At 34.6% G+C, this 72089-nt stretch overlaps 1 long non-coding RNA gene and 3 pseudogenes across 1 annotated transcript; 3 read left to right on the forward strand and 1 right to left on the reverse strand.

Annotated features, from left to right (window-relative positions):
- Positions 1-5322: 5322 nt before the first annotated feature.
- LOC120139091 lies at positions 5323-28088 on the forward strand. Its single transcript, XR_005517591.1, has 3 exons — positions 5323-5451; positions 14311-14315; positions 28072-28088. It is a non-coding gene; the product is annotated as an uncharacterized LOC120139091 (long non-coding RNA).
- Positions 28089-35273: 7185 nt separating this feature from the next.
- LOC120139099 lies at positions 35274-36905 on the reverse strand (annotated as a pseudogene).
- Positions 36906-46644: 9739 nt separating this feature from the next.
- LOC120138739 lies at positions 46645-48047 on the forward strand (annotated as a pseudogene).
- A 20232-nt stretch (positions 48048-68279) lies between these two features.
- Positions 68280-72089, forward strand: part of LOC120141784 — a 4482-nt pseudogene continuing 672 nt past the window's right edge.

Here is a 72089-nt window from a genome sequence, read left to right on the forward strand (position 1 = left end):
TAAGGTGGATGCTCTACGTCGGGTTTTTCTTGCAAGACGGAGTTCACGCATCAGACAGCGTGCATGTGCCATTACGTCTCCGTTCACCCTAATAGTGCGAAGAATCTGTAAGAAAAAGCCCGACTCACATGTCATCGTTCAAGAGGCCTCCCCTATCGTTCAAGAGGCCCCTATCATCCCTCAAGAGTCACCTCCCACCGTTCAAGAGGCCAATGTCATCGTTGAAGAGGTCCCTCCCAACATTCTAGAGCCCGATTCACACGGCGTAATATATCGAATTATTGAGAAGCCCCCTCACGTGCCAGACATGATGGATGACTGTTGGCTTTCGTATAAGTTACCGGCATAAATTGTTTATACACATAATATATCGTGTTTTAAATGCAAGCGTTATGAAAGTTCACACATAATATACACATAATACAACGTTTGCATTTAAAAATCACCTAAGTTAACAGTCCTAAAAGGTGAAGCCGGTTGTGATTGGGATTTTGATGAGGATCCATATTTTGATAGAGGAAAGATGATTGTGATGGCACTGGTGATCCACATGTCAACCTTGTATGACCACTTTCCTTGCACCGACTACATGTCGATCTCTTCTTCTCTTCACCCTTAGACGGTATATGATCGTGACTTTTTGGTTGGCCAGGTAGCCTTCTGTCCATGGCTGGTGGCAAAACTGTTTGTAAGTCATCTGGTATGTCACACTCAGAAGGATGTGGAATAGGGTAGATAATCTCGCCATAAGTTTGTCGATATACTTCTGTAGTGTAGCAATCCATAGCGTATGCGCTTGAATAATCTTGGTTTAGATGAAGAGAAACTTTTATAACATGGCCACACGGATAACCAGATGTTTGCCATTTCATACAACTACACGTCTTTGCATTTAGATCGACAAGCCCATTAAGTTATTATCCAGTACTCAAACAAAGTGTTTGAACATGGTTCAACTCTCCATGACGTTGACTTCACACACGTTTCGTTATCTTTTTTTCTGTCCATGGTGTAACACGATGTTCCAATGTTCCTGTAAATTTAAAAATAATACTTAGTAAAATATATGATAAGTTACGAATTTAAAGAAATACTACATGTATGGTTTCTTTTCTGTAGTACACTGTTGAATAGAGGCTCGAAAAACTCCATTAACATAGTAATGGGTAATTTTCGGGAATGACGACTTAGAGCGTTGATTGATTCTGCACTATTAGACGTCATGAAACCATATCTTGCTCCAAGTTGATGTACTCTTGACCATCTTTAAAACCCGACATCTTCTAGTGTTTGAGTACACTGAGGCAAAACGTCTTAAACAGTTTATATGCTTATTAAAATCCCTTCCGATAAGCTTTTACAGCCTTCCAGTATGTCCATTTGTGATTTTTTATACAAGCAGACCTTGATTTTAGATTTCTATACAAATGAACACCACAAAGTCCATGAAAAGCATCTGGGAAACACCTTCTAACAGTGTTGTCAATTGAGTTTTCCCTATCGGATATGATTGTCAGATTGCTAATAGGACCTATGTAATCCCTAAGATGCCCCATAAAACATGTCCATGAATCAGAGGTTTCAGATTTGCCAACCCCGTAAGCTATTGGCAGTATCCCATTGTTAGCATCCATGGCTACTGCTAATAAGTTTACTCCAAGGTATCAACCTTTTAAATGTGCTCCGTCAACTATAATAATTGGGCGCATGCAATTAATAAACGAACGAATCTACAAAATCATATACACAAGAAATATAATCTTAAATGTGAAATGCATGTAACTAACAAAAATGAGTCAACAAAATTATATTGATTTACTAACCGCAGCACCAATGGCGATAAACAGCAACTCAAAGCGTCCATCTCTATCTATTTTGATATGAGTTACCGACCCAGGATTTTTCAGCTTTAAATTGTGACAATAAGCCGGCAGTTGGGCAAACGATGCTTCTGGCGACCCCCTCAATAATTCCAAGGCATAACATTTGGCTCTCCAAGCTTGAGAATATGAGATACTAATCTTGAACCGAGCATTCATGTCAGTCATAATTTCATGTCCCCGATATACACTACCATTCAAAAACATTAACTCAGCCAGAAAACCACCCAACACCTTTTTGTTTGCCTGTCTATGGTGAGGAAAAACTTGGGTTCTTGAACATGTATGTTTATCAATAAAAGTCCTAACTTGAATTTCGCAATCTTTTATCCTCTTTGTAATCATACGCCACATACAGTTTTTGTCAATCATACACCTTGTTTCGAAACGATCTTTGCTTGATTTGTTAACTTTTAGTTGATAGTCATCTTCGACACATTTCGTATACAAAGCTATCTTCAAGTCTTCCTTTGTATCAAAACAATCATCTTTCTTGATACAAATAATTTTTGTGTAACAATCAACTGCTATCTTACCACTCTTCTTTCGGTATCTGAAGTAATTCTGCTATTCCAGTTATACTCCCGTGGTATTTCTTCGGGGACTTTTCTTTGGGGATTTCTTCTTCTTCTTTTTCTTCAGTGTTATATGAATTACATAATGGATGTTCAACATGTTCATTTATAGTCGTAACTTCCTCCTCATTATCATCAACAACATCTTCCCCGGCAACGACTGTTTCATCATCAAATTCGGGTATTGACCAATATCAAAATCATTACACGCAGGGTCTGTTTCTTCTTCTGAAAAATCATCAAATCCGATTGACCAAGATCAAAGTCCGGGTATTAACCAAGATCAAATTTCGAATACTGACTAGTACTCACAATTTTTTCTGTTGGCTCATCATCGTCTACTGGTCATACGAAAACCAGAATTGGTGCTGAAGTTGATGGGATTGGATTAGGGAAAGGTTGTGGGTTTTGAGATTGTGGGTATTGAAATGTGGTGAAACAATATTTGCTTGGTGATGAAATTGTGTGGAACCATTAAATTTTGAGCACCATAAACTGGGTTGAAAAACTTAGTTGATTACTACCCGCTACTGACCCAACTTCACTATTCTAGGTTCAACAACATACAATGTAACATCATCACTTGAAACACTAATGTAAGCAATGAATCGTTCAACATCTTCTTGTCGGTTAACAAATAACTTTACCATTTCTCTGATAAGATAGCCTAAATCCACTTAGCGGCTCTAAATTCAATTTATTTGCAACACTTAACATTAGAGTTTCATAAGTTAACTTTTTTAATGACAGTTTTAGTTGAAGATTCATGGGTAAAGGCATATTGTAAAACACCATGAACATTCTCCCATGACCCTCCAAACACAAATCTATCCAAACATGATCAACATTAGATGATTTCATTATTGTAAATTAATTTACTAAACAACGAGCTGCGAAACTAAAACCTGTTGCCGGATGGGGAAGATGTCGTTGGATATAGGAACGGATGTCGCCGGAGAGAGTGATAGATGAGATGGAATGAGTTGCGATTTAGGGATTTAGGTTATGTTGCTGCTGCTGCTGCGTAGTTATATACCCAAAACATTTGTGTTGCGAAATTAAAACCTGTTGCGAATTCAAAAATCGAGTTGCGAATTTGAAATTCAGTATTGCGATAGTCAGATTCTCGTTGCGATTTACAGATTCGCATTGCGATTTACGTATTCGCATTGCGATTTACGTAATCACGTTGCGAATTAGGAAAATCGCAACGCGAATTTGGGAAATCGCAACGCGAATTTGGGAAATCGCAATGCGATAGTCAGAATCGCGTTGCGAATCTGGAAACTGATTGCGATACCGGAGATCGCGTTGCGAATTATCGATCGCGTTGCGATTTACGGATACGCGTTGTGATTTTACGTATTGTCGTTGCGATTTACGAATACACATTGCGATTTATGTATTCTCGTTGCGATTTACAGATACGCATTGCGATTTACGTATTCTTGTTGCGATTTACGGATACGCGTTGCGATTTTACGTATTGTCGTTGCGATTTACGGATACCGTTGCGATTTACGGATACTCGTTGCGATAGTCAGAATCGCGTTGCGATTTATATGTTCGCGTTGCGATTTTCATATTCACGTTGCGATTGATTCTGGAAAATCGCAATGCGAATTTGTACTATCGCATTGCGATTCTTCATAATCGCGTTGCGATTCTAGGAACTGATTTGCGATTCTGGAGATCGCGTTGCGATTTTTATTTCGCATTGAGATTTTGTGGTCATTTTGGCAAATCCAAAAAAAGTTGGTTAATCGTTATATATAAGGCATTTTTGTCACTGAGGCGATTTTCTCATTTCTTTTATTCAATTAAGTATTTTTTCTTCCCTAACATTTTTACTTTTTAGAGGAATTCTAAACAATCAAAGGTAATCAATTTAAATCGGGTTTTTAAATTTTAATTTTAATTTAAATTTTCGCAATAAAAAAAACTGGTAAATTAATTGGTACCGAAAGGGCAGTACAAGGGTGCTAATCCTTCCTTGACTGTAACCGACTCTCGAACCCGACACATTTCTTGTAAAACGAAAAATCATGTAAGATGTGTACGGTCAACCTAAATTATTTTTTTAAATGATCGCTGGTGACTCTAATATTTTATTTCAGTCGAAACTCAATTTCGAACCCACCGAAGACGGCCGCGACATGTAGCTTTCATAAAGGGGACGTATAACTTCAAAGGTAGTCAAGTTCTAGTCCCACTATCAGGCAATTGACGTCATGCTTATTAGCAAAAAGAGTCATCATAAAGATATAATCACACCTAGTTGGCCCCTTTTCATCAAACAGATATCATTGTGTCAACGGCCAACATGATCAACTGCTTACCGTTAAAGAGGTCAATAAGGACTTCAGTCTATAATTAATTACCTTCCAACGCCGTAAATTAAAAAAATTAGTTATCAAGGGATGACCTCTGACACGTTTACAATCTTCACCAACCACTTTCTCCACGATCTCGATGATTCGTTGGAAAAATTGGAGAGGTTTTTGACTTTCCTCGGTTTCAATCAATCTCTTTGCTCAGTCTCCTTGTCTTGGGCGGCGTTCACAGTCGTAGGGGTTTTGGTTCTAGAAATTTCCAAGTGCGATGGTTGCGAGACGTACCAGATTAAGGATTCGGGATGGATGTTGTGGCTTCTCAGGCTTGCATGGCGGCCGTTTCCTTGTTTTGCATTTCGTTAATCTCAGAAAGTACGGTCTTCGGAGGTTTTTGTTCTTTGATCAATACTGCAGCCAAATGGCTCGTTTTTCCAACCTTTATGTTAAGCAGATTTCGGTAAGTTCCCTCGTTTATTTAAAACTGTGTGTTAAAATTGATTAGTTTGATTTACCAACGCGAAATCAGGATTAGCGCATTCAATGTTTTGATCTTAATATACTATGGATTCATGTCGTTGGATCAATCAATCAATCACGGATACGAAAATAGAAAGCTTATGATTAATCCTTGCTTGTAAATGATTTCCTATTTGACCTTTGCTTGTTTATAGATTTGCAAATTACCGATAATGAGAACTTTAACAATTTTGAAGGGACCAGATTGAAATTTTAAAAAATTCGAGGGGCTAAATTCTAATTTTCATTTGGGGTGGTGTGGGGCTGGGGGCGCAGGTCCCCCTCTGACCCCATTACCGTCTGGATACAAATATGTGCCAATCATAATTAAGAACTATAACAACACAGTATGAATTTCCAATAGTTTGGCACTAGCAAATTTGGTGATAAAATTAAATTAAGACGCACTTGAATATTTTCCTTGTTTAGTTCTGTTTTTGATTTGTTTAGTACTTTGTATAGGCTTCTACGCGCCTGATGGTATGGTGGTTGCTTCCTTGCTTTATTTGAAGATGGCGCGTGTGGTCATTCGAAGTTTATATGAGCAACGAGATTCATGGTGGATATCTGTTGCTATTTTGGTTGCTTTGATTTTGTCCTAGACTTATGTTTGTACGATTAGTCTATCCGCCAGCATCTTGTTTCATTTATTCTGCAACATGCAAGTTATTCACTTTGATGATTATACAAAGCTCTTAGAAAGAGAATCTGATGTTGTAGTATTATAGGGGAACATTCGACTACGGTATCGTCTCTCCAAGAAGCCATAGGTTCCAGATGTTTCTTCTTTATAGTGTCGGTTAGCCAACTTGTGAATCTTCTCCAGACAACAATATCTGGTAGAACAGTTAACTTCATAAATGGTGGCGATTTTGCAGTAAGTTGGATACTTATTTCTGTATAGTTTAATCGTTCATCCGTAAGCTTAACCAATCCTCCTGGCATAGTTTCTCCAGAGTTTAACCATTTAATACTTTTGAGTTCTAATTGTTGTTGTTTGTTCTTTTTCTTGCCTTTTCCTAGATCCTCGATGTTTAGGTGTTGGGATCATTCTTTGCTTGCATGCAGCCACAAGAATTCTCATAGAGCTCAAGAAATTGCATCATTTGCATGTAGATGGCATGCATTGGCGACATGTTCTTCAACCGATGCATCCCTGGGAGGTTCTAACAGTGCAGGAAACATGGAAGTCCTAAATCAACCAAACTTGTTACATATGACCTTTTCTGAAAGTGATCTGGATTCTGTGGATTTCATTGCCATGTCTACAACTACACAGTTGGCTTCTTATATGTTCATATCACAAAAGACGAGCATTTGGTACGCAATTTATCTTGTTTCTATTGCCTTCTCTGTTTATTTCTCTTATGAAGATTTAGGACCCATGAAAAACAATGTGAAGCTTGCACTAACACCATAGTGAACTGAGCATAAAACACGTAGCAAGTGCACTCTATGTTGCTTCATCTTTAATTTTTCTTGAAGTATGTCTGGCACTGTCTCTGATGATATCCAGACATGGGTGGGATATGAACCTCCAAAGGCCTCCCAAGTATATGAAAATCTTGGAAAGAACTGACTTGTGCAAACAATATCCATGCCCACCAATCATATCTGAGTCCAAGATATGTTCAGTTGCAGTTCTAACTCCAATACATCAGTCGTTGTTAATGTAGAAGATGGTTGGTTTATATCAACTTTGTACTTTTTTCTTCTGATTTCCATTTAAATACATTAATATTCTTCCTTTATCCTTTATATATGTTTTTCCGACTCTACATTGTTCTTGAAGCCATCCATATTTGACTCCCGTGTTAACACATAAACGGACATGTGCATATGGATCTGACTCTCCATGGACCCTTCAGTTACATGGAAAAATGTTGAAACAAACTGAAATATCATACATTCATACTCAAATCTGAGTACGTCATTTTTGACCTAGTAACTGGATTTGTACTAGCTTTTGTCTATAGTTTATAGCATTTTGATATGGTTAGTTGAAGAGGGATGGTGTATTTAGTTGCAATAAGGTACCGGTTTGCAATGATACTAGATTAGTTATTGAACACCAGGCATAGTAAAAAACCCTGCATTTCAACCGTAAGTCTTTTTGTTTCTGTTATTTTACCAAAATACCTTAAGCCAAATACAAAACATTGGTCAAGGTTAAAAAGTGATAAGGTGATCTACACACTTTGGGATAAGAGAGTAGATAGCCTTATTGTGTCCGATCTAGGATTGACAAGTACTGATGTCCTTGAACTATAAGCTTGGGCTGCAAATAAGAAAGAAATAAGATTAATATTGGAATAATAAATGTAATAATAAGATAAATGATGAAATGAAGAAAAGGGATAGAGATGGTTGCGGAATTGATGGTGTTTGATGATGAAGTTGATGGTGTGATGATGAGAAGGAGATGGTGGTGTTGTATCTCAAGCACGCCAAAGATGAAAAAATGCTAAGAGCACAATCCCGGTCTTCACAACTTGCTTGAGGGGTGGTGATAGTGTCTTCAACCACTAGATATCAATCTAGGAATTTTGGAATCGGGATGGAAGGAATGACGCCACAAGTATAGGAAGTATACTTGTTTAATCGATAAAGTTCACAAAGAACTTTGAAGAGAAATTAACTCACAAGAGTAATTTTTATATATGATATGATATCCTTACAAATGATGGCAACCTCTCAATTTATAGGAAATGAGAGGGCTGGCCGAATAATTAGATGTCTATTTGTCTAAATACATGATTATTTGAAGGTGCATGATGCTTTGGACGAATGGAGATGCTCATTAGCCTTGGTATTGGTTTGGCTACTCATCATGAAATGACTTGATGTTTCGGCTGAAATGAATACATCTCCCTGGTCGAATGGTTAGGTGATGTTTCAACCAAGTCTAGTGCATGTGCTAGGCATGTGGGGACTGGTCGAATGGTCTTGTTGTTTATCTCATGTCTCTTCATGATTTAGGCCTTCAATGGATGCAATCTCTTCTCCAACGTAAGCCTTGATGAAAGGACTTCTTCATGGACATCAACATTCATTAAAGGTCATAATTGTTGGAAGATAACCTTTCATGTTTGAGCTAGTTCTAGGGTGAATGAGCCAGAGGTGAGCTAGCTATAGGTGAGTTGTAACATGATGAACATTATGGCAACTCCTTATGAAAAGGTACCTCTTGAGGTGGTAACCATTCGCGAAAAGGTACAATTTCAATTGACTTAGAACAATTTGAAGTGTTTAGTGGTGATGATGATGGTGCAGCTCCCCAGCTGAATTGAAGTCATCTGTAGCTCAAATCTTTAGCTCAATCCAGCTATGAGCTCACGGGTCTCTGGATATCTTTCACCAAATGTTCCTTAGCTCTCCTAAACGTCCCCATGTAAGTCCTTGCTGTTGCATACTCCATTTAGCTTGATATAGCTCCCAAGTTGAGTGGTCGAATGTACTTTAATAAAGAAAAACAATAAGCTAAGTATTTAAAGAATAATGATGTGCATATTATAAAGATGTGGACTATAAGTTATAATAAAACTCAGCATCATATGATAATGAATGAATATTATTATAGCTATAGATATATGCTTGAATTTCATCAATGATGCAAACCAAATGACATATGAATGCACAAGTTATGATAATTCAAGTATAGTCTATTATGCCAATGTATGCTCATAGTAATATATAGTGCATATGCAACACCCCCTCATACCGACACGGATACGAGTTCAGGATGTCACATGACTAAACAAAACAATACTTAAAAAACTGATAAAACTTCAAACTTATTTTATAAAATACAATAATATACATATTAATACAAGTTATCAAACTACTCAGAGCATACACAACTTAACCCTTTAGTCACATGCCACATCCATTTACATAACAAAATGACCTACTGATTAAGTTGCTTCTGATATGATAGTTGCAGGAGTAATGTTGTCCAGCTGCTTACTCGATCATCTACTTTATCGGATCCTACGTGAACACTCAAACGCTAAGTCATCGACTTATTGAGACAATAAATAACATAAAATATAAAGGAATTGTCAAAATGAGATGGGTTGCAATGATAAGATGTATGTAAGCAATGCAATAACCATAACCATGTTTCTTACTATATACTTATCAAATTCACATTCATAAGTTCACCTTATTAAGTTCATTAGCCCATGGTACCATACTGAGAACCTAAGGTATGCGAGTATTGTGAGGTTGTGCACTATGTTGTCACCACAGCTCGTATAATTGCACTGAAGTGCCACGTAGAATTGCACCAGAGTGTCGCGTAGAATTGACCGTAGTGCCATATAATAATGTCCATAAGGACCACATATCATTCCTTAAGAATCATACATATACTAGGGATCAGTATGTGTCTCACAAGACTTCACACATGTTCCAAAAAATATATATATATTCCGAAGGACCGCGTAGACCCTCTCCCTTGGCATGCCAACTATACCTATAATTCTCATCTACATAACATGGGCTTTCACAATTCACATAATTTGTATCATGTAGACATATTATTTTCATACCTTTATCACATAGACATATATAACTTTTTCTTGCATATTCATGTCACATAATATGTATGAATTCATGTCCTGTATCATAATATGAAATGCGATCATGTATCAAAATATTGAATCTAGACTATCACAAGTCTAGAACTGAATAGAATACATATTCATGCTATGCATATGCACTCACCTAGATTTCTTTGTCTTTTCCTCGATCAATCCTACTTGTCGATTGTTCCAGAACTCGTTTAGGCTCGATATCTACATAGTAATTAATTGATACTTATCAGTATACTAATTAGTATATTCTAAACTATCATTTCTTAGGCTAAAAGAAAAGTCATTTCATCTTTAATGGAGGTGCATCGATGCACTACACCATGCATCGATGCATAAATCATATTCGTGTTTGTATTTAATGGGGTGCATCGATGCACTCCTTATGCATCGATGCATCTATGGCATTCGATGTTTGTATTTTAAAAGAGTGCATCGATGCACTTCATGTGCATTGGTACACCTTAAACAATTTCTGGGATTTATCCTTAATGCATCGGTGCACATTGAATGTGCATCGATGCATATGCCTAGAAATGTCTTTTAAGCACTAAAATCTCTCTTAATCTTCTCAACACTTTATATACCCCCTCTTTTTATATCCCTAACTTGCATACTCTTACTTAAACTATTTATCCATTTCATACCTCTAAAACTTAGAAATCCAATTCTCCATATAAAATTAAGAATCTAACCCAATTCCAATATGTTTAATTTAAATTCTAACACCTCATACTTCTAGTTAGCTTTATGACAAGTCAAAACCCACTTCTATTCTATTATAAACTCTAATCCAAGATTTCACTTTTCTACTCCTTTCTTTAATCTTCATATATCCTCATCTTATGGTTTTAAGATAATCTAAGCTTTCCTTAAGCTTAGTTTCATCTAAGGATCAATAAGCAACCTTAATTCATCAAGAATTTATCAACAAGAAACTCACCTTTAGCTTGGTCTCTCGATGGAGAAGAAGTGAAGAAGAAGAGAAATCTGGAAACTTTTATTCTCTTAATTTGCCTTCCACGTGGATTTAAATATCCTCATCTAATATTTAATTATTTCCTCTATTAAAAGACTCATTTACCCCTTAAGTTTCTCATTCTTTGTTAATTAATCCTACACAAAACATTTCAATTAATTCTTTAAACTTTTCAATTTATCCAATTTGGTCACTGAATTTTAGAATTTCACAATTTGATCACTAACCCGGTATGGAGGATGTTACAAATCTCCCTCCCTTAAGAAAATTCATCCTCGAATTTTTATTGTACGAATAAATGGGGATATTAAAGTCGCATATCTTCACGTTCCCACGTGGCTTCTTCTACCTTGTGATTTCTCCAAAGAACCTTGACCAACGGAACTGTCTTACTCCTTAACTGTTTGACTTCATAAGCCAATATTCTCATTGGTTCTTCTTTAAATGTCAGATCCGATTGGTCTTCTACTTGTTCTGGTGCAACGATGTGAGAGGGATCAGAACTATATCTTCTTAACATGGACACATGGAAGACGTTATGGATCTTCTCCATTTCCGGTGGCAAGGATAACTGATATGCCACGGGTCCTATCCTCTTAACAACTTCATATAGCCCAATGAATCTAGGACATAACTTTCCTTTCCGACCAAAACGTAATACTTTCTTCCAGGGAGATACTTTAAGGAAAACTTTATCTCCAACCTTAAATTCAATCTCTTTTCTTTTAAGATCAGAATAGGACTTTTGCCGATCAGAGGCTACTTAGAGGTTATGCTGAATTTCTCGAACTTTCTTTTCTACATCTTGAATTAAATTCGGACCAAGAACACTTCGATCTTTGAGTTCATACCAATTTAATGGAGTACGACATTTCCTCCCATATAATGCCTCATATGGGGCCATCTTTATACTGGACTGATAACTATTGTTGTAAGTGAACTCTGCCAGCGGTAAATACTTTTCCCATGATCCTTTGAATTCCATTACGCATGCTCTCAATATATCTTCTAATATCTGAATAGTTCTCTCTAATTTCCCGTCAGTCTGAGGATGAAAAGCCGTACTAAAGTTTAAACGAGTTCCCAAGGCTCCATGCAAAGATTTCCAGAATCTAGAAGTGAATCGAGGGTCTCGATCAGAGACTATGAAAACAGGCACTCCATGCAATCTAATAATTTCTCTAATATACAGCTCATCGTACTTTTCCATAGAGAAATCTGTTCTAACTGGAAGGAAATGTGCTGACTTAGTCAATCGATCAACAATTACCCAGATTGATTCTCTTTTGTTCAGAGTCAAGGGTAACCTCGAAACAAAATCCATCATAACATTTTCCCATTTCCATTGAGGAATGTAAAGCAGTTGCAATAATCCTGACGGAACTTGATGCTCATCTTTGACTTGTTGACATATCAAACACTTAGACACAAATTCGATGATGCTTCGTTTCATCCCTGGCCACCAAAATCGATCCTTCAAATCCATATACATATTGGTTCCCCCAGGGTGCATATTTAATGGACTACAATGAGCCTCTGTTAATATTTCTTTCTTCAAGTCTTAATTGTTGGGTATCACAATTCTTCCTTTACAATACATATTTCCATCTGACTTAACCTCAAAGTCTTTAATCTCTTTGCTCTTTACTTGCTCAATTCTTTTCAAACATGTTCCATCTTTACTTTGCAATTCTCCTATTCATTTCAACCATGCTGGTTTAAGTTTTAACTCTGCACAAAGACCACCGTCTCCAGTTAAAGATAATCTTGCATCCATAGCTCGTAATGCTGCAAACGTTTTCCTGCTTAAGACATCTGCTACCAAGTTGGCCTTTCCGGGATGATAGTCAATTATCACATCATAATCTCTCAAAAACTCCACCCATCTCCTTTGTATCAAATTAAGCTCTTTTTGAGTCATCAGATATTTCAAGCTCTTATGATCCGTATACAAATAACATCGTTCTCCATACAGATAATGACACCAAATCTTGAGGGCGAACACTACTGCAGCCATTTCTAAATCATGGGTGGGGTAATTCTTTTCATGTGGTTTCAACTACCTCAATGCATATGCTACCACCTTCCCTTCTTGCATTAATACACACCCCAACCCGTTATTAGAAGCGTCACTGTTTACTAAAAAATTCTTGCCAGATTCCGGTTGAACCAATATAGGAGTTTCTGTCAGAATTTTCTTTAAAGCTTCAAAACTTTCTTGACATTCAAAAGTCCAAACAAATGATACATTCTTTCTCATCATCTTCGTTAAAGGCAGCACTATCATCGAAAAATTCTTAACGAATCTTCGATAATAACTGGCAAGTCCAATGAAACTCCGCACTTCAGATACATTCTTTGGAACTTCCTAGTCCATTATAGCTTTAACCTTCTGAGGGTCCACTCTAATCCCATCTGCCGAGATCACATGCCCCAAGAAAATTACTTTATTTAACCAAAACTCTTATTTGGACAATTTAGCATAAAGCTTCTTATCCCTGAGAATTTGCAAAACTAGCCTCAGATGTGTGCTGTGCTCTTCAATGGATTTCGAGTACACCAGTATGTCATCAATAAAGACAACAAAAAACTGGTCCAAATAGAGCTGAAAAATCCTGTTCATAAGATCCATGAAAGCAGCAGGTGCATTCGTTACTCCGAATGGCATTACAATGAATTCATAATGATCATATCTCGTTCTGAAAGCCATCTTCGGAGTATCTTTCTCCTGAATCTTCAATTGATGATAACCCGAACGCATATCGATCTTCAAAAATATCGAATCTCTTTTTAGTTGATCAAACAAGTCATCAATGCACGGAAGGGGATACTTGTTCTTGATGGTCACCTTATTAAGTTATCGATAATCAATACAGAGACGCATTGATCCATCATTCTTCTTAACAAATAACACCGGAGCTCCCCAAGGTGACACACTTGGTCGAATAAATCCCTTTTCTAACAACTCTTGCAATTAATTCTTTAACTCTTGCAATTCTTTCGGAGTCATCCAATAAGGTGTCATTGCAATTGGAGCGGTTCCTGGCATTACTTCAATTTGAAATTCTACCTCTCTATCTGGAGGTAATCCTGGCAACTCAGCCGGGAAAACATCAGGGAATTCTCGAACTATTAAAATCTCATTCAATCTTTTTTCTTTAGCTCTTGAATCTATCACATTTGCAAGAAATCCTTGACATCCCTGTAGCAACAGCTTCTTAGCTGACATTACTGATATTACATTTGCTAAAGGGTTAAACCTTTCACTACTCACACTTATCTTTGTTCCTCCTGGACTTTTCAGGGTACCTTTTTCGATCTGCAATTAACATCTCCATAGTAACGGAACAACCAATCCATTCCAGAATCACTTCAAACTCGTCAAAGGACACCCCTTACAGACTTTGTTCACCCGAGCACTATGGCCTAAAGGATTAGTTACTATAATCTCATTACTCGTAGCTTCTAAGGGAATCCTCAATTCCTTTACTAACTTACTCGTAATGTAAGAATAATTAGAGCCTGGATCAATCAGTATCAATACTAATTTATCGTACAGCTAAAAAGTACCTGCTATAATATCAGGGTCATCACGATCTTCACTTGTCTGTAGATTGTACACCCGTGCGGTTGACCGAACTTCAGGTTGAGCAGAGGATTCAAACTGGTTCCTACCTCTGCCTCTTCCTCGTCCTCTTTGTGAGGCAAAACCAACTCTTTCAGATGGTGCAGGCTCACCAACCATAAATGGACAATCCCGAATAAAATGTCTGGCATCTCCGCATCGAAAACAAGTCCCAGTAGCCATCCGAAAAGCCCCAGAATGGTTTTTCCCACAGTGCTGACACTGTCTCGCTTGACTCGGAGTAGATCTCCCAACACCAGATCCCACTGACTGCGTCTGTCTAGGTCTTTCCTGACTTATTCCCCTAGCAGATGATGCAACTGATTCTGATCTAGCTTGTGATCAAAATCCTGAGTCTCTTCCTCTTTTTGATGGTGCTGAGCTAGAAGAAGCACTTGTCCTCTTTGATGTCTGAACTCTAAAATCCTTGAATCTCTCATTCTGAGCTCTTTCAAGAGCCTTGGCACGATTGATCACCTCTTAGAACGAGGAAAAATTCAATACTATCAGTATCTCTTTCAATCTAGGGTGTAAGCCCTCCACAAACCATTCACAAGCCTCTTTTTCAGTAGGCACAAGATCAGATGCAAACCTGCTCAGCTTGTTGAACTCAGATTCATACTCATATACAGAGTGATTCATCTGTTTCAAATTCAAAAACTCCTGCTTCATATGCTGAATAAATTGATCTCCAATGTACTTGTTTTTAAATTCATCTAAGAACAAAGACCAAGTCAACTGGTCACTGGACATCTTTATGGTGAGGTTCGTCCACCATATCCTCGCCTGACCCCTCAGCAACGAGACAACTCCATCTAACTTCTCCACTTCAGAACAGTGAATACCATCCAATATGATTTTCAAATCATTTAACCAAAGATCCGCCGCAACCGAACCTTCCTCGGCTTCTCCCTTATATTCAGGAGCTCCTAAACCTCTCAACTCTTTTGCGACATTCATCCTTTGATTTGGTGGAGCAGGAGGTTGAAGACGCGTCAGAATAGCATCCAACGTCCTGAAGAAAGTATATTGATCTTGTACAGGCACTCCCTGAGATGCCTGTCCTTAACCTTGCTTGGCCAGGGCAGGTGAATTACTGCTTTCAGCAGGCCTATCTTTTCCCGCTTCACTTCGGGAGCTACTATGTCCGGACATCTAATAAAATAAACACATTGTTCTATTAGCAAAACAACATACTCATACTATACCAGATCAAAAGTTCTCACTATTTGTTGGCATGTATTCCATTTAAAGACTCTATAGACTCTGGTTTATGCCTAGAATCGGCTAAACCATAGCTCTGATACCATTAAATATAACACCCTCAACTCATATCCGACCCGGATACGAGTTCAGGATGTCACATTGACTAAACAAAACAATACTTAAAAAAACCGATAAAACATTCAAACTTATTTTATTAAAATACAATAATATACATATATTAATACAAGTTTATCAAACTACTCAAAGCATACACAACTTAACCCTTTAGTTACATGCCAACATCCATTTACATAACAAAATGACCTACTGATTAAGTTGCTTCTGATCAGATAGTTGCAGGAGTAATGTTGTCCAGCTGCTTAACCTCGATAATCTACTTTATCGGATCCTACGTGTGAAACACTCACACGCTAAGTCATCGACTTAGTGAGGTAATATAATAATAACAATAAAATATAAAGGAATTGTCAAAATGAGATGGGTTGCAATGATAAGATGTATGTAAGCAATGCAATAACCATAACCATATTTCTTACACATATACTTATCAAATTCACATTCATAAGTTCACCTTATTAAGTTCATTAGCCCATGGTACCATACTGAGAACCTTAGGTATGCGAGCATTGTGAGGTTGTGCACTATGCTATCACCACAGCTCGTATGCCACGTAGAATTGCACCGGAGTTCCGCGTAGAATAACACCGTAGTTCCATATAATAATGTCCATAAGGACCATATATCATTCCTTAAGAATCATATACATATACTAGGATCAAGTATGTGTCTCACAGACTTCACACATGTTCCAAAGAATATATATATATATCCCGAATGACCGTAGACCCTCTACCCTTGGCATGCCAACTATACCTATAGTTCTCATCTATATAACATGGGCTTTCACAATTCACATAATTTGTATCACGTAGACATATTATTTTCATACCTTTATCACATAGACATATATAACTTTTTCTTGCATATTCATGTCACATAATGCATATGGTATGAATTCATCTCCTGTATCATAATATGAAATGCGATCACGTATCAAAATATTGAATCTAGACTTATCACAAGTCTAGAACTGAATAGAATACATATTCATGCTATGCATATGCACTCACCTAGATTTCTTTGTCTTTTCCTCGATCAATCCTACTTGTCGATTGTTCCAGAACTCGTTTGGCTCGATATCTACATAGTAATTCATTGATACTTATCAGTATAATTAGTATATATAAACTATCATTTCTAGGCTAAAAGAAAAGTCATTTTCATCTTTTAATGGAGGTATGCATCGATGCACTACACATGCATCGATGCATAAATCATATTCGATGTTTGTATTTAATGGGGTGCATCGATGCACTCCTTATGCATCGATGCATCTATGGCATTCGATGTTTGTATTTTAAAAGAGTGCATCGATGCACTTCATGTGCATCGGTACACCTTAAACAATTTATGGGATTTATCCTTGATGCATCGGTGCACATTGAATGTGCATCGATGCATATTGCCCAGAAATGTCTTTTAAGCACTAAAATCTCTTCTTAATCTTCTTAACACTTTATATATCCCCTCTTTTTATATCCCTAACTTGCATACTCTTACTTAAACTAATTATTATCCATTTCATACATCTAAAACTTAGAAATCCAATTCTCCATATAGAATTTAAGAATCTAACCCAAATTCCAACATGTTCTAATTTGAATTCTAACACCTCATACTTTTTAGTTAGCTTTATGACAAGTCAAAACCCACTTCTAATTCTTATTATGAACTCTAATCCAAGATTTCACTTTTCTACTTAATTTCTTTAATTCTTCATATACTCCTCATCTTATGGTTTTAAGATAATCTAAGCTTTCCTTAAGCTTAGTTATCATCTAAGGATCAATAAGCAACCTTAAATTCATCAAGAATTTAATCAACAAGAAAACTCACCTTTAGCTTGGTCTGTCGATGGAGAAGAAGAAGTGAAGAAGAAGAGAAATCTGGAAACTTTTGTTCTCTTCATTTGCCTTCCACGTGGGTTTAAATATCCTCATCTAATATTTAATTATTTCCTCTATTAAAAGACTCATTTACCCCTTATGTTTCTCCGTCTTTGTTAATTAATCATACACAAAACATTTCAATTAATTCTTTAAACTTTTCAATTTATCCAATTTGGTCACTGAATTTTAGAATTTCACAATTTGATCACTATTCCGGTATGGAGGATGTTCCAACATAAATGAGTAAATATAATATAAAGTAAGGTAGAACTCCCTTAGATTGAGCTTGATGAATCTTCAATGATGTGAGTGTGTCATGAAGAAAGTTGGTGCTAGACATGATCACATCATCCTACCCTTCTTTTAGGCGATTTGTCCTCAAATCTTAAGGTGACTTCTCCTTAGTTAGGGGTGTAAAATCGGGTAATCGTTCAGGTTTCAGTCGGATCCTAGTAGGTATGATAAAATCGGATACAGGTTAAGTCAGGTAAATTTGACACCAGATCCAGATCGGGTTCAGGTCAGGTCAAATCAGTTCGGGTTATTTTCAGGTTGATTTGACATCAGATCCAGATCGGGTTCAGTTCAGGTCATTTTCAGTTCAGATCGTTACCAGTTCAGTTCAAAATAGTTCAGGTCCGAAGTAGTTAAAAAGCAGGTTAATTCAGGTTCGGATTGACTTCAGGCAGATCTCGTTCAGATCGGGTCACATCATTGGCAGATAAAATTCAGGTCGGATCTCTATCAGATACAGATTGAGTTCAAATCGGGTTAATTTTTATTTTTGGATTAATTATTTTCGTCTTTCTCGAACGTTAAATTGCAATTTGTAATTGTATATGATTTAGAATAAATTACTAAGAATATAAATAATCATGGTTCAATTTTATGAAAGATACAAATTTAAGAATTAAATTGAACAAATATGAAATTACAAATAAAAATTTAAATAAATTAAACAACACACATTGATGAGGGATCAAATCGAAATTATTTTAAATTGTGAGGTTGAAATTAATACAAAAAAACTAAATTATACCCATTTAAAAAGTTATGGGCTAATTAAAAAAATTGAATTAAGTAATAAGTATGGATTAATTTCATATGCAAATAAAATTTGGAGGACTAAATTGAACAAATATGAAATTACAAATAAAAATTTAAATAAATTAAACAACACACATTGATGGGATCAAATCTAAATAATTTTAAATTGTGATGTTGAAATTAATACAAAAAAGTACTAAATTATACCCATTTAAAAAGTTATGGGCCAATTTAAAAATAGAAATAAGTAATAAGTATGTGTCAATTTCAGATGCAAATAAAATTTGGAGGACTAAATTGAACAAATATGAAATTGCAAATAAAAATTTTAATATATTAAACAACACAAAAGGGATCAAATCAAAATAATTTTAAATTTTGAGGTTAAAATTAATACAAAAAAGTACTAAATTATACCCATTTAAAAAGTTATGGGCCAATTTAAAAATATAAATAAGTAATAAGTATGAGTCAATTTCAGGTGCAAATAAAATTTGGAGGACTAAATTGAACAAATATGAAATTACAAATAAAAATTTAAATATATTAAACAAGACAAAAGGGATCAAATCAAAATAATTTTAAATTTTGAGGTTAAAATTAATACAAAAATGTACTAAAATATACTCATTTAAAAAGTTATGAGCCAATTAATAAATATAAATAAGTAATAAGTTGAGAAAAAAATTAAAACAACTAATATAGATATATATATATATATATATATATAATATAAAGTATATGTATTATATATATAAACTATATAATTTATATATATATTATGTATAAAGTATAAATTATATATACCAGTATAAACTATATACTTTATAGTTTATATATGAACTATTGAACTATGTAGAAACTACATAGTTTATATATAATTATATAAACTATACAATTTATGTTTATATTTATATATTATGTATAATTATAAATAATATATATTGTATAAATTATATAGTTTATTGATATAAATTATATAGTTTATATTAGGGCTGAGCAACGAAACCGAGAAAACCAAAAAACTGACACGAACCGAGTAAAACGGTTCGGTTCGGTTTGACTTTAAACGGTTCGGTTTAAAGGCTTCTTTTTTTGATTCGGTTCGGTTCGGGTTTTCCATATGGAACCCATTTGTTCCATATTGAACCGAATAGACAATTTTTGTAAAAAAATTTATAGTTTCAAGTGATTTTTTCATTGAAAAACCGAAAAACCGAACCGAACCGAACCGAACCGAAAAACCCGAACCGTTAAAAAAACCGAACCGAACCGATAAAATCGGTTTCGGTTTTTTCGGTTTTTTAACTATTCGGTTTCGGTTTAAATATTGAAAAACCGTTTATTTCGGTTCGGTTCTATTTTTAGTAAAAAACCGAACCGAACCGAACCGAATACACCCCTAGTTTATATATATATATATATATATATATATATATATATGGTTTAGGGTTTAGGGTTTAATGTTTAGGGTTTATATTTATATTTATATTTATATTTATATAAACTACATACTATAATTTATATACTATATTTTATACTTTTATATAAACTATAGTTTATATTTATATACTATATATACGAACTATAGTTTACATATGAACTATATATAAAAAAATATATATACACTAAGGTTGATATTTATATATGAACTATAGTTTACATATAAACTATATAGTTTATATACTAACTATAGTTTACATATAAACTATAGTTAATATTTACATATGAACTATAGTTTACATATGAACTATATATATAAACTATATAGTTTACATATGAGCTATATATATATATATATATACTATAGTTGATATTTATATACTATATAGTTTACATATGACCTATATATATATACTATAGCTTATATTTATATATTATATATTTTATATATAAACTATATAAAATCTATAGTATAATTTACATATGAACTATATATAAAAATCCTAAACCCTAAACCCTAAACTATACATTATATAGTTTATTAGTATATATAAACTATATAATATATATAGACTATATGGTATATATAAACTATACATATAATTCATTAGTATATATAACTATATATATAGTTCATTAGTATATAAACTATATTACATAGTTCATTAGTATATAACCTATATAGTATATGGTATATACAAACTATATATTATATAGTTCATTAGTATATATAAACTATATAGTATATATAAACTATATATTAATTTATTAATATAAACATATATATTAATTGAAAGAATTAAAAAATATATAAGGATCAAATTGAACAAATTTTAAATATGAAGCTTAAATTAATAAATCATAACATTAAATTTGGATTAAATTGAAAAAAGTTGAAATATGAAGCTTAAATTAATATATTAAATTATTAAATTTAGACTAAATTGAATAAATTTAAAACTAAGAGACAATATTACAATATCAAATGAAGTTAAAAAACAAGCGGGTTTTCTCCCGCTTAAGCCTTGCCAACTGTGGCACCAAAATCAACATCATTTACCGCCAAATAAACAAACCTAACAAAAATAAAAGGAAAACTGAAATGAATACGTGAAAGTAATTCCTAGAGGTAACCCAAGCAGGAGCTTTTACACAAGTAAGGGACAAACAAGAAGGGAAGAAAAGTGAAAAATTTCATCTGCAGCTGATGATTGTAGATGGTTATTCACCACTGCCTTTGAAGCAGAGAAGATTCACGAATATTGATTCCATGGATGCTGCATCAGCTAAAGTTTGTCTCTTTCTTTTAATTTTCTTGATTTAATATTTGTATATGGTGACCAGAATCTTATTTTAAGTGATGGATTGATCCGGGTTTTTACTCTGATTTTTTATTCATGTGATGGGTCTGGTTCTTATTGTTGTTTATTCAACTGGGTTTGTTTCCTTTTCTTAATGTTAGATGCCACTAGGTATTCCGCATAATGATTTGGGAGAGAATTTAGGTTCATTATATTTCTAGTTGAGCTCCAGTAAAGATAACTGTTATTAGCTTAATTTTGATGGAATGAAGCTTCATCATGGTTTCTTTTGCAATCTTTATTGAAGAATACTTGTTCATCCATGAAAGTTGCTCAGTAGCTTCCGTTTTAGTTCTTTTTTTGGGTGAAATTTCCGTTAAAAAGTTAATATAAGTACTTAGAAAAAAGGGAAAACTATTTCTTCTCCTTTGTTTGAATCTTTGAGCGGCTTTCTGTAGTACCCCTATATAAGGAATATCGTGCATATGAAGTTGTTGAATCTTACTAAAGTCTAGCTTCCACCGCGTGTTGTGATTCCTCTGGTGTTTGTAGAAGAGATAAGTAGATGTATGGAGAGAACTCAGATTTATCATATTTGAATCTTCGTGATCCTGGTCTTAAGAAGAGCACATTTTAAGTACATTCTCGGACAGTGTTTTAAATTAGTCATATGGTTGTCATAAGTGTCAGAGACACAACTTTGGCTTTCCTTTATACAATTATATTTGTTGAAACTGTTCATTAGAACTTTGATTGTAGATTGCTTAACTTGTGTGATATGTCGTACTCAAATTGCGAGATGTTGTTACTCAATTTATTTATTTATTACTTCCTTGAATTGATTTTAGGCTAAGCTTGCTGTTGTAAAAGAGAAACATGGAAGAGAAATTCGTGTATTTGAAACTACAGGACCGTTGTCAACTCAAAATGAAGTGCCCAACACTGGTACTACCCACCCCAAATAATGATGGTTAATGTAATAAGATCTACTTGTATAATTTTTAATGAAAAAATTTGTTTGACATTTACCGAAATTTATTGTTTGACTTTAAAATGTCAGGATCGACCCTGGTCAAGCTCAATGCAGGGGAAGGCGTGCAATTGAGGTCTGTGCAGCAATCAGTGTAAATTTTTACCCCAAAGTTCAGTCTCTTTTTGTGTTGAATGTTGATGCCTTGTGTTTGAATATATTACAGGTGTTGAAAAAGCTTGTTGGTCGCAGAATCCTCTACCATTTTTACTCCATGCAAGTTTATGGTTATGTATCATCACATAAAAGTGGCAGTCATAGCTCATTAACTCTTGTCCATGGGGTATGCCCTTTATATCTATTTAACTCTTTAGTACTATTCTTTTTCAAGTATACTGCATCATCTATTCATGCTTCCTCTCTGACTCTATTGTTATGCCTTCGAGGCTTGTATACCAACACAGACAACTCCCTTCTGTACTTCTTCTGAGTGGGTTAAAACTATTTTTTTATGTTTTTATATATACATGTTTTGCAGTACCATGGTAGCTTTCATTAAGACACTGGCTTCAGCAATCCAACTGGCTTCAGCAATCCAACTGGCTTCCAACTTTAGAAGCAACTCTTGCATTGGATGAAGAGTCTGTCATGAGGGTAGGAGATGACTCAGTTGGGGGACCAGTAGTTTCTCGTCAGTTGATACTTATTAGAATATTGATGAGAGACCTCGTTGTCGATTAGGTTACACCATCAATTTTTGAGGTCTTTTCTTGTGGATAAAATTGGTAAACTCGATGTTATATGTGTTTGTATAGATATGAATTGGTAGAACAATGGAAACTCTTTGATCTAATTCTAATATGATGAAAGTTTTACACCAAAAATTCCTATCATTTACTTTTTTTACTGTATTACATGTGGTAGTATAGAAAGTGAGCATTAAAAGGCGTGTACTCTCTGTTTTTCATCATTTCTCCAACTATAAATCATCATTCAAATCTTTCATTTTTCTTCGTCTTCAATCTCTTATTCCTTATAGTTTTCTGTCTTACAAGATAAGCTAAAATCAAAATGAACTTGAGTTAGTCATTTAGTCTCCCAATTTCATTCACATTGTTGAAGTTAGATTATGGGTTGTGGGCCTTTTCTTTATAGTTTTTACTTTATTTTCCTAATATAGAGGCTCAAGTTATTTTATATAATATTATTTTTTATATAAATTAAACTATATAATTTATATAAATTAAACTATATTAATTTTCCTTTGTATTATTAATAATGTTTTATCTAATTTACATTTAAATAATTTTATTAATTTTATTAAATTATTTTATATAATAGTTCTATTTATTAATATAATTATCATAATAAATATTTTATTATAACATTTAAAAAATAATCATATTAATATTTTAATTACATCATAACTTAAAAACTTATAATTTTATTAAAATCTTATAATTTTGTCCATGGTAATATATAAGTCAGGTAAATATCAGATAAGATCATTAACAAGTCAGATTATTTACAGGTCAGGTTAAAAACAGAGGTTGAAAACAGGTCAGGTTGAAAACAGGTCGGGTAATACCAGTTATTTACCAGGTCAATCTCGGGTTCGGGTTCATATCAGTCGGATGCAGTTTGGGTATCATATTTTCGGTTCAATTCGGGTTCAGGTCGTTCTCAGCTCGGATGCAGGTCGGGTTCGGATCCATAATTTCCAGGTCCAAATCGGGTTCAGGTCAACATCAGTTCCGACTCGAGTCTGTTTCGGATCGCCACAGTGCAGGTCAAAAACAGTTTTGACTCGAGTCGGTTTCAGTCAGTTTTGCAGGTCGGGTCAGCTTTTTACAGCCTTATCCTTAGTGTCTTTCCGTTCAAATGTTGTTGATTTGACTTCAAAATGTATCCATTCAATAGAAAATTGTTCAAGACATTTCCTTTTGAAAAGATCTATGAAAGGATCCTTGTGAAAAGTCATGAATCTAGAATAAGTACTTTGAACCTCCTTGTCCTGAAAAAAAAAGACTTTTATAAGTAAGGGAAATATTAATCATTAGAAAGTTAGAGGTATACTCCCTGTTCGCATCTTTTGGATGGCCAAAAGTGATGTCTTTTGAATCACAAGATATGTTGCTTTGAACGATTATGTCCCCAAAAGTCATGTTCCTTGGTCCTCCAATAGGTGTATTCATTGAATCATGAAAGGTTATAACTCTTGGAATGAAAATGTCCTTATAATCCTCATAAGTCACATCCTTTGGTTGATAAAATGTCTCCCTTTTCCTTGCATCTCTTGGCTCTTTGAAGGTCACGTTCCCTAGCCTCCCAATTTGACAAGTTATGTCACTTAGAACATTCAAAAAATCAAAGAAAAAATCTACAATTTCATGGTTAGAATAATCGTCCTTGATCTTTCGTTTTATCCATAGGAATTCTCGAATGACCTTGCAATCACCAAGTGATAAGATAATACCATAGATATGAATCGAATTGCTGCAAAATAAATCAAAACATTTAAAGGAAAAACTATTGACAAGATGAATAGAAATATCAAACCAGGGTGGATGTTTAATGGGATTTGGTTGCTGAATTCTTTTCAGGATTGGCAATGCACTTTGAATGTCAACGAACACAACTCTTGGCACTTCAAGTGATGCTTCTTTTGGAACTTCAAATGGCATAACCTTTGAAATATCAAGAGACATGTTTTGTGAATTACCAAAATTTATGACTATTGGTTCTTCAAAAGTCGCATCTTTTAGTTTTTCAAAAGCCATGATTCTTGAATCATCTCCTTGAAAAGATACATCTCTTGAATTTCCCTACAAATCAAAAGAGAGAATAGGAGAAGAAGTATGGTTAGATTAAAATTGTTCTTCACTCTCCTCTTTTCCTCCAAATTCATTCTTTTCAATTCTCTTATTTCCAATGGTTTTTACGTCCTCTCTATTCATCTTTTCAACTCCAACATTTTGTTCAAATTCAAAATGCTTTTGTTCATTTGAATTTTTCTCCAAACATTCTTCAGTTGCATTGTCTTTAAGTTGTTCTTTCATTGCTTCAATGTTCTTCTTCAAGGTGTTTTGATCTTCATTTACTCGGCTATGAGCTAATGGAGTTAAGATGATTTTCCTCTCATTGTGTAAGAATGAATACCGATTTGTAAAGCCATCATAAACAGCCCGTTTGTCAAATTACCATGACCTCCCCAAAAGTAAATGACTCGTATTCATAGGCACCACATCACATAGGATCTCTTCTTTCTACCTTCCAAGTGAGAATGGCACAAGTACTTGTTCAGTGACCTTCAACTCTTCCTCGTCATTCAACCATTGCAAGTCATATAGGCTGGAATGTTTAATTGTCATAAGCCCCAATTTGTTCACCATGTATTTGCTTGCAATGTTTGTACAACTCCCTCTGTCAATAGCTACAAGAAACACTTTACCATTTACATGGCAACGAGTGTGAAATGTATTTGTTCTTTGTTGTTCGTCCTCCAAGGTTTGGAAAGATGAAAAATCACAAAACATTGTTTGTAAAAAATTAAACAAAAATTAAAACCTTACCAGCACACTCACAAGGCCTCACAAACTTCACTCGAAAGAAAAGATAAGATCACTCCACTCAACACTCGTGTTTACTCTCGGGAATATATCTTGGCTTTTAACAATTCCCCTTCTGATCTCACTCTCTCAATTTGCCTTTTTCCACTCAATTTCTCTAGCTAATTCCTTTGAAGAACTTACTCAAAATTAAAACAAGTTAATTCTCTACTTGTGTGCGTCAGCTACAAATAGGATTAGGGTAGAAAGGAATAGAAGAAATGGAAAGGTAGAAGAAAGGTTTTAAGGTATTAAAAAAAGAAATGGTTGAAGACAATGAAAATGAAGGTATAAAAAAGGAAGAGGTGACTTACAATTCAAGAAATAATACTTATTGCAACCTTTCTCAAGAAATAATAAGGTTATCTTCTCTTAGTGTAGATAAGCCTCTTTGATGTATTTGCAATAGTAGAGCACTTTCCTTGGCTTGCTTTATTTTTGACTTTTCTTATTTTTCTTTTCTTTTTGTCTGAATTTTTTCTTCTTTTTGTCTTTTCTTTTTGTACTCTAATTTTGTTGAATGAGTCTTTTTCTTTTGCTTTTCACACCAATGACACTTTTGTTGTTAATCCAACTATGCTCTGATTACTGCTTGATGTAAGGTGATCTACACACTTTAGGAGAAGAGAGTAGATAGCCTTATTGTGTCCCGATCTAGGATTGCCAAGTACTATTTTCTTTGAATTATAAGCTTGGGTTGCACATAAGAAAGAAAGAAATAAGATTAATATTGGAATAATAAATGGAATAATAAGATAAATGATGAAATGAAAGAAAATGGATATAGATGGCTGCGGAATTGATAGTTGTGGAATTGATAGTTACAGAATTGATAGTGTTTGATGATAAAGTTGATAGTGTTGATAATGAGAAGGAGATGGTAGTGGTGTGTTATCTCAAGCACGCCAAAGATGAAAAAAATGCTAAAGAGCACAATCCCTGTCTTCACAAACTTGCTTGAGGGGTGGTGACAGTGTCTTCAACCCACTAGATATCAATCTAGGAATTTTGGAATCAGGATGGAATGAATGATGCCACAAGTATATGAAGTATACTTGTTTAATCGATAAAGTTCACAAAGAACTTTGAAGAGAAATTAACTCACAAGAGTAATTTTATATATGAGATGAGATCCTTACAAATGATGGCAACCTCTCAATTTATAGGAAAAGAGAGGGTTGACCGAATAATTAGATGTCTATTTGTCTAAATACATGACTATTTGAAGGTGCATAATGCTTTGGACGAATGGAGATGCTCATTGGCCTTGGTGTTGGTTCGGTTACTTATTCGTGAAATGACTTGATGTTTCGGCTGAAATGAACATACATCTCCCTTGGTCGAATGGTTAGGTGATGTTTCAACCAAGTCTAGTGCATGTGCTAGGCATGTGGGGGCTGGTCGAATGGTCTTGTTATTTATCTCATGTCTCTTCATGATTTAGGCCTCCAATTGATGCAATATCTTCTCCAACGTGTGCCTTGATGAAAGGACTTCTTCATGGACAGCAACATTCATGAAATGTCACAATTGTTGGAAGGTAACCTTTCATGTTTGAGATAGTTCTAGGGTGAATGAGCTGGAGGTGAGCTGGCCATAGGTGAGTTGTAACATGATGAACATTATGGCAGCTCTTTGTGAAAAGGTACCTCTTGAGGTGGCAACCATTCGCGAAAAGGTATGATTTCACAAAATTTGACTTAGGACATATTTGAAGTGTCCTATGTGGTGATGATGATGGTGCAGCTCCCTAGCTGAATTGAAGTCATCTTGTAGCTCAAATCTTCAGCTCAATCCATCAATGAGCTCACAGGTCTCTGGATATCTTTTCACCAAATGTTCCTTATGCTCTCCTAAACGTCCCCATGTAAGTTTCCTTGTTGTTGCATGCCCTATTTAGCTTTGATATAGCTCCCAAGTTGTGTGATCGAATGTACCTTCACAAAGAAAAACACAATATAAGCCAAGTATTTAAAGAATAATGATGTGCATATTATAAAGATGTAGACTATAGGTTATAATAATAACTCATGCATCATATGATAATGAATGAATATTATTATTATAACTATAGATTATATTCTTGAATTTCAATCAATGATGCAAACCAAATGACATAATGAATGCACAAGTTATGATAATTCAAGTATAGTCTATTATGCCAATGTATGCTCATAGTAATATATAGTGCATAAATGAGTAAATATAATATAAAGTAAGGTAGAACTCCCTTAGATTGAGCTTTATGAATCTTCAATGATGTGAGTGTGTCATGAAGAAAGTTGGTGCTAGACATGATCACATCAAAAAGTCAAGTCGGACTTTTAATTTTCAAGTTTGACCATATGAATGTATGTATTTGGCTTAAAGGTATGATTTTTTTTGGGGGGTAAAATAAAGAGTGGACTCGTAATAAGTTGGGAGTTGCCCTGCCCTTTTATATCATCCTCAAACAGCCTGAGAAAGTCGAGGGAGGATTATAGTAACTAGTACATTCAACAACAAAACTTGCATCTAATGATGCCCATTCGATCTACAGTCATGTTTCCTGCCCTGTAAACATGTTGCACTCGGATGTTCCACTGCCGCTGCAACATCATCTTTAACGATTGCAAGGTCCCCAAGTGACTTTGTGTCAAGGCTGTGCTTCTAAGAACTTGAACTACAGCAAGATTGTCAAGCTCATGTATTACATTTTGAGCACCTATATCAATTTCATTAGTTAATCAATGCTTATGGTGTTTAATGTTTTATGTCATGCAGTGATGTACTTGCAAGCCAACCCAGGGGGCATTACTATATTTGAAAGGACAGTTGATTGGGGACTCGTCAACACAGTCTTTTTCATTGAACTTAGTTTGGTTACTTTCATACTTGGACAAACTATCGTCTTTAGCCCTGCCTAATAAAATCTTCAATCAAACAAATCATTTTTTCGGTGGATTATATACCCTTCAATTCCAAGTGAGTTTTCAGATTTATAGGCAATTGATTGTTCTCTTGGTTCATAGCATCACAAGTCATCGGCTAGCTCATGGTTTCCCTGTCGCTGTAAAAATGACTAGCTGGCTGTTGCATTTGGTAATTTGTTGGGAATAAATGGATGACGTAGAGATGAGGGAACCAACTGTGACGAGGTTGTTTGCCTGAAGGCTTTTGGAAATTTTGCATAATGCGACATTTGGAAGTCTGGTAAATTGTCACAGTCGGAGGAGATGAGTGGGGAAACGATGAGGAAAATGGTGAATTAGGGATTGAGATGCGAAAGAGAAATGAAAATGGGGAATTAGGGATTGAGGTGCGAGAGGGAAATGAAAATGGGGAATTAGGGATTTTAGCAAATTAGGGGCGAATGATATTACCTGATGAAGTGGATCAGCATGTGACTGGTTCAGGAGATGGTGGAGCAGGCCGGTATCTGATCCAAGAATAGTTAGCAACCCAGTCAGTCCAATGAAGAATGAGTAGCCCACGTATCCAAGTCCAATATCCTGCAAGAAGAGAATATGTTAGTTTGTTATAATGTGTTAAAAGGACAGCCAACTGGCATCCTTACAAATTACTATTCTATCCTTGTAACTAAATAATATAGGCTGTAAGAGGAAATTGATTCCATATGAAATGAATGAAGTACTTTTTCCTTCTCTAAATTCTCTCTTTTCTATTACCTCATTCTCGCATTCTTCCTATTTCTCTTAATCTATCACAAATTGGTATCGAGAGCCTCGGTTTCTGGCAAGTCAGTAGGCATGACCAAGAAAAATCAAAACATGGCTGAAGCTGATTTAGCTGGTTTACAGAAACAGATGGAAGAATGAACAGCTTTGGTGAAACAAGGTAAAGATGACTCTAATCCGCCTAAATGGTGGGAAACTCAAGAAAATGGAATCATGACATTGGAGTCAAGGATGAATACTAATCAAGGGTATGTGGAGGAACTGTTAAAAATTTTGACTGAAAGAAATGGTGAGCAGGAAAATTCTACTGGTGAACAGGTATAAACCCCTATTAACTCTAAACATGAAGGGAAAAATCCTATTTTGGTCACTGTAGTAAAGGATAAATCCAGATTTACCTATAAAACTGATGAACCTGGAATTCTAAAAGCTAAACCTGATGATTGTGTGGTCCTTAGAAATGAGAATCATATGGGGGAAACTAGTGAATCTAGACCTATTTTGTTGGGGTCTGAAGCTGAAAGAAGAGGTCCTAGGAGTTTTTTTATCAGTTCAGGGTCTATGTGGTATAGACCTAAAATTGATTTACCATTCTTCGAAGGGATCAATCCTAGGGGGTGTCTTCAAAAATGTCTCAAATATTTTTCTCTGTGTAATGTTCATACAGAACAGAGAGTAGAAGTAGCCACTATGTACTTAACTAGGAAAGCAGAGGTTTGGTTTGATGGATATATTATGCAGAAATACCATGTAACATGGCATGAATTTGAAGCAGATCTTTTTCATAGATTTAGTGACAAGTCTTTTTCTGATATAGTAAAAGAGTTTTCTAAGTTGACTCAGAACGAGACTGTTGAAGCTTATCAAGAAAAATGTGAGGAGCTATAACCTTATATGTTATTAAAAAATCCTTCACTAAATGAGGATTTCTTTGTGTCACTTTTTTATCAGTGGACTAAGGGAGGATATTAAACATAGAGTGGAGGCTCTAGATCCTAAAAAATTGTCTGAAGCATGCAAACAAGCTAAACTTTATGAATTATCTGTTGACTATGAAAATAGAAGATGGAGAAACCCTTTTAAAAACCCACCCTACCCTAATCCCATTGTTACTTCTAAACCAGCTTCACTACCAGTAATTACCAAGAACGCATCAGTTTCAAATCTTAAACAGAATCTCCTGGATTATAGAAGATAAAACAATCTTTTCTTCAAATATGGGGAGAAGTTTCTTCCAGGGCATCAGTCTAAGTCAAGGAATTTAAATATGATGATTGAGGAAGAATCTGTTGTTCCTACAGAAAATATTTCTATGGAATCATATCAGCAAATGATGCAGGAATAGGAGAACCTATAAATCTCTATTAATGCTATTATTGGCTGCATTAGCCATAATACATTAAGAATACAAGGGACCATTCAATGTAGACCACTCAGTATTTTAATTGACAGTAGGAGCACTCATAGTTTCCTCACTCCACAGTGGGCTGATTCTGGTATACAATTGTTGACCCCTTATCCTTTGGCCATTACAGTATCCAATGGACAACAACTTTATAGTTCAACAAGATGTAATCAGGTGGAGTGACAGATGCAAGGACATTCTTTTATACATGATTTCAGACTCCTGAAACTAGGTGGCAGTGATATGGTGTTGGGGGTGGATTGGATGAAACTATTTAGTCCTATTTTGATGGATTTTAATCAAATGACACTGAGTTTTGAACATCAAGGAGAAAATATTATTATGCAAGGTCAGCAACCATCTAATTTTCTGCAGCAAATTTATGGAGCTACAATATTGAAGATGACTACCTCAGATTCACCTATTTTGGGACATGTAGTTTTGCTGACTATGTCTGAAAATTCAAAACCTATTCCAACAGCTCTTCAACCTCTTTTAGAGAGGTATCAATCTATTTTTGCTGAGCCTACTGGTTTACCACCTACAAGGACTCGTGACCATGTTATTCCTTTAAAACCTAAATATACTCCTATTAATCTGAGACCTTACAGATTTCCACACAATCAGAAAGAATAAGTGGAAAAACAGATTGCTAGTATGCTTTCATCCTCTATTATTCAGCCTAGAAAGAGTCCATTTTCTTCTCCATGCCTTCTTATCAAAAAGAAGTATGGGACTTGGAGATTCTGTGTGGATTACAGGAAACTAAATAGCATGACTATGAAGGATAAATTTCATATACCTGTGGTTGAAGACCTATTAGATGAACTACATTGAGCAGTTTATTTCTCAAAGATTGATCTCAGATCTGGGTATTGGCAAATCAGAATTAAGTTTGAGGACATATACAAGACAGCTTTTAGAACTCATCAAGGCCATTATGAATTTAAGGTAATGTCTTTTGGGCTTACTAATGCCCCTGCTACATTTCAAGCTTTAATGAATGAATTGTTTAGTTCATTCCTTAGAAAATTTGTCTTGGTATTTTTTGATGATATCTTAGTCTATAGTACTTCTATGAATGATCATGTCACTCATTTACAACTGGTTTTAGAAGTACTGCAAAAGAATAAGTTATTTGCCAAGCTATCCAAATGCTTCTTTAGACAGAATCAAGTATAATACTTGGGCCATATTATTTCAGCTGCTGGACTATCTACTGATCCTAAGAAGCTTAAAGCTATGAGGAATTGGCCAGTGCCTAAATCATTAAAGTCTTTGCGTGGATTTTTGGGATTAATAGGCTATTACAGAAGATTTATTAAGGATTATGGTTCAATCAGTAAACCTCTCACTCATATGCTTAAAAATGATAGTTTCAAGTGGACTGATGCAGCTTTGACTTCTTTTGAAGAATTGAAGAAGGCTATGTGTGTTGCTCCTGTTTTAGCCTTACCAGATTTTGGTAAGAGCTTTTATTTAGAGACAGATGCCAGTTCAGGTGGCATTGGTGCAGTTTTATCTCAGGATGGTAGACCTATTGCCTATTTAAGTAAGGCTCTAAGTCCTAGACATGCAACACTCTCTATTTATCAAAGAGAGTATCTTGCTATACTTTTGGCAGTCTCTAAGTGGAGGCATTACTTAGAGAGTAAATCTTTTGTGATTAAAACAAATCATGAACCATTAAAATATCTATTGGAACAGAAATTGACTACTGACATTCAAAAGAAGGGCTTAACCAAGTTATTGGGGCTGGATTACACTATTCAGTACAGAAAGGGCAAGTCAAATATTATTGCTGATGTTTTATCTAGGCAGTGGGAAGATCAAGGTTAGTGTCTTGCTATGGGCACTACCCTAATTATTCCTAGTTGGGTTCAAGAAGTGGAAGGAAGTTATAAGGAATATCCTATAGCTATGCAATTGATTTCTGTTTTAACTGTTAATCCTAATATTGATCTTAAGTGGAAGTATTCAAGAGGAATCCTTAGATTTAAGGATAGAGTCTTTATTGGGGCTGCTGGTTCTCTTAGATTACAGATACTTCAGACACTACATGATTCACCTTATGGTGGTCATTATGGAAGTCAGGCTACCTATCAAAGGATTAGGTCTTACTTTTACTGGCCTAGGTTGAAGGCCATGGTAGCTACTTATGTGAGAGCATGTACAGTCTGTCAACAAACTAAGGTGGAGCATGTGGCTAAACCAGGACTGTTACAGCCACTACCTATTTCTCAACAAGCTTGGCAAGTAATTACTATGGATTTTATAGAGGGTTTACCTACATCATTGAGAAAGAATTTTATTCTTGTGGTGGTTGATAAGTTTACTAAATATAGCCATTTTTTGGCATTAGCACACCCTTACACTGCTGCAGAGGTGGCCAAATTGTACCTAGATCATGTCTACAAGTTGTATTGCCAACCTAAATTGGCCATTTTAGACAGGGACAAGACTTTCACTAGTCTTTTTTGGAGAGAGCTAATGAAGCAGTTAGGAACTCATACCTTATTTAGCACTGCTTACCATCCTGAAACTGATGGGTAGTCAGAGAGGGTAAACCAATGCTTAGAACAGTATCTAAGAGGTATTTGTTTTTTTCAACCTAAGCAGTGGGTTAAATGGTTGTCTCATGCTGAATGGTGGTATAATACTACCTACCATACTGCTCTTAAGTTAACACATTTTGAAGTCATATATGGCTACAAGCCTCCTACAATGGTATGGCATACATACAGTCCAGTGCAAGCAATATCAGAATTAATGCAGAGCAGAGAAGAGATCAGACAATTAGTCAAGTTTCAGTTTGAACAAGCAAGTAATCGAATGAAGCAGAAAGCATATAAACACAAATCAGAGAGAACCTTTCAGGTGGGGGATTTGGTTTACCTGAAATTGCAGCTCTATAGACAGACCTCCCTTGCCCTGAGAAAAAATTTAAAATTAGCAGCATGATTTTATGGACATTATAAGATTATTGAACGAATTGGAGAGGTAGCTTATAAACTGGACTTGCCTGAGAACTCACGCCTACACTCGGTTTTTCATGTTAGTTTATTGAAGAAACACATTGGAACAGTCGTATCGTCTTCAACAGATCCTCCTGTAATGGACGAAGAGGTCAGTTCAAGATCGAACCAAGTCAGATTCTGGACAGAAGAATAGTTAATCGACAGAACAAACCGATAACTCAGTTACTGGTTCGATATACTAACATGGATGCCACGAACGACACATGGGAGGATTATTATGTGCTTCGAGGATAATTTTTGAATTTTGATCCTTTGGGACAAGGATCTTCTCCAGCGGAGGGTATTGTCACAGTCGGAGGAGATGAGCGTGGAAACGAAGAGGAAAATGGTGAATTAGGGATTGAGATGAGAAAGAGAAATGAAAATGGGGAATTAGGGATTGAGGTGCGAGAGGGAAATGAAAATGGGGAATTAGGGATTTTAGCAAATGAGGGGCGAATGATATTACCTGATGAAGTGGACCAGCACGTGCCCGGTTCAGGAGATGGTGGAGCAGGCCGGTATCCAATCCAGGAAGAGTTAGTAGCCCAGTCAGTCCAAATAAAGAAGGAGTAGCCCACGTATCCAAGTCCAATTTCCTGCAAGAAGAGAATATGTTAGTTTGTTATAATCTGTTAAAAGGACATCCAGCTATCATCCTTGCAAATTACTATTCTAGCCTTGTAACTAAATAATATAGGCTGTAAGAGGAAATTGATTCCATATGAAATGAATGAAGTACTTTTTCCTTCTCTAAATTCTCTATTTTCTATTACCTCATTCTCGCATTCTTCCTATTTCTCTTAATCTATCACACAAATTTCTCTACTTTTAGTGTCCTTAATTTATTTATTTCATTGTATGCCTAGTGGTGCATATCTTTTTAATTCTTATTAGAAATGGAGCTTTATATTTACCACATGACTGCAATTGTTCAGCAGTAATAACATCTCAGAATCAAATATTTGCGTATGTGATATGGATGCGAGGGTATGACCTTATAATGACCCTAAAAATACATGAAATTAAAGAAAAATTGACATTACCTGTGTCAGACACTTTCATACATCCGACACATTCGATCTCTGTAACAGAATCTGAAACTTACATCATATATAGAGGAAAAAGGTCAGAACAAGGGATTGAAATGGCATTGAACATTTTGCAGCAGAGTTTAATATTATTACCAATAAAGGGAAGGCAACTTGAAAGAGAATGAAGAAGGCAAGTGACCGGTCCTCCTCATGTAATATGCTCTTTTAGAAGTTTCCATTGCCTTTTCATTCAGTTTTGATTCTGCATTTGCACCCTTCTCTTCAGCTATTCTCCTTGTGGCAGCAAGTTTGTTTGCACAGTTCGCTTTTGCTCGAGCTTTCAATCTCTCAACTTTCACCTAAACATCAACATAACCATATTGGTAAGATGGGCTGGACACGATGGATGACAAGCCATGCCTTTTGAAGTAATTTAGAGTATATGTCTTACACCATGCGACTCGGACTCCGGTGTGCGTGTACAATACAAGTATGCTTAAGTTTTTAAGTTTTTATATATTCGAAGGGTTCTTAGATAATCATAGACCCAAACTATATCCAGGTATGCATCGGATGCGAGTTTTAAACAAGAAAAATACAGATTTGGAGCGATATTAGTCATATATATGGAGTTAGCTAATCGGTTACCTCCATTTTCTTCATTTCCATTTCTGCTTTCCTCTTCTCATGATTTTCCCAGGTTTCTATCTTCATTTCTTCACGCTTGTACCTAATGCATGCCATATGCTCTAATCAGATCCACTTGATTTAAAAAAAAAAAGAATCATATTGGATTATTATCAAATATATCTGATCATATAGAAATCCCTAAGCTTAAGCTAACTGTACATCACCTTGCCATATATTTAGTACGTTCAGCCTCATCCCAAGCGGCTGCTTGACTTTCTAGTGTATTTTGCTTGCTAACTTGATCCGAATTATTGTTTTGCATCCTGGATTCTTGTTTATGCAATCCATTTGATCCATTTCCCCTGGCAGCTCCATCAGTTTCATGTTCACCTGTTGCACTTGGTTGATGGCTCTCAGCACAGGGTTGTCCATGGTGATATCGGACTGGTGTGGAAGATCCCGAAGTAATTGAACTCCTTGCGGAAGGACTCATGGCTTGGATCGGTGTTGCCGTTCTTGATGGCTCTTGGCTTACAGCAGGGGTAATCTCAGTCCCCATATCTCTCACACATACTGATCTAACAACCGATGTTGAGTTCTGATTTGCAGGCTTGTAATTGACTCGCCATAACGGATTCATCACAATGCACCTGTTTTGTTTCATCTTGGTATTCAGATGGCATCGCTCCAACAGCAGTGGCAGCCATTGGCAAACCATGTGATTCTTGTGCGGCTGAACGAAGTTCACCTTCACTGTTTGAAGAGTCTTGTTCTTTCTGTGGAACAGGTGCTATCAATCTCCTGTCATCGGCGTTCAATTCTGAGGCATGTTTTCGGGTTGGCTCTTGTTTCTACCTCTTGACAGCCCCACCAGCCATTTCTGCGCATCATCCCATTTCGAAGGTGTCGGTTTGCAGAAGCCAGATCGGTGATGAGAACCACGGTTAGCCCCATTCCCTCTATGAAACTCAAAACCATTGCTGCTCGAAATCTCATAGTATCCTTTATCTTCACTTGATCTCATTTTCTGATGAACAAAATGTTAGAATTCGAACTCCAAATCCGATGAATGTTATCTTTTATTACAAAGAGAAAACTTGTGAGACATTTTCACAAGCAATTAAAACACAAATGGAATAACAATGTTACATCAAAGAGGAGATCAATACTGTTTTTTTTTCAACTGGAACCCGTTGAAATATCTGAAACTTGGGTTCACAAGAATCAAAGCAGTAAAGGGTCCCAGCACCCATGTGGGATTTATCCATTAAACTAACTAATCACCAAGTTTAAAGAACCTCTCAAGTCCCAATTAATCAAAAACAAGTAAACAAAGTATCTTTCAAAGCAGTGCTGCTGCCAATGAAAAGGTTAATGATTTCCCAAAACCCAATAAACAAATAAAATAGACACTTTAATGGTAAAAGAGAAGGCTTCTGGATTTTGCAGCATGTGAATATAATAAGAACAAATAAATTATGACCACATAGATCCCTGCGACACATTGTCAGAGGTAGAGATTAAAAAAAAGAATAGCTTCAGAACTTGAGATCCATTTCAACGTTAAAATACTGAAATAAAAGTTTGCATGATTGGAAACTTCAACTATTGTAAGATTACAAATGCGATAACGTAGTAAATGCAATGAAAATCATAAAATAACAGTCCAAGGCAAAAGGTAACTATGGCAGAGTCACTAATGGTATAAAAAAATTTGGGAGTTCTCACATTGGGAATCTTGGGAACTGTTTTTATTGATTTTAAATAAATTAGCTAATAAAGGTGATGTCATAACCATTTTTAGGTGGAACAATTATTTATTGTTTTAAAAAAATCAGTTACGACTTTAATTTGAAAAATTTGTGATTTTAGAGTTGATTTGGATTATATTGGATAAAGTCGTCATCAACCTTTGGGTTAGGTAGATCGAATACCTAAAAACGTCTTTTAAAAAAATTTTAAGAAAAATTAATTTTAAAAGAAAAAATTGGTTTGTGTTACCAGAGCTTCATTTTAAAGGGTTCGGGAGTCGGTTACGAGTGGGGAAGGATTATCACCCCAACAACGCCCAAAATTTGTACGGTGTCGCTTATACATTGTCGTAATGGTGGAAATTATGAATTCGTGTCGACAATATAATCCATTTATCGAAATTAATTTGATATGCTTCGAATTAATTAAAGAAAATTCTTTAACCTGAAAATAAATCTCGATATTAACAATCCTCCATCGGGAAAACTAATTCGTTTATTTCTTACCTTTAAAGAATATTCTTTTCTCGATTATAAAAAAAATTGAATATAAATGTAGAATCAATATTTTTGCATTGAATAAAATAGATAACTATTTAGAAACATTAATTGCATTATTTGAATAAGAACAAATTAATTAGTAAAATGAACTAAATTTATTTCAAAACCCATTTCGTTAGAACGTCGTATCGAATTGTACCACTTCGATCAAGTGATACTTTTCAAGCCCGTTCTACAAATACGTGTTCTTGAAATTTCGTTCGAGTGATGGAAAAAAAAGGAATTTAAAATAGATAGCTAGAAATAAAAGAATACATTTTTAATTATGTAAAGGATCCAAAATGAAAATATAAAATGAAATACATAAATAAAATATGTACATGCATAACAAAGACATAAAATTTCATACAAAATACTTACCATAATTACATGATTTATATATATATATATATATATATATACATATATACATGCAATAATAACTGTCAATAAAACAAAGTTACAAATTCATATTAAAATTTGCACCTACAAATAAGATATACTAAAATAAAGACAAATCATATTTAACAAAAAGGTTAAAATATTAAATAGATATACACATATGTAATCTAATATAATATACACTTGCATAAAAATATATGAATATACATACATGAAAAAAATAACAAATTAATTAAAATAATTTCAGGAAATAAAAAATACAGATCATCGAGGACCTAACAAGAAATAAACCCAAAATATCAAAGCTTTATGAGATGATGACTAAAATGAAATAAAGTAAACATACGTTACCTAAACCTAAAAAAATAAAATACGAGGGCATAAACACAAATATATTTATCAGATAATAAAAGGACCAAAATAAACTAAACGTAAATAACGAGCTCAAAGTAGAATAAATTAAAAAAACTATTAGTGATTACAATACAACGATACGAAAACAAGAAGGTCTCAAAGAAGATTTTACCCACACGCCAAAGTGCTTCTTGATCCCTCTTTAAACGACACCATTTGGTATCACATATATAAGGGTGAAATCTGGCCCAAAATAAGCCATTCCTTCATTTCTTCACTTGACAGGGGAGAGAGTGAGAGAGAATTCTCAACTAGGTTCGATAGTTCCCAGAATTCGGCAAGTGTCTGCCGCCTCGGCCGCCTCTGATCGGCGGTCACTGCCGTCCGCCGGCGCTAAAGGAGTGAGAAAACTATATCACTCAAAGCGCTCTTTAGCCTTGAGTATGGATTCGGGCTTCGTTTGCCCTAAAATGTTCTCAAACGGTGTAGATCTATAAAGGAACCCATCGGTTCCTTCAACTCCGGCAACCCTTATAGCTCCTGTGAACGGTTATGAATCTCTAGGTATGTCTCTCCTTTTCCTTCTCTCTCGATTTTTTTTATTTTTACTTTCGATTATTTTTTTTTTCTTCGTTCGAATCCTCTGGTTCCGCCCCTCTTCTTTGATCTGAATGGCCTTTTTAATCTCTCAGTTCTTTTGTCTTCGCATGCATGATAGCTAGATGTTGATTGCTTGAAACAATGGTGGATTAGGTTTAGGGTAAGTTGAACCTCATAATTTTTAGGGTTTAGGTAAGTTTATGGGATTTATTTATTTATTTTTGACTTTGGGTGATGGTTTGGTGCATTTTTTGCTGACTTTTGATGGAAGATAGGGAGGCATGGTTGGAGTGTCATGTATTTTTCAATGGTGGTGCCAAATCTGTCGGTTTTTTGACTCATGGGAAAAGGAAAATCCATTTGGACATGATGCAAAACCCATGTCCATGTGTGGTCCGCCCCTAGATACATTTAAAATGCAAGAAAATGATATTTCACCAATCCTGTGTATGAATATCTCGTGTAAGAAAATAAAGGTTGACTTCTTGCGTGACCTACAAAAGCAATAATAATAATAAAATAATAATAATAATAATAATAATAATAATAATAATAATAATATAAGTAATAATAATAATAAATAATATTTTTTCGACCCGGACAAAAATGGGTGTCTATAGCTGCCCCTCTTTGCACATTCTTGTGTTAACAAGAATAGGGCAAAGACGAAAAGGACAACCAGTTTTTGTCCGATGATCTTGTTTTGATTTTTTTTGTTGAAAATTTGATGTGTTTGGTGGGGAGACGACACGGCTCATACGTGATGAAGAGTTTTGGTCATCTAAGGGTGACAAGGCTCCTTCGTGATGATGAGATCTAGTCAAGGAATGACACTGCTCATACGTGATGAAGAGTTCTTAGCCATCTTTAGGAAGGGTGATAACACTGCTTATACGTGATGAAGAGTTCTGGTTATCAAGGGTTGACAAGGCTCCTACATGATGAGGAGATCTGGTCAGGTGATGACACTGCTCATACGTGATGAAGAGTTCTTGGCCATCTTTAGAAAGGGTGATAACACTGCTCATACGTGATAAAGAGTTCTGGTTATCAAGGGTTGACACGACTCCTACGTGATGAGGAGATCTGGTCAGGTGATGACACGGTTCATATGTGATGAAGAGTTCTAGCCATCTAAATGAGATAACATTGTTCCTACGTGATGAGGACGACTGGTTATCTGGGTTGACACAGCTCCTACATAATGAAGAGATCTGGTCAGGTGATGACACTACTCATCTTTTCATGAGTCTTGGCCATCTAAGGTGATAACACGGTTCCACACTGATGGGGACGACTGGTTATCTAATTTGACACAGCTCCTACATAATGAGGAAATATGGTCATCTAAAGGTGATAACACGGTTCCACTCTAATGGGGACGACTGGTTATCTAAGTTGACATATCTCTTACATAATGAGGAGATCTGGTCAGGTGATTTTGGTTTCAAAAGAAACCGACTCAGAGATGATGCTTCAAAAGAAGTTGTCTCAAAAGAGACAAAATTTTGTTTTCAAAGAAACAAAGTCAGATTTTTTTTATGTCTCAAATGAGACAAAATTTATTTTGAAAGAAAATTGTCTCAAGCAAGACAACATTTTGTTTCGAGAGAAACAACATCAAAGGATACTGATAGTCTGCTTCCTCCTGCTGGTAGAGGAAATGCCTCCATAAGGTCTGATAGTTCACATCAGGATGTTGAATCCCCGAAGATGCCTCAATATTTGATGTTGAATCTCCAAAGATACCTCAACATTCGCTATTGAATCTTTAAATATGCCCTCATTGTTCCTCATTGCTTGCTTCAACATTGATTTTGAGCATGAGCTTTGTGTCTGAGAGCTACATGTCAATTACCAAGATCTACTCTAGAGAGATTGTCTTTTTTGAAAAGTGCTTTTCTTCTTCTTTTATTTTCAAAATCTAAAAATATCAATTAGAAAAGTTTTGGAAAATGTTTAATCAAATATTTGAAAATATTGCTCCTTTCTAGGTTTTACAATTGAGACAAATCATAAAACTAGAGTTCATTGGATATCAAAGAATTAATTCCACTGTTAACCCTTCAATAAATTATAACTATTTGACAAGTGTCAAGATCAAAGCTATCTTTGGTAAATGGTTAAGTAAGGAAAGGGTAAGATGTCTCAGGTTATTGTGTTTGGTCAAAGTTTTGACATTCTTGTTTATTTGATGCTCACTGATTTGATGGGGTAGCTTGTATGCTCCTCTACTAGAAATGTTCTCCAATTCCCATCTTTCATGATCACATTCGGTTTGTGTGATACCTTATCAAGAAATTTATGCAATCGTCTCAGCTGCACAATTTTTATATTCGAGCTGCCTTTTCAGGTTTTCAACTTGAATCCTCCTTTGGTTTCAAAACATCATTCAAAATTTACGTCTTGAACCCCCTTTATTATTTTTTCTCTATCATGCATTAAAGATTTTAGAAAACCTTTTGCAAATAAAGATTAATCCTGATGGGCGGAATGAAATTTAAAGATAGTCTCTTCTGTTTAGAAATCTATATATGATTAAAAGGGACTTTTAAGGCACGTAATGTAGGCCATGGTTCACGATTATGAAAGAAAATGATAAATAGGCCCAAACAAGTGTTTCGACGTATTGAACCAAGGATCAATTCATTCTGATGCCTTCAATCCTGTCTTGCTCAATTTGAATCTGCTCGTATATGTCTCTCTCTTGATGCTCTCTAGATGCTTTATGATCTTTGAGTGAAGTGATTCTGGAATAATTGTGATAGATCAATCTCATAGTTTGAAGTTTGATACGCCATTTGACTCGAGTCTCGTCCATTTTTCTTTGCTTCTTCTTTTTGTTTTTCTTCAAGTGTAATATTGCTTGACTGAATCATAATTCACATGATTAAGCAAATATTCTCCATCCATTTCAGTCAAAACTAAAGTTCCTCCTGAGAATGCCTTTTTTACAACATAAGGACCTTCCCAGTTTGACATCCACTTCCCTCGAAAATCTTTTTTTAATAGGGAGAATCTTTTCAGCACTAAATCACCTTCATGAAATTCTCGAGGTCTGGCTTTCTTGTCATAAGCTCGCATCATCCTTTTCTGGTATATTTGGCCATGACAAATAGCTTTTAGTCTTTTCTCTTCACTCAAATTCAATTGATCAAATTTACTTTGTACCCAATCAGCCTCATCAAGTTTCAATTCCATCAATACTCTCAAAGAAGGAATTTTTACTTCAACAGGTAAAACTACTTCTATACCATATACCAAAGAAAACGGTGTTTCCCCAGTAGATATACTAACGAGTGTATGATAAGAAAGCAGTGCAAAAGGTAATTTCTCATGCCAATCTCTATATGTTTCAGTTGCTTTTGTGATGATCTTCTTGATGTTTTTATTCGCTGCCTCTACTGCCCCATTCATTTTCAGGTGATAAGGAGTCGAGTTGTAATGTTTGATCTTCAACTCTGTGCAGACTTCCTTCATTAAATCATTGTTCAGATTCAACACATTACATGTAATGATCCTTTTCGGTATTCCATATCTGCAAATGATTTCTCTTTTTAAGAATCTACAAACTACTCCTTTTGTGCCATTAGAATATGAGGCAGCTTCAACCCATTTGATAAAGTAGTCGATGGCCATTAAAATAAAACGATGTCGATTTGAAGACTTCGGTGAAATTGCTCCAATACCATCGATGCCCCATATTGAAAATGGCCAAGGTGTATTATTTACATGGAGTGGTAAAGGGGAACATGTATTTGGTTATCATAGATTTGGCATTTATGACGTCTTCAAGTAAATCTGATGCAATCTCCTTCCATAGTAGACCAGTAATATCCAAATCTCATGATCTATCTAACTATTGTGAATCCATTTGCATGTGTTCCACAAACCCCTTCATGGACTTCTTCAAGTATTTATTGGCCTCAATTTTATCCACACATCTCAAAAGCATCTGAGCTTTGCTTTTTTTTGTACAAAATGTCTCTATCGAGAACATACTCCATTGCCAGTCTTCTTAAAGTTCGTTTATCATTCTCAGTTGTCTCAACTGGATAAGCTCGATACTTCATATACTGGAGAATATCGTAATACCATGGGAGATCGTCTTCCTCCTCTTCCTCAATATTGTAACAATGAGCTGGCATTTATCTTATACTCATTCGAATAGGCATCATTCGAGATTGATCATCAGCCTTAAACATGGCTGCCAACGTAGCCAGCGTATTCGTCATTTGATTTTCTTCATGGGGAAGATAAGTGAAAGAAATTTCTTCAAACTAATTGATCAAATTCATCGCCAAGTCCTTGTATTCTATCAATTTGGAATCTCGAGTCATCAATTCCCCTCCAAGTTGATAAATAACCAGAGCAGAATCACCAAATACTTCCAAGCTTTTAATTTTGCGCTCAATTAAAGCTTGAATACCCAGGATACATGTTTCATATTCTTCCATGTTGTTTATGCATTCAAATACGAGCCTACTAGTAAAAGGATAATGATCTTCTTCTGGTGAAACTAGTATTGCCCCAATTCCATGTCTTACAGGATTCGAGGCACCATCAAAGTTCATTTTCCAGACTTAATTATTCGGAGCATCTACTTCCGCCACAGATATACTCATTAAGTCCTCATTTGGAAAATCAAATTTTACTAGCTCATAGTCTTCTAATGCTCTGTTTGCCAGAAAATCAACAATAACACCTCCTTTTACTACTTTCTGAATTATGTAGACCATGTCAAATTCAGACAACAACATTTCCATCTTGCCATCCTTACAGTTAAATCAGTTGACTCCATCAGTTATTTTAGTGGATCCAACCTTGATATCAACCAGGTGGTGTGATATAACAAATATTGTCTCAACCTCTTAGTAGTCCATACTAAGGAACAACACAACTTTTCGATCGAGGAATATCGAGTCTCACAGTCAGTGAATTTTTTACTAAGATAGTAAATAGCTCTTTCTTTTCTTCCAGTTTCGTCATGTTGTGCCAATACACATCCCATTGACTTCTCAAAGATAGTCAAGTACACGATCAATGGTTTATTTGGGATTGGTGACATTAAGACTGGGGTAGTCAAATATTATTAATTTTGTCAAAACATTCTTGACAACTATCATCCCATTCTCTTGGGCTTTGCTTTCTCAATAATTAGAAGACTGGATCACACTTCTCAGTTAATTGAGAGATGAATCTGATTATATAATTTAACCTCCTCAGAAATCCTCGTATTTCTTTTTACGTTCTAGGGGTTGGTAAAACCAATTTTGCTTTGATTTTATCGGGATCAATCTCTATCCCATTTTTACTGACTACAAATCCCAATAAATTCCCTGAAGTAGCTCCAAAAGTGCACTTGGCTGGATTAAGTTTGAGCTGGTATTTTCTTAATTTAAAAATAACTTCCTTAGGACTTTCACATGTTCTTCTCCAGTTTTTGATTTGGCAATCATATCGTCCACTTATACTTCTATTTCTTTATGCATCAAGTCGTGGAACAAAGTAACTATGGTTATTTGATATGTTTTCCCGACATTCTTGAGTCCAAAGGGCATTACCTTGTAACAAAAAGTGCCCCACATCATCACAAACATTGTTTTTTTATATCTTCAGGGTTCATTTTGATTTGATTGTGTCCTGAAAAACCATCCATGAAGGAGAAAAGAGCATGACCAGTTGTATTGTCAACCAATGTATCAATATGCGGCAGTGGAAAATTATCCTTGAGACTTGCTCGGTTGAGATCCCAGTAGTCTACACACATCTGAACTTGGCATTTGCTTCACCTTTCGGTATCTACTATAGATTGATATCTTCACTCATGTGAGCAAATTTCTTCCACCTTGCCCCAGTGTGGAGGGTGATCCTTGGTTAGAGTTGAATCAGAAGAAAAAATACTATAGGCTCAAAAGGGGACAATAAGGGATATATATATACATATATGGATAAATGAAACAAAGCCGTTCATCATCTCATACACAAAAGTCCTAGCAGAAGAGGTATCCCAGGGGGATAGATTTTTAGGATTAATTCTATTCACATGAAAAAATATAATTAATGCATGATAGAATTATTTCGAAGTAATTCTCCTTTTCTGCTTATTGTTCTCTGCATGTCTCAATTGTTTAGGCTCAACTTCAGAAAATTGATGCCAGATGCCTCATGTTGTGTCTTCTGGTAGGAAGGTTCATGCTCAAGTGAACATCTTGTACTCAATGTCTTAGGTTTTATTGGTAAAACATGTTGGGTTTACGTCTAAAAAGACGATAGTGTGGCTTTATTGACTCAAAGATATCGGTGTGACTCTTTGTATCTCTATGAATTATTCTTTGTCAAAAAATCGAGGGATTTTTTTAATTTTGGACAGAATAAGAAAGATCTGATCTTGCCAAATGTAAAAAATCTATAATTCTTGAAGAATTAAAAGAATTCTTAATTCATTCGATATTCAAAGAACTAAAGATTAAAATTTGATTAATTATTCAACCTTAGAAGATAACATAAGTTCATTCGTTTAAAAGATTAAACAAATATAAAAGACAGAAAAAAAACGTGTTCAAACAAAACAATGCTCTCAATGAAAATGGTAGATGTAATGCCCCCATTCTTCTTTTATTATCCATGCCCCCGAATCTATCAGGTTCTGGATCTTGCGCTTCAGTGCCTTACAATTCTCAGAGGAATGTCTAGAGCTTCATATGTGGTAGTTGTACACGAGATCAGCATCATAGCCCTCGAGATATGAGGACTCTTTTCTCAGATCATTCTGAAAGGCTCAGTCCTACAACCAGCTTAACAACCTCCAATTATACTAATTTTAGCTTTTTGCTTCCATGTAGTGTCACATGGTTAGGACCGCTTCATAGAATTCTCCATAAATTAACTCCCAGTTTTTTTATGAAAATGCTTAAAAATAAAATGTAGATGCAAAATGTAAAGATGTAAATGCAGATGCAAAAATATTGATCCCAACGATGAATATCATAGAACAATTTTCACCAGTGATAAAAGCTTTCACATTACAAGACAGTCCAATTTACAAACATGCCTTCACTTAGATGGTTGAGTCTAAAGTATACCACTGTTTTGTTTTAGATCATTGTTTTTGAAAATGATGACCATGGAAATCGAATCTCACATGTTGTCTCAGCAGGGTGCTATTATCAAACGAATGACTGTCATTGAAGAAATGGCCGGTATGGATGTCTTTTATAGTGATAAGACGGGAACATTGACTCTTAACAAACTGAGTGTTGATAGAAACTTGATTGAGGTATTTGCAAAGGATGTCGACAAGGAGCATGTTGTCTTGATTGTAGCAATAGCCTCTAAATTTGAAAATCAAGATGCCATTGATGCTGCTATTGTCGAAATGCTTGACTGATTCAAATGGTAACTGACACCGAGCATGCAAATATGCTCATGAACAAATCTTAACCATTTGCAATGCAAAATAAGATGTTAAGAATAAAGTTCATTCTATCAGTTTACAGATCTTGGACTTCAGTCATTAGGTGTTGTAAGACAACAAGTGCCAGAAAAACAAAAGAATGTGCTGGTACTCTTTGGCAATTTGTTGGTTTGTTGCCTCTGGTTGGTCCTCCAAGGCATGATAGTGTAGAGACCATTCGTATAATTCTTAATCGTGGTGTCAATATCAAGATGATTACGGGTGATCAACTTGCCATTGCAAAGGAAACTGGCCGACGACTTGGAATGGGAACAAACATGTATCCATTTGCTTCTTTTCTTGGTCAAGACAAGGATGCAAGCATGGTTACCCTCCCCATGGAAGAGTTGATTGAGAAGGCAGATGGGATTACTGGCGTCTTTCCGGAACACAAATACGAAATTGTGAAGAAGTTGCAAGAGATGAAGCACATTTGTGGAATGACTGGAGATGGTGTTAACGATGCTCCTGCTTTGAAGAAGTCTGATATTGGTATTGTTGTGGCATATGTTGTTGATGTGATACGGAGCACTTTAGATATTGTCTTTACAGAACCTAGTCTAAGCATTATTATCAGTGCGATGTTAACTAACAGATCCATTTTCCAAATGATGAAGAACTACACTATCTATGCAGTCTCAATCACTATCTGTATTGTGTTTGAGTTTATGTTTATTGCTCTCATCTGGAAGTTCGAATTTTCACCATCCATGGTTCTGATCATTGCCATTCTAAACGATGAAACCATCATAACAATCTCAAATGACAGAGTAAAGTCGTCTTTCTTACTTGATAGATGGAAACTGATAGAAATTTTTGCCACCAGAATTATGCTTGGAAGCTACTTGGCATTGATTACTGTCATTTTCTTTTGGGTTATCCATGATACCAGCTTCTTCTCAGACAAATTTGGTGTAAGGTCTCAAAAGGATAGGGATAATCAAATGATGGGTGCTTTATATTTACAAGTGAGCATTGCGAGCCAAACTCTAATTTTCGTGACTAGATCACGTAGTTGGTCTTATGTTGAGCGTCATGGTCTACTACTGGTCACCATCTTTATTATTGCATAATTAGCTGCTACTTTAATTGCGGTATATGGAAACTAGGAATTTGTAAGGGTTCAAGGAATAAGATGGGGATGAGCCAGTGTCATATGGCTTTACAGTGTTATTTTCTACATCCCACTTGATCTAATGAAGTTCGCCATTTGTTACATCTTGAGTGGAAGTCAGTGCAAAAATTAGTGCATCGCTCCTAGCAATTAGATGATCGTAGATAAGAATCTACTATTGGGTTACTCCTCAGATCAATGAATCATCATTTCAGTATCGAATGTTGTACGATCGTCAAGCCCACTGCTTCACCTCGGATCTTTATATTTGGAACTGATGCCCCTCAATGCTCTATAAACTAACTCTGTTAATGCCTCGACGGTGCTGAAGTCAGCGTGTTGCTTTTTGATGGCTATTGATGACATGATTGTAGAAAAGACTCAACTGCTGGATTGCTCCTTGAATCAGTGGATCATCATTTCAGTCTCAACTGCGTCATAATCTTCGAACAAGTCTCATTTTCTGCTCTCAACTCTTTTAGCCCTCGGTGCATGTCTGTGTACGCGACTGCTTGATTGAAAACTTTTATCTCTTCTTTGAAAAATTTTCTCATGAATATCCCCTTGTGGATCAATACTTTTCGCATTATGTCATGTTGATGCAATGCAAAAAAAATGAAAAATGACACAATCAAAAGAAAATAAATAGGGTAGTGTACCTAAAAAAAAGAAAAGAAATTAGTTAGTACTGGTGAAATAATCGATACAGATAAATGTTATTCAAAGATGAATATAACACCTGCCTGTCATGATATCTACCCAAACATCCTTTAATTAAATAACATTCATATCCGACATGTTATCTACCCAAAATGATTGTATTTACAAGAAATTGATCATGACAGCATGATATCTAGTCCGCATGCTTTTATTCGACAAGAAAATATATTCTACGAATTTATAATAAAAATAAGGGTTTAGAAATGCTCCTCCTTTGTGTACGCTTAATTTGGGTACCTACTGAGGGACAGAGGTTCGGTATAGCTATACCTAGGGTGATCATTCTATAGTTCACTATATGCATGGTTTCGGCTCTATGAGAAAAAGGGTACTCGAATTGTCCCTGATGTTAGTGCCCCTTGGGCTGTCAAACCCTCGATCCTTACCCATTACAGGTTTCGAACGGAACGAGTTCAATTCGAGGGGATTCACTGCCTTATACCCATACGAGGAATAAATCCCTACGAAGGTATAAAGTATGTATCACATGGGTTATTTGCTAAAACTCATACGAAGAATAAATTCTTACGAGAGTAAAGCATTCACCCTGAATAATTCGATCAAAGCTCGTGTCTAGAGCTTATGTTATGCAAATGTACGTGATGTGTGTGAGGAGGAACATACCTACCTTTAACTCTTAAACTGAAAAGAAAAAAACTCAACAAACTTGGACTAAGCTGCAAGCAAAAATTCAAATGTTAGTATAACAAAAAAAAATGAAGCAATTAAAAACTTGAATGATCATAAGTTAACTAAAGACTCGAACTCATAATTTCCACCAAACGACAATGTGTAAGCAACTTACAGCCTGACTCTCTGAAAAGGGTCCCCAGCGGAGTCGCCAAGCTGTCATAACCATTTTTTAGGTGGAACAATTATTTATTGTTTAAAAAAAACAGTTACGACTTTAATTTGAAAATTTTGTGATTTTGGAGTTGATTTTGGATTATATTGGATAGAGTCGCCATCGACCTTTGGGTTAGGTAGATCGAATACCTAAAAACGTCTTTTAAAATAATTTTAAGAAAAATTATTTTTAAAAGACAAAATTGGTCTTTGTTATCAGAGCTTCATTTTAAAGGGTTCGGGAGTCGATTACGAGTGGGGAAGGATTATCACCCCAACAACGCCCAAAATTGATACAGTGTCGCTTATACATTGTCGTAATGGTGGAAATTATGAATTCGTGTCGACAATATAATCCATTTATCGAAATTAATTTGATATGCTTCGAATTAATTAAAGAAAATTCTTTAACTTGAAAATAAATCTCGATATTAACAATCCTCCATCGGGAAAACTAATTCGTTTATTTCTTACCTTTAAAGAATATTCTTTTCTCGTTTATAAAAAAATTGAATATAAATGTAGAATCAATATTTTTGCATTGAATAAAATAGATAACTATTTAGAAACATTAATTGCATTATTTGAATAAGAACAAATTAATTAGTAAAATGAACTAAATTTATTTCAAAACCCATTTCGTTCAAACGTCGTATCGGATTGTACCACTTTGATCAAGTGATACTTTCCACTCCCGTTCTACAAATACGTGTTCTTGAAATTTCATTCGAGTGATGGCAAATAAAGGAATTTAAAATAGATAGCTAGAAATAAAAGAATACATTTTTAATTATGTAAAGGATCCAAAATGAAAATATAAATTGAAATACATAATAAAATATGTACATGCATAACAAAGACATAAAATTTCTTACAAAATACTTACCATAATTACATGATTTGTATATATATATATATATATATATATATATATATATATATATACATGAAATAATAACTGTCAATAAAACAAAGTTACAAATTCATATTAAAATTTGCACCTACAAATAAGATATACTAAAATAAAGACAAATCATATTTAACAAAAAGATTAAAATATTAAATAGATATACACATATGTAATCTAATATAATATACACTTACATAAAAATATATGAATATACATACATGAAAAAAATAACAAATTAATTAAAATAATTTCAGGAAATAAAAAATACAGATCATCGAGGACCTAACAAGAAATAAACCCAAAATATCAAAGCTTTATGAGATGATGACTAAAATGAAATAAAGTAAACATACGTTACCTAAACCTAAAAAAATAAAATACGAGGGCTAATGTCATACATAAACACAAATATATTTATCAGATAATAAAAGACCAAAATAAACTAAACGTAAATAACGAGCTCAAAGTAGAATAAATTAAAAAAAATATTAGTCATTACAATGCAATGATACGAAAACAAGAAGGTCTCAAAGAAGATTTTACCCACACGCCAAAGTGCTTCTTGATCCCTCTTTAAACGACACCGTTTGGTATCACATATATAAGGGTGAAATCTGGCCCCAAATAAGCCATTCCTTCATTTCCTCACATGACAGGGGAGAGAGTGAGAGAGAATTCTCAACTGGGTTCGATAATTCCCAGAATCCGACAAGTGTCTACCGCCTCGGCCGCCTCTGATCGGCGGTCACTGCCGTCCGTCGGCGCCAAAGGAGTGAGAAAACTATATCACTCAAAGCGCTCTTTAGCCCTGAGTATGGATCCGGGCTTCGTTTGCCCTAAAACGTGCTCAAACGATGTAGATCTATAAAGGAACCCTTCGGTTCCTTCAACTCCGACAACCCTTATAGCTCTTGTGAACGGCTACGAATCTCTAGGTATGTCTCTCCTTTTTCTTCTCTATCTATTTTTTTATTTTTTTTATTTTTTCTTTCGATTGTTTTTTGTTCTTTGTTTGAATCCTCTGGTTCCGCCCCTCTTCTTTGATCTAAATGGCCTTTTTAATCTATCAGTTCTTTTGTCTTCGCATGCATGATAGCTAGATGTTGATTGCTTGAATCAATGGTGGATTAGGTTTAGGGTAGGTTGAACCCTGTAATTTTCGGGGTTTAGGTAAAGTGATGGGATTTATTTATTTATTTTTGACTTTGGGTGATGGTTTGGTGCATTTTTTGCTGACTTTTAATGGAAGATAGGAAGGCATGGCTGGAGTGGCATGTAGTTTTCAATGGTAGTGCCAAATATGCCGGTTTTTTGACTCATGGGAAAAGGAAAATCCATTTGGACATGATGCAAAACCCATGTCCATGTGTGGTCCGCCCCTAGATACATTTAAAATGCAAGAAAATGATATTTCACCAATCCTGTGTATGAATATCTCATGTAAGAAAATGAAGGTTGGCTTCTTGCGTGACCTACAAAAGCAATAATAATAATAATAATATAAGTAAAAATAGTAATAAATAATATTTCTCTGACCCGGACAAAAATAGGTATCTACATATAAAAATATTATTTTTTAGGTAAACTATGTCAATAGTCACTTTATTTGAGATAGTATTCGTTTTCATCATTAATGTTTAAAAAATTATAAATAATTTTTTTTATTATAAAATAATAACTTGACGTTATCAATATTTAATAAACTTAACAACAACTGCTGAGTTTTATAGTTGACCGCCACAGCGAAACCATTTTGACCTGTTATTCTTCTTCTTTAACCCAACTTAACTGTTTTTTTTTTCTCTCCCAATGTTTCCCCAGAAAATTTTCCATTTTTACCGTACTTACCGGATCCGGTCTGATTTCGGAGGTGGATAAGCAGCAACATCTCCTTTTAGGCTTTAACCCCTGATTCCCATCAGTTCTTTCTCATAAATACCCTTTACAGAAACCAATCTTCGGTCACCGGAAAGCATATCGGCTTTTAAACCACTGGTCACTGAAATCCTGGTTCGATCAACACAAGGCCCTTGTTGTTTCCTGTTGGTTGCATTGGATCTTTCCAGTGATTCAAGCCCTTCTTTAACAATCTTTGCTTTTTTGAGAATGGAAACCGTGTCTGATTCCATTCTCTCTCTTAACCCTCGAAGAACTTTGGTGCTGTGAGTGGATTTGGTTTCTTCATTTAGGATTTGAAGATCGAATAGCGGACTGGCAATCTCTTCCATGTCGGCCTTGATTGATTCCACTTCTAGGAAGAAGTGAGGGAGGTTGTTTTCATCCGTGGGGTTTAGGCATATCTCGATATCAAGGTCAGATTCTAAGTCTTTCTTTGCTTGTTTCTTCAGTTTCACATAACTTAAGAACGACTTTGTCATTAGATCATTCATCTTTGCAAACTTCTGGGGAAAAAAAGGCAAACCCAGAAGAGGAAATGAAAACAGGAAAGTAATGAAGGAACCTGAAAGTAAGGATGGGTAGGAGCAGATGTGATGGTCAACGCTAGTGGTATTAAGGTTAACAAGAAAGTGATCAAGCTCAAGTCTATGGCACAACCAAGGATGGGTAGCTTTTATCTAGTGATGGGTGCTTTGGTGAATCTCTTGGCCTTCAGTTTGCTTAATTTTTATGAGTTTTTTGGGTTTTTTTCCTCAATGTTTTAGCATCTTTTCAGATCTTGTATTTGCAGAAGTAGGAAACAAAGATTGTTAACGTATCGATTTATGAAAAATTTGCTTAGTATAGTGATTCTTCAATTTTTGGCAATAGACTATCTATTATTTTCACTAAATTTATTGTGTTTAATGGAGGAAACAGGAGATAACGGTCAAAATGGGAAATTTTCTGGGGAAATATTGGGAGAGGAAGAGAAACGGTTTAGTTAGGTTAAGGAAGATCGGGTGGGGTTGAAGGAGGAGAGTCTGTCAAAATAGTTCAACTGTGACGGTCGATCCAACTTGGCAGAAAATCGTTCAGCTGTGGTTTTCATCAAGGTTGTTAAACCTCAAACGTTTATTTTATAATAAACGATAATGTTAGTGATTGATTTGTAACTTTTTAAATATTAATAGTGAAAGCGAACACTACTCCAAACTTGAGTGATCATTGGTGTAGTTTACCTGTTTTCTTTATGAGTAAACTATAATCATAACCACTTAATTATAAGAAAAATCTACTTTGACCACAAGTCACTTAATTATTTTATTGTACCATCACTTGTCATAATCTTGCGGAGGAGTTGAGTTAGTAGTTAATAAAATGGATTAATATAAAATAAGTGTTTAAACTACTCAAAATTAACTTTTGATGTTTATGTGCTTAATATTTTTCTGTTACACTTTTAAGTACTACCGTTAAAAAAAGTTAAGTGACATTGTCATGTTTTATTTTTTATTTTTAAATAAAATATTATTAAAAATTTTGTAAAAAAACTGATCGTGACATATGTCACTTAATGGTTTTTTAACGATAGACACTTAAAAGAGTAACGGAGAATACATTAGGCACCTATTTTTAACAAACAATTCTTTAGGAGCTAAAAGTAAATTTTGAATATAGTTTGGACACTTAACGTTACATTAAGCCTAATAAAATTGGTATAATTACACAATTGATCTTTATTACTTACACATTCTATCAATTTAATCATAATTTTAGACTTAATTTAGTGGTTAGGCATGTCCTAGTTGTTAGTGAGTAATGAAGACCAAATGGATAGAATGTGTAAGTAATGAGGATTAAATATGTAACTATACTTATTTTATTAATTATCAGGTCAATTCATCCATCAAATGTTAATGGTATCTAATTTGACAACATTTAAATAATTAATTGGTCTGATAAAAAAATTAAAAGATAAATGTTTAGATTAAAATCTCTTTGTAATTAAATGGTCATGGTTGTAGTTTACCCTATTTATTTTATTCTTTTTGAATATGATAACCCTTTCAACAGTAATTAGGTTAGTGAAAAGAGTGTGGTGTTAGATGGGCGGCAAGTGGATTGTGGAGGAATTGTCGGATGAAAATCTCAATTACAAAAAAAAAAAAACATTTGATTTATGGCAATTTCTCATTTTAATCCGTTGTCATATATTTTAATTATTTTATTGAATATAATTAAAGATAAATGATGGTAGATTAAAATATTTGTATAATTTATTATTAAATAAAAGTAATTATATTTTATATATTTGTTTAAATTCATTTACTTTTCACTAATTAAAAAATGTATGTTTGAGATTAAATTTAAATTCGTATATTTAGAGATTTCATCGTCGTTATTGTCATTTATTTAGATCTGTTTTTAGTCTGATTTAACCCTCGTATCAAATTCATTATTGTTTTTGAAATTATTGAACAAGGATATTTTATAATAATTAGTTTAATTTTAATTATAATAAATAATGATATAAAAATACAAATGCGTAAGAAAAATAATAATAGAGAGAGATCGGAACATGAAGCATTCACTTGGCTTTGATGGGCCGCATTTGATGCATTAAATTCAAATGTTGGGGCTTATTGTCAGTACAGTTTTAACCTTCTTTTGGATACTACTGTTATTGGCGGATACATGGAATATGATTAAGATTGATTCAATTTGGTCATTTTTCTCCTCCAGTTATAAAGTTTTATCTTAAATAATCTGGACCAATCCGAGTTACACACTTAATTTTGGTGGGTGAATCTCTAGACGGGGATTTTATGTATACACAAAGACTTAAACTTGAGATATTGCTTAAGCGATATCAAACTACTTATCACTTGAATTAACCTACTGATCACTTGAATCAACCCTCGTTAGTTATTTGGTCAGGGTTTTTAATATATTAGATTATATGATGATTTTATTTGATTTAATTATAATTTTTACATTAGTTTTAAACATTAATTTTAAAAAAAAATATTTTATTTTTTATATATTAACCTATAATGTTGGAATTGAGAGCGGTGGTTCTTGAAGTTTTAACTCCCATTTTGATAGGAGCTATTAGTTACAATTTTATGTGTAGAATCGTAGTAAATAGTTGGATAATTTTATGGGATACGAGAAACTCACATTATTTGTTTTTGTGATGAAAATGGAAACAAACCAACTGGTTCATAAATGAATCAAGTTAAAATACCTCCCAGCTGAAAAGAAGTTGGCCAAGGTCTAAGGGCTCTAGAGCAGAGGTATCCCACATTGCTCAGCAATAGAAAAGTCCACTCCACCATTTTATATATTAAAGCACAAAGGGTTGGGGTTACCAAGTAAATATCTCCCGTCACAATGCTTTCCTTCTTCATAAGAAATGTACTGAGTTATGAAATTTTTTAAATAATTCAGCACAGTTTTTGTGGAGAAGAATTATATTGTGAATAATATTTAAAATAGTTAATGTTTAAGTTGCTTAATATGCCCGTTGTAGTTACTGTTGGCGTCATGAAAGTATCGGTAACTGTATTAGTTTGCATCTTTATTAAATCATCGAGAAATAAAATTAATTGTGTAGGCAATTTTTGGATTTTCCCTACCTGCTATTGTTTTATTTGTTCATTGCTTTTAGTAAATCCAGATTTAAAAAACCAAATAGAAATAAATTAAAAAATAAGTATCACTGGTAGTGTATTAGATGTCGATCTGATAATCTGTAAACATGAATTCTGTAGATGGCATTTAAAAAATTACATTCATATTAAATTTTCTGTATTATTAGTATTTTAATGAAGTTAAATAATCAAAATTGTAAAATTAAAGGATTAAATTATCATTTTATTTTAATAATTATTATGCCGTTTATTAACAGTAAAATAGATGACATTTTGGCTATTTTTTTCCTCCTCTTACAGGACTCTAATCTTGTATTGGTAGAATAAATGAACATAACTTAATTCATGAACCATTTATACAAAGTTTATTTATGCTCCTTTATTAATTAAGTTTATTTAGTAAATGAATGAATTTGAATAAACGTGTGTTTTCAATTAAGTTTGCAAACTAACTCGTTTAAGAAGTTTGTTTATCAAATTGTTTATAAGTTCGTTATTCGATTTTTTTTTATAAGACGACTAAATTGTATACATAGTGAAAGTTGGATTCCAAAATTCTGAAACCTAAGGAGTTTTAGGATGATGCAATTTCACCATTTTTTTGAACATATATACAAATTACAAATATGTTTGCAAAATGTTAAATAAATCAAACACGAATAATTTCAAAAATAAATAAACGAACATGATTACGATATTAAAATTTAAACAAACATGTGTATAAGCTCAGCCTAGTTCATTTTTAATTTTAAATATTATAGATATTATGTATATAAGATGGGGTGGTTCGAACGTACTTGAGAGCGTATTATTTTTAATTATGGAAGAAGAAAAGTTTGAATGATTATACTATATTAATAAATAAATGAATAAGTTATTGTCGGAACCGTCTTTCGGTTGGTCCCGAAATTGGGCTTCAACTTGAATTGATTGAGTTAGAGTCGCCATCGACCGTTTTAAAACGAATTTAAGTGGATCGGACACCATCTTACCTGATATGCGCTTTTCAAAAAATGTGTCGGGTTCGGGAGTCGGTTACGGTCAAGGAAGGATTAGCACCTTGAACCGCCCTTTCGGTACCAATTAATTTATCGGTTGTCTTTAATTGCAAAAAAAAGATTTAAATTTAAATTTAAAACCAATTTGTATCACTTACCTTTGATCGATTGAAAATATCACTGAAAATACCAAAAATGTTAGATGATAAAATAAAATAAATACAAGGGAAAAATTATAAGATAAAATAGATAACAGAGAAAATTAAAAGTTAGTAAAAAAAGAAAATAAAAAAACAATAAAAATAATGAAATAAAAAATTAAAATAATAATAGAAAGTCAAATGAATAAAATAAAAAGTAAAATGGTTAGTTTAAAAAAAAAAAATAAGAATAAAAAAAATATTCAAACTAAAATCGTGAAAGAAATATAATAAATAAAACGGAAATGACTAAATTAAAATAAAAGTAAAATAGAGGGCCAAAATAAAAACAAATGCAACTAGTGACCATAAGATGAAAACTCAACTAGACTAGGAGGACTTAGTGGTGATTTAGCCTTAACTTAGTGACCAAAATAATATGTGTTTCCTAATATAGACGACATATGCTTAATTAACACAAATGTGACTTAAATGCAGAACATGTTAATAGTACATGGACCTTAACGCGATTTGACCTTAAAATAACAAAGTAATGCCTATTCCTTCTCCCCTAATCTCTATTCTGCCCGCAATATCAAATCCTAGTTTCATTTCTTCTCTCTTTTAGCTCTCCACCCCACGGCAAAACTCAAACAAAATACAAGGTGGCTCTTTCTTCGATGATATTAGCTCCAGCCACCGCATGGGTGAACCTTCTTCTCTCGACAAACCCAACGGCAGACCCGGTAAGTTTCTAACCCCTATTTTTTATTTTTTATTTTGAACTTCTTGCTCGTGATCCTCCTTCCTTCTGTTTCTTGTGTTTCTTCGTATATTTATAGTGCTCAAAGAAACCTATTTTTAGGTTTGGTTCATAGTCCTAATGGGACTAAAACTCCTCGTTTGTTGGTTGTTGATGATATGGGTGCCGGGGAATTCGGTGAGGGTGTTGGTGCCAAGATCTCCGGCGATGGTTGCTTGAGTGGCGAGAAATTAGTGTCTACAGTTGCCCCTCTTTGTTCTTTTTCGTGGAATGAAAAATAGGACAAAGATAAAAAGGCATAAATTTTCGTTCGTTTCGAATATCCTCTGTCGTAGAGTTGAAATCTAATATTAAGTCTGGTTTGAATCACGAAATGAATCCCTCGTTGTGAGGTCGAGTCCATCTTGAAATGATGTGGAATTGATGCCGTAGCTCAGGATCTGAATCGGAAGGTGGCTTCTCGTTTCCAATTTGTAGTCAACTTCGGTCTTCTTCTCGGTTTAAAGATCTTGGATCGGAATCGAACTCAGAAATCTTCGTTGACAGATAGCTTTTCTTAACTTAAGCTAAGCTGCTTGAAAATGGTTGCTTGTCACTAAGGCACGGCTAACCTAGATCTTTTTCTCGACTTGAAAACCTCAACTGCAACCGGGAAGTAGTGCGATTGATGTGTCATCGAGCTGAATGGAATCGAACTCGACAATTTTGTTAGTAGATAACCATTCTTGCCTTGAGCTATACTGTAAATTTGATTTGCCTCTGAGTTGAATGTAATCAAACTCGAAGGTCTTTGATGACAGATAACCCTTCTAGCCTTGAGTTATGCTGCAAATGATGTGCCTTGGAGCTGAGCGTAGTCGAACTCGAATGTCTTTTGTTGGCAAATGGCCCTTCTTACCTTGAGCTATGTTGCAAATGATGTGCCATCAAAGCTGAGTGTAGTCGAACTTGAGGGTCTTTGTGTTTTAAGAGAAACATTTTCAAAGGTTTTTTTTATGTTACAAGAGAAACGATTTCAAAGGTTTTTTGCGTTTCAAGAGAAACGATTTCAAAGGTTTTTTTGTGCTTCAAGAGAAACTGTCTCTAGGGAGGCAAAATTTTCTTTCAAGAGAAACAAATCAAAGGTTGGTGTTTCAATAGAAACTGTCTCAAGAGAGACAAAACTTTGTTTCAAGGGAAACGTCTCAAGAGACACAAAATTTGTTTCAAGAGAAACTGTCTCAGAGAGACAAAACTTAGTTCCAAAAGAAAACTGTCCCAAGGGAGACGAAATTTGTTTCAAGGAAAACATATTCAAAGATTTGTTTCAAGGGAAACTGTCTCAAGAGATACAAAATTTGTTTCAAGAGAAACTGTCTCGAGGGAGACAAAACTTTGTTTTGAGTAAATTAGTCTCAAGAGAGACGCCCCCTTTGTTTCGAGAGAACAATCTCAAAGGCGATCGATAATCTACTTGTTCTAGCATGTTAAAGAAATCATTTCGGAAGCTCTAATCGTTGACTTAAGGAAGTCGAATCTGTGGATGACATGTTTGTTGTGACGCTAAATCACTTCATCGGGCATGATATCTGTAACATCCCAAAATACGGGTTAGTGATTAAATTGTAAAGTTCAGAATTTGGTGATTAAAGTAAGATGATTGAATAGTTCAATGATTTGTTCGGAATATTTCCTAAAAGTTTATAGTAAATATCCAAAGAATTAAAGGGCAAAATGGTTATTTAACATGAAAGATTTTTCCCCCAATAATATGAATGAATCACGTGGGGGGTAGGGGAAAGAGTTATCTGAAAACTCTTTCTTCTTCCTTTCTTCTTCTCCCAACCGTGGAAGCTAGGCAAAGGTAAAGGTTTTCTGATTTGTTGATTATTTGTTAAATTAAAGCTTAGGTTTTGATCATTAGATGATAACTAAGCTTAAGGAAAAACTTAAGTTGTCTTATAATCAAAAGATGAAGAAGTTATAAGAGATTTAAGAAAACGGGTTTTATATGAAATTATGGGAAAGAGTTGATAAGTTGAATTTGAAGTTAAATTTGACTTGTCATCATGTTAATTAAAGAATATGAGTGTTAGAATTGTATTTAGAACATACTGAAATTTGAGTATGATTCTTGAATTACATATGAATGATAGAATTTTGAGGTTATGGATTTTCATGGATATAAGTTGGTTCAAGTAATGGTAGTTGAGTATAATGACATGATAGGGGTTTAAAATAGAAGAATTGAGTGAAGAATTGATGATTTTCGGGCTTAAAATACAATTTCTGGGCATAGGGATCCGATACCCTATTAAGGGGAATCGATTCCCCTTATTGAACGAAAAATTTCCAGTATGTTCAGGGGGTATCGATTCCCCCTGGGAGGAGAATCGATTCCCCCTAAAGGAAAAATGAAATTTGGTTCAATAATCTGGCGTAAGTTGTTAACATCAAGTTTAAGGTTTAGGCTTCTGATAGTTATTTTGAAATGTTATATTTATGTAGATATTGAGCCTAAACAAGTTCTGGAATAATCAAAGGATTAGAATTGATTCAAATCAAACAAGGCTAAGGTGAGTGCAAATTTAATTTGTACTTATGTTATAGAATAAACATCGGCTTGCGATGAGCCAGTGACGGAGTTACTATGGTAAGAAGTGACTCCTAAAATGTTATTTGATTTGTGGTACATGAAAAACATTATATATGGATGTTTTATACATCATTGGGAAGTATTTTGATAAGTATATTTCCATGTTTGAATGCATAATTCTATAAGCACAAGCATGTGATTGATATGGATATTATGTGTGCATGAGTACATGAAAGTGGGCATATATGTCATATTTATAATATGTGATATTGTATTACATGAATATATAAGAATATATCAGTTGTGTTATATTTTGACATGTTATTTTATGTGACATGATGGATGTGAACATATGAGAATAAAATATGATATATGTGAATTTAATATATGTGAATACATTCATATGTGAGCAAGATATAACATATGTGTTTACATGAACACATGAGAAATGATATAAGCTATATGATATGATCTACATGATTACATGCACATATAATACATGTGATATGATATGAACCTATGTGAAATGGGTTATATGAAAAGGGATCTATGAGATCATACGAGAATGTTATACAATGATCTATGAGATCATACAAGAATGATACAAGTGATGTGAACAATAATAAATGATAATGCCCATGTTATGTGATATGAGAGCTAGTGGTATAGTTGGCATGCCAAGAGTCGAGGGTTACATGTCCTATAAGACATATGAAAAGTCCTACGGGACACAGATTACATCCTTCGGGATGACAGGTCCTTCGGGACATAGATGACATCCTTCGAGATGATAGGTCCTTCGGGACATTTATACGAGCTGTGGTGACAGCGTATGTGTGCACAACCTCAGTGTACTCGCATACCTCTATTCTCAATAATATACATGGGCAATACAATTGAAAGATAAATTAAAGTGAAAGTGACACAAGAAGGTAAGTTTTACATGTGCATGATATGCTTATATATGTTATCGTGTAATAGATACATGCATGTTGAAATGTCAAGATCAAATGATAAGAATGCATATTCATGAATTTGTTGTTAAATGTTTATTTATTGTCTCACTAAGTCTATGACTTAGCGTGTAAGTGATTTACACGTAGGTACCAAGAAACGAGAAGAGCAAGCATAGAAGTGGCAAGGACATTATTATTACTAGAAGATCAGATCAGAAGTAATCAACAAAGTATGTATTTTGGTGTGTAAAGAGTGTTGGCATGTAATAATTCGTTAATTACGAGTACTCTCATGGAGTTTGTATTTTGTGGTCATTTTTATGTAAATTAACGTATTTTGCTTTAAACGAAGTTTTAAATTTCTCTGTTTTTCAAAAGAGTCAAAGTTTGAAAAGTCAATGTGACACCTCGGACTCGTATTCAGATCGGGTACGGGTTGGGGTGTTACAATATCCTTCTTCGTGAAGTTGAAATCGTGGATGACTCATTCGTTGTGAAGTTGAGCCTTGATTTGAATATCCTTCGTCGTGAAGTTGAAATCCAAGCTTGAGAAAGTTGGTTTTGAGTTGAATTTCCTCCGTTGTGGAGTTGAAATTCAATTTCAAACAAATTATGTATCTTCGAGTTCAATATCATTCGCTGTGAAGTTGAAATTGACTCTGAATGAGACTCGAAAAGTTGTTTTATCGTCAGACAGTCGCCCCTTCGCTGTGAGGTCGAGCAACCACCCTCAACTTTTGAATGTGCTTTTGAATCGAGTATCTTTCGTCTTAAAGTTGTCACTTGACTCAAAAAGCTGCAAAAAATTATGTATGCTAAAAATGATAAATGTGATGTCTAAGATGCATGCAACATGAATTAATTCTTTTTTTTATCTCCTGTATGGATCCTCTTTCTTTGTTTGCTTGTTCCCACATGTAGAGGAAAGTCCTTCAGAAGATCTGATAATTTGCATCAGGATGTTGAATCCCCAAAGATGCCCCAATATTTGATATTGATTCTTCAAAGATGCCTCCATTGTTCCTCATTTCTTGCTTCAACATTGATTCTAAGCATGAGTTTTATGTCTGAGAGTCACATGTCATTTACCAAGATCCACTCTAGAGAGATTGTCTTGTTTGAAAAAAATGTTTTTCTTTCTCTTTTATTTTCAAAGTTCTGAAAATATCAATTAAAAGAGTTTCAAAAAATGTTTAATTAGAAGTTTTGAAAATATTCCCTCTTTCACAGTTTTACAATTGAGACGAATCATAAAACTAGAGTTCATTGGATATCAAAGAATTAATTACGTTGTTAATCCTTCAATAAATTATAGATATTTGACACGTGACAAGATCAAAGCTATTTTTGGGAAATTGTGAAGTAAGGAAAAGATAAAAAAGTCTTAGGTTATTGTGTTTGGTCAAAGGTTTGGCATTTTTGTTTATTTGATGATGGGGTAGCTTGTATGCTTCTCTACTGGAAGTGTTCTCTGACTCCCATCTTTTATGTCACACTCAGATTGTGCGATGCCTTATCAAGGAATTTGTACGATCACCTCATCTGCCTAATTTTTATATTCGAGCCGCCTTTTCAGGTTTTCAACTCGAATCTTCCTTTGGTTTCAAGACGTCATTCGAAATTTACGTCTTGAACCCACCTTGTTATTTTTCTCTATCATGCATTTACATTGTTTTTTGCAAATAAAGATTAATCCTGATGGGCGGGATGAAAATCTGAAGATAGTCTTTTCTGTTTAGAACTTCATGTATAATTAGAAGGGACTTTTAAGGCACATAATGTAGGTCATGGTTCATGGTTATAAAAGAAAAGGATAAATAGGCCCAAATAAGTGTTTCAGGGTATCGAACCAAGGATCAATTCATTCTGATGCCTTCAATCCTGTCTTACCCAATTTGATTATGCTCGTATGTGTTTCTCTTGATTTTCTTTGGATGTTCCATGATCTTCGAGTGAAGTGATTCTAGAATGATTGTGCTTTATCAATCTCATAATTTGAATCTCGACGCGTCATTTGAATCGAGTGAATCTTTGCATATGCGTCTTGTCTTTTTTTTCTTCACTTTTTCCTTTGTTTTTGTTTCTTTTCTCTTTTCTCTTTTTTTCTTTTTGTTCTGATTGGATCTTTGCACTTGGCATTTGGTATCTTATTTGGATTGATGTCTTCACTCATGTGAGCTGATTTCTTTCACCTTGCCCCCCAGTGTGGAGAGTGATCCTTGGTTAGGGTTAAATTAGAAGAAAAATACTATAGGCGCAAAAGGGGACACAAGGGATATATATTTTCTCATGTTGTGAAGGGATAAAGAAATAAAGTCGTTCATCATTTCATACATGGAAGTCCTCACAGAAGAGGTATCCCCAGGGGGATAGATTTTCAGGATTAATTTTATTCACATAAAAACAGTGTAATTAATGTATGATAGAATTATTTTAAATGAATTCTTCTTTATGCTTCTTGCTCCCTGCGAGATGCCCCAAGTTGTGTCTTAGAATAATGCTCATGTTTAAATGAACAACTCAATGCCTTAGTTAGTGGTAAAAAAGGTCAATTTTGAGTCTAAAAGATAATGGTGTGACTTTATTACTTAAACAAAGGTTCAAAAGTTTCAAAAGGTAGTAATGTCAAAATCTAGTCTTTGGTAATGACCATGAGTTATTTTGGGTAAAGAATCAAGGTATTTTATTTTGGGGTTTAAGATATAATAAGAGATGTCTAATCTTGTCATATGTCAAAAAATCTATAATTCTTGAAGAATTAAAAGAATCATTAATTCATTTAATATTCGAAGAACTAAAGATTAAAACTCGTTCAATTGTTCCACCTTAAAAGGTAGCATAAATTCAGTCGTTTAAAAGATTAAGCAAACATGTTCAAACAAAACAATGCTCTTAGTGCAAATGGTAGATGCAATGCCCCCATTTTCGATTGTCTATGCCCCTGGATCCACCAGGTTTTGGATTTTGCGTGCCTTCAGTTCTCAGAGGAATGTCTAGATCTTACTATGTGGTAACTGCACACAGCTTCAACATCGTAGCCCTTAGGATATGAGGACTCTTTTCTCATATCATCATGGCAGGCTTAGTCCTATAATCAGTTGATCAGGCTCCCACTGTACTGATCTCAATTTTTCTTTTAATTGTTAAAATCTTGTTTCCATGTGGTGTCATGTGGTTAAAAACACTCCATCGAATCTTTCATGAAGAAATTTCATGTTCATGAAAATGCTTAAAAATGAAATGTAGATGCAAAAATGCATGAAATGTTCGAGGCATTGATTCGAAAACATGTCTGTTATTATAAATAATCTTTATTGGGACAAAAGTGTTTTATCTTTTAAGAGACAATAAACATATTTAAAGGTACATCCAGACTAAATCCTCTAGACCTTGAAACAAGTGGACTAGTCTTATGCCTTCATTTGTCACCAGTTGAATAACCTGTCGAACCGCTCTGACTTCTCTGGATGAACCGTGCAAATGTTGAGTTGCTTTTTGTACTGGCCCAAGAAGTCTCAAATGACTGCATCTCTGGCATTTATCTTCTGTTGAACCTGTTCTATAATGGAAATGCCATTGAAATCCTCATCAAATGGATTATCTGAAGTTCATTTGATTGTTTCTTGAATTTTTCGACAATGGCTTACAATTCAGCTATCGTTTTGTCATCTTGTTCTTGATGTCTTTGAAGGGACTCTCGAGGTCAATAACCTTTTTCTCGTCTTGCCCCTACCACCTTTGTCAACCCATTTTTGAAAAGTTGACTTTTGATGTATTTGATTGTGGGCACCATATCTTCTTGATCGAATGAGACACATAGTTGTCTTGCAGATTGTCATCATTTTTCCTTCTTTTCTGACCGTAGCCAAACCCCTGTGTTTTTCACCTCTTGTATTACAACCCCTTTGTCCATTAATGCATATTATTCATGTTTAACAAACACATTTTTGTGGATCAACACCTCTTTTAAATGATGCAAGTGATGAAAATAAAATAAAAGAAAATAATAATGAAAAGAGTTAGTGAGGTGAAAATAATAAAAAATAATCATGAAAAATTAAAGTCTTACCCCACATGATGTTTACCCCACATGCTTTAATTCCTACCCGGACATGATCTCTATCCCGCATGCTAATTTCAAACAAATCCTAACCGCATATTTGTCTATTTCACATGCTTTGAACAGAAATTAAAACAGAAAATAATTCAAGCATCCTAGGGTTTGAAATGAGGTTTTGGGGTGGGATCTAATTCCTTGTACTCTCCCGGTTTAGATTCTAAAAAGGTGCCCGAGTTCTCCTTGCTGGTGCCCCATTGACTTGTCAGACCCTTAGTCCTAAGCCCATTACAAGCTTGTGTGGACTAAGTTAAACTCGAGAGGAAACATTCCCTTATACCCTTACGGAGAATAAATTTACACGAAAGCATAAGGTATATGAATCCCGAAGGCTACTTACTAGGCCAGTACGGTGAATAAATTCACACGAAGGCGCCGCTTTCACCCCCACTTAAATAGGGTTCGGAGCTCAGGTATAGAGCCTTAGATGAAAACTTTTCAAAAATATGAAATCATTGAAAAAAATGTTAGTGCAACTATTTACTTGAAAAATAATAAAAGGTAAATAACTGGAATCGAATAAATAAATTAAAATTAAAATTTACTTCGAATACAAAGACAACTGAAAATTAATTCTGGCCTGACTCACTTACCTGTCCCCAGCGGAGTCGCCAAGCTATCGGAACCGTCTTTCGGTTGGGCCCAGAATTGGGCTTCGACTTGAATTGATTGGGTTAGAGTCGCCACCTACCGTTTTAAAACGAATTTAGGTGGGTCGAACACCATCTTACATGATCTGTGTTTTTCCAGAAATGTGTCGGGTTCGGGAGTCGGTTACGGTCAAGGAAGGATTAGCACCCTTGAACCGCCCTTTTGGTACCAATTAATTTATCGGTTGTCTTTAATTTTAAAAAAATTAGAGATTTAAATTTAAATTTAAAAACCGATTTGTATCACTTACCTTTGATCGATTAAAAATATCACTGAAAATACCAAAAATGTTAGATGATAAAATAAAAATAAATACGAGGGGGAAAATTCTAAAATAAAATAGGTAACAAAGAAAATTAAAAGTTAGTAAAAAATAAAATAAACAAAAATAATAAATAATAATGAATAAAAAAATTAAAATAATAATAGAAAGTCAAATGAATAAAATAAAAAAAGTAAAATGGTTAATTTAAAAAAAATAAAAATAAGAATAAAAAAAATATTCAAACTAAAATCGTGAAAGAAAAAATAATAATAAATAAAACGGAAATGAATAAATTAAAATAAAAGTACAATAGAGGGCCAAAATAAAAACAAATGCAACTAGTGACCATAAGATGAAAACTCAGCTAGACTAGGAGGACTTAGGGGTGATTTAGCCTTAACTTAGTGACCAAAATAATATGTGTTTCCTAAATATAGAGGACATATGCGTAATTAACCCACAAATGTGGTGACTTAAATGCAGAACATGTTAATAGTACATGGACCTTAATGCGATTTGACCTTAAAATAACAAAGTAATGCCTATTCCTTCTCCCCTAATCTCCATTCTGCCCGTAATATCAGATCCCAATTTCCTTTCTTCTCTTTTTTAGCTCTCCACCCCACGACTAAACTCAAACAAACCATGGCCACTCGATGGCCACCATGCAAGGTGGCTCTTTCTTCGATAATATTAGCTCCGGCCACCGCATGGGTGAACCTTCTTCTCTCGACGAACCCAACGACAGCCACGGTAAGTTTCTAACCCCTATTTTTTATTTTTTATTTCGAACTTCTTGCCCGTGATCCTCCTTCCTTCTGTTTCTTGTGTTTCTTCGTGTATTTATAGTGCTCCAAGAAACCTATTTTTAGGTTTGGTTCAGAGTCCTAATGGGACTAAAGCTCCTCGTTTGTTGGTTGTTGATGATATGGGTGCCGAGAAATTCGGTGAGGGTGTTGGTGTCGAGATCTTCGATGGTGGTTGCTTGAGTGGCGAGAATTAGTGTCTACAATTATATCAAAATTTTAATAAAATATAAAATTATTAAATATAAATAAAATGAAAAATGTAAGCATTTATAAATATAAATAAATTTAAATAACTTTTAAAACTTGTAATTCCAATTGATTTATATTTAAATATTTATATACGATATTAGTATTATACTTATTATACATGGATCGACTTGAACTAACCCACATACACGGAAACACCTTCTGTCAAAAATATTTGTTAATTTTTTTATATTTATATTTTAATTTTCTAATTAATCTTTTGTAATTACTATTATACATTTTGTTAAGGCATATTTAACTTTAAGCCTTGATTTTTATTTAATTCCTTCGAGAGGTTTGCCTATTGGTTCACCTATTAAACCTAAATTTCAACTGATTAACGAATCAAACTTACAATAAAGCCCCCCATAAATTGTTTATTTACTACATTGGCATTTGTCACCCAGAGGATATTACAGCCTTATTATCGGCCATTCGAAGGCATTGGTTGTCGATCTAAAAAAAAAAAGGCATTGGGTGTCATTGTAATTACCAGCTAAACCAAGACCCATTACTGTCACTAATCAAATTCACCAGATCCTTGGAATTGAATAACAACTGTCACTTCGTTAGCTTCGCCCACTAACACTCTCCGGATTTCCCAAAGCAAAAGCTAAACAAAATTTCAAAACGCCATTTATTAAATCTTTCAGCTTTGATTTAAAGCTTTAATTTTCTGGCTACTCTCTTTGCTTCTCGCTCTTATTCTCTTCTCGCTGTTCGCGGATTCCACAGAGCTCCGATCCTGATGGCTTCTGTTGCCGGATCCAATGTCGTTGATTTGAAATGCGCTGCGAGGTTTGCTGATTGTGGTAACCGAAAGTTTGTTCAGATTAGGCAATGGTCCCCGATTTCCGGCGGATTCGGATCGGTTCAGGCTCGGCCCAGCCTCGGACTCCAGTGCAAATCGAAACGATCGTTTGCTTCATCCGGTATTTGTTATCTCTTACTTTTGAGCGCTTTCTTTTTCATCTTCATGGAATATTTTTGTTCTCATTTTGCAGAAAGATCAGCATGTGGAATTTTGTTGTTTGGCTAATTTAACTGATAAGAAGCTACATATGTTAGAGAACATGAGAGATTGTTGATGATTTACGAGTGATAATCTCTAGTTAATTTAGTTTAAGGATACTGAATTGCAGTCAAATTTATTATTGGAGCTTGTGAATTTTTGTTGTTTAACTAGTTTAACTGATAATAAGCTACATTTGTTAGTAATCTGAGTGATCATTGATGATTTATTAGAGATATATATCTAGTTAACTTGGCTTTTGAATTTTTTTTACTTTTCCAGGTGTAAAAGCTCAGGTTGCCACAGTTGAACAAGCTACCACTGAAGCAGCTCTAAAGGTAGAAGCTCCCGTTGCCATAGTTACTGGAGCTTCTAGAGGCATTGGTAAAGCGGTTGCATTGACTCTAGGTAAAGCTGGTTGCAAGGTTAGTGAGTGATCCTTTTCAGATCTTATTGTCATTTTTACCTTCATTTGATGTGAAGCATACGAAGATTGAAGAATGAAACTTGTGGCAGCTGAAGTTTTAACTGAAACTACAAATCGGAAGATAACTTCACTGAATGATGTTTAAGATCTATAAATAATATTAATCATAATAAAACTTTTATTTGCATTAGGTTTGAATGCAGTTCTATCTCTTGAATATGAAACTGGTTATCATCCCACCAATTGTTGAGAGTAAATTGCTCATGATTACCATAATCTGTAGCAAGTTACGTGTCTAATCTTGTTCAAATTTTATATTTGGATTATGCACTTTATACTGTCCTGAAGCATATTATCTTTATACTGCCCTGAAGCATATTATGCTTCTTTGCTGATAATATTGGCATCTCAAGTATCCTTCCAAGTACTTTAAGAACAACTGTTTAAACAGCTAAAGAAATATTCTCTACGTTGTATGCACCATGCACTACTTTTGTTTTGAAAATGATGGTTGTTGATGCCGTTGTGCTATTGCAGGTCCTAGTGAATTATGCCAGGTCATCAGAGGAGGCTGAGAAAGTTTCGAAAGAGGTAGACAGTATGCCCTTGGAAGAAATGATATCAACATTTGAGTGTGAATTTTACTTCTTTCTTCCTCATCTCACTGAATCTTGTCAACTGATGCATAAGAATTCACTAGTAACCTGGCAGTGTGTTTGCTTGAATGGGGTCTTTTTAGTTTTACTTTCAGATGAGAGTTTGTAGGGTGCATGAAATCTAATTCTAGGATTCCTTATGCGCTCGTTTTTGCATCTGGTTGTATGCATCTAAAGTGAAAACAATATCAAATATGACCCTTTTTCCAGATATAATTGTATATTTTGTACCTTTTGTCACCTTTAGTCTTACTTAAGTTGTTTCTTTAAAATCTTAAGTAAATTGCCTTCATGTTCTATTTTTTGGTTATTTGTAATGATCTCTAGACAGTTATTAGATCATACTGCATGGTTGAAATGGCTAATAGTAATAACTTGTTGGACTTTTTGCAGATTGAGTCGTATGGTGGTCAGGCTGTTACTTTTGGTGGAGATGTTTCAAAGAAGCTGATGTAGAGGCAATTATGAAAACTGTGAGTGAATGTTCCCTTTCATATTTTGTAATTTAATAGTGGATGCATGTTTCATGACTTTATATGTGCAGGCTGTTGATACATGGGGAACTGTTGATATATTGATAAACAATGCAGGTTATTGAAAATCCTTCCTTTTGCATTAGTTACTCAATTTTTGATTCTGACCTAGCCCATTAAGTTGGTGATCATCATTTCAGGAATTACTCGGGATGCTTTGCTGATGAGAATGAAGAAATCACAATGGCAGGAGGTTATTGATCTGAATCTTACAGGAGTGTTTCTTTGTACACAGGTTTGAATGCTGAATATCTAAGTAAGTGTTTCAGTGGATGCTTGAGTTGTTTATTGGAACTTAGTTACTTTCTCTTTGCAGGCAGCAGCCAAAATCATGATGAAGAAGAAAAAGGTAATTGATATTTTTCATTTGAACTTACATGTAGTATGGTTCCTTTGCTAATTTGATTGCTGTTGAACCCTGTGCATCCAAGTCAACCGATAATCTATAGCCCGAAATTTGAGCCGAAGTATTATAGCATGTCATAGATTTAGGATGCATCTTTCTTGTGGATGCTTGCTCTTTTGTAGTGCCAGGAAATAAAGGAAATGTTTTTTAAGCGAGATTCAAGATTGTTGTTTTAGAACATGTGCCATGCCTCAAATATTTGTTCTAATTTCAGGGGAAATAATTAACATAGCATCAGTTGTTGGTCTGGTTGGCAACATAGGGCAAGCCAACTATAGTGCTGCTAAAGCAGGAGTTATTGGTTTGACAAAGACTGTTGCAAGGGAATATGCCAGCAGAAACATTAATGTAAGTTATCCCCAGTTAATCCACTTCCAGTACTTGATAAGAAAGATCCAGGATTATGTCTTTTGGAGTTGTGTACTTTTTTCAAGATGTAATATGCTCCCATTCTTCTCTTGTCGAATTCTCCCTTTATCTTAAGAGGAAAAAGAATTGGAATATGAGATGTGAATAATGTGAAGAAAGATGAAAACTGAACAATAAGGGCACCAGCCTTGTACGAGGTCAAGGGAGTAAGTTTTATGGTGCTAAGGCCTGGGATATGCTTACTCTGATAATGTAATATGAAAATTTTCTTCCAGGTCAATGCTGTTGCACCAGGATTTATTGCATCTGATATGACCGCCAAACTTGGGGATGACATTGAGAAGAAAATCTTGGACTCAATTCCCTTAGGTAAGAAATTTTTTCTTGAAGTACTTTTGTCCCCACATGCATCTGAACATTGGCATGGGAATATGATCCTCTAAGGAGCCTCTAAATACATGAAAATCTTGAAAAAGATTTACATATCTGAGTTCGGAACTCATAACTCAAGTCCAAGTAGCTTAGGATGATTATTCAAACTCAAATTTCATTATTTCCATCATTGTGAACTTCTCTTGTTAAATGGTTATCTTTTGGTTGAAATGCCTGAGTTCTTATTGCTGCCAATCTTGCAATGTACCAAACATGATGCATTTGTTTATTTTGACTCTAATCATACAACCTTCTCTATTGCCTCTATTAATATAAACTTGTATCATCATTTTTTATCCTAGTTTCCACAGATTCAAATTGGAAGTTTCAAGTAGTAATGCTTGGTAACATATTCGCAGCAGTGGTTAACTATATTTGTTATGGATACAGGAAGGTATGGCCAACCCGAAGAAGTTGCCGGACTGGTGGAATTTTTTGCCATAAACCCTGCTTCTAATTATATCACGGGACAGGTAATAAATCTATTTTATCAGTTACCATTCTTGCCTTGTATAAAATCTTTATGTGGACTTGATGAGCTTGTGATATGCCGTAACTCACAAGCTGGCTATAAATGATGCATAAAGATTAACTAGGCTGAATGCTGCTGTGGATCAGATCAGCATGTACGCTAAT

This window comes from Hibiscus syriacus, unplaced genomic scaffold (assembly GCF_006381635.1).
Source record: "Hibiscus syriacus cultivar Baekdansim isolate YM2019G1 unplaced genomic scaffold, ASM638163v2 tig00002237_pilon, whole genome shotgun sequence".
Classification (NCBI taxonomy): domain Eukaryota; kingdom Viridiplantae; phylum Streptophyta; class Magnoliopsida; order Malvales; family Malvaceae; genus Hibiscus; species Hibiscus syriacus.